Source organism: Paramisgurnus dabryanus, chromosome 1, assembly GCF_030506205.2.
Source record: "Paramisgurnus dabryanus chromosome 1, PD_genome_1.1, whole genome shotgun sequence".
Lineage (NCBI taxonomy): Eukaryota > Metazoa > Chordata > Actinopteri > Cypriniformes > Cobitidae > Paramisgurnus > Paramisgurnus dabryanus.
The window spans coordinates 24,691,497-24,757,558 of NC_133337.1; the positions used below are offsets into that span (position 1 = coordinate 24,691,497).

The 66,062-nt window shown below is 35.9% G+C and overlaps 3 protein-coding genes, 1 long non-coding RNA gene and 1 pseudogene across 5 annotated transcripts; 2 read left to right on the plus strand and 3 right to left on the minus strand.

The window, feature by feature from the left end:
• Positions 1-16,164: 16,164 nt before the first annotated feature.
• Positions 16,165-28,823, minus strand: LOC135752549 (uncharacterized). Its single transcript, XM_065271046.2, has 4 exons — positions 28,666-28,823; positions 27,883-28,197; positions 27,630-27,745; positions 16,165-17,291 (listed from the first exon to the last, which is right to left on the minus strand). The coding sequence occupies exons 1-4, from the start codon at positions 28,742-28,744 to the stop codon at positions 17,157-17,159; spliced, it is 645 nt and encodes a 214-aa protein (XP_065127118.2). The 5' UTR covers positions 28,745-28,823; the 3' UTR covers positions 16,165-17,156.
• On the plus strand, positions 18,166-23,960 carry LOC141282652 (uncharacterized). The gene is made up of 2 exons (XM_073815907.1): positions 18,166-18,845; positions 18,939-23,960. The coding sequence occupies exons 1-2, from the start codon at positions 18,166-18,168 to the stop codon at positions 23,902-23,904; spliced, it is 5,646 nt and encodes a 1,881-aa protein (XP_073672008.1). The 3' UTR covers positions 23,905-23,960.
• Positions 28,824-34,011: 5,188 nt separating the features above from the next.
• Positions 34,012-43,111, minus strand: LOC141281981 (uncharacterized; annotated as a pseudogene).
• Positions 43,112-45,166: 2,055 nt separating this feature from the next.
• LOC135752545 (uncharacterized) lies at positions 45,167-55,406 on the minus strand. 2 transcript variants are annotated; one of them, XM_065271042.2, is made up of 7 exons: positions 55,171-55,406; positions 52,577-52,679; positions 51,359-51,673; positions 50,187-50,245; positions 50,035-50,100; positions 45,695-45,847; positions 45,167-45,584 (listed from the first exon to the last, which is right to left on the minus strand). In XM_065271042.2, the coding sequence occupies exons 1-7, from the start codon at positions 55,174-55,176 to the stop codon at positions 45,570-45,572; spliced, it is 717 nt and encodes a 238-aa protein (XP_065127114.2). In that variant the 5' UTR covers positions 55,177-55,406; the 3' UTR covers positions 45,167-45,569. The 2 variants fall into 2 exon arrangements, with proteins under 2 accessions (XP_065127114.2, XP_065127115.2); XM_065271043.2 differs by having other exon boundaries at positions 52,577-52,665; positions 55,171-55,405.
• A 4,377-nt stretch (positions 55,407-59,783) lies between these two features.
• On the plus strand, positions 59,784-64,011 carry LOC135779293 (uncharacterized). Its single transcript, XR_012337779.1, has 5 exons — positions 59,784-60,278; positions 60,502-60,605; positions 62,642-62,713; positions 62,799-63,822; positions 63,857-64,011. It is a non-coding gene; the product is annotated as an uncharacterized lncRNA (long non-coding RNA).
• The last annotated feature ends 2,051 nt before the right edge of the window (positions 64,012-66,062 follow it).

Genomic DNA, 66,062 nt, shown 5'->3' on the forward strand with positions numbered 1-66,062 from the left:
ACTACTCATCTTACATAAAACATCACTATTACACGTTCCTCTAAGTGCTTTTGATGAGAAAGTGTCTTTAGTTTGTTTTTGACATTTGACCTTTGAGCCCATAAGTAAGGGATAATGTAGAGGCAGCCGGTAGTTATTGGGAAATAAGCCCCGACAGTGTGATCAGGACCCGACGCGAAGCGGAGGGTCTTGTATCACACTGAAGGGGCTTATTTCCCAATAACTACCGGCTGCCTCTACATTATCCCGCTTATTACACGGCTACTTGTCACATAAGAAAAAAAACTGGACATGAATATGAATTTGAAACATTTTATTGGCATATTTGTTTTAAATTAACATTTTTATCCTTCCGCGAAACTTTGCACAGATGCATAAAATGATCGTAATACCTTATTAAGATCCTCTGCTTCATTGTCTGTCTCCATTTTTTTCTCTTTAACCAGTCTTTGAGAAGTTTTAATGCCCATTCTGTATTTTTTTGTGTGTTGGCTTCGTAGCTGTCATGCTCTATTTTGTCAAGTTCAGTCTCAGTAAGCTCTCTGTGTCTTGTCGTGGTTGTCGAGTGTTTGTCACAAGATGGCGCCAAACAGACAGTAATCTTTATTGATCTTTATTGGCGCGGAGCGATTTTACTCGTGCAAGTAGTCCGGCTATGCGTTATTATTTTGGAGCGGTTATTATTTGAAAAGAACGAACCTGCAAATGTCTCAACTGACCAATCAGAATCAAGCATTCCAGAGAGCCGTGTAATAATGGACATTACTGCACACTCAAGTATTGAGGAGCTGAATTCTTTTAGGTTTTATAGGTTGTGGCTTTTACATAACATCAAATAGCACACACAACCACAAATACTAATCTATATTCCCAAAGGTGTAGGTAAGATGACACATAGCTCCCCCTCTGCTTTGTGATGCAGATGCATGCTGGGAAATGAATATACTGCAGTGGTGTGAGGTGACTTCTCTTACGAGTAGGCAGGGATGCAAAATATGTGTTTGCATTGTCGTGTGTGGCTCATCATGTCAAAACATGTGTTTTGTAATGTTTTCACAATCTTGTCTAAAGAGAAGTCACCGCACGCCACTGATATGTTGGCATTCCTCCAAAATAAAAGCAGCTTTGCATATTATTGGTCTAAGCTATTTTTCTTTTAAAGGATTAGTCCATTTAAAAAATAAAATCCACATAATTTACTCACCACCATGTCATCCAAAATGTTGATGTCTTTCTTTGTTCAGTCGAGAAGAAATTATGTTTTTTGAGGAAAACATTCCAGGATTTTTCTCATTTTAGTGGCCTTTAATGGACCCCAACACTTAACATTTAACTCAACACATAACAGTTTTTTTTCAATGTAGTTTCAAAAGAACTATAAACGACCCCAAACGAGGCATAAGGGTCTTATCTAGCGAAAGGTTTGTCATTTTTGACAGGAAAAATAAAAAATATGCACTTTTAAACCACAACTTCTCGTCTATCTCCGGTCCTGTGACGCGCCAGCGCGACCTCACATAATTGCGTAATGGCGTGGAAAGGTCACGTGTTACATATATGAAACACACATTTGCGGACTATTTTAAACAATAAACTTACTGACACAAAGACATTAATTATTATCATTCCACATACAACAACGTTGGAACGATCCTCTTCGCGTTCGTCCTCTGTGACCTCTTGATGTGATGATGTATTGCGTAAGGTCGCAATGGTGCGTCACTGGACCGGAGATAGACGAGAAGTTGTGGTTTAAAAGTGCATATATTTTTTTTCTTGCAAAAAATGACAATCGTTTCGCTATATAAGACCCTTACACTTCAAAAATTGATTTTAAAGAAAAAAATCTTAGTATTTTTGTCTTGTTTTCAGTAAAAATCTAAAAATTCTTACATTGAGATGCTTTTCTTTGATGTGCAAAACGACCCAAGAAAATAAGTTTAGTTTGTAGACCAAAAATATCAAAGGTAAGTGATTTTGTGCATAAAACAAGCAAACAAATCTGACAATGGGGTAAGCAAATTTTTCTTGAATTTTCTTGAATATAGTGTTTAAGAAAATTTTTCAAGATTTTTTGCTTACCCCATTGCCATATTTTTTTCTTGTTTTATGCACAAAATCACTTAAATTTGATATTTTTGGTCTTAAAACTAGACTTATTTTCTTGGGTTGTTTTGCTCATCAAGAAAAAGCATCTTAATTTAAGAATTTTTAGATATTTTTACTGAAAACATGACACAAATACTAAGATTTGTTTTTCTTGAAAATCATTTTTTTGCAGTGCCTCGTTTGGAATTTGGAGTGTTGAGTTAAGTGTTAAGTGTTGGTGTCCATTAAAGTCCATTAAAATTAGAAAAATCCTGGAATGTTTTCCTAAAAAAAAAAAAAAATTTCTTCTCAACTGAACAAAGAAAGACATCAACATTTTGGATGACATGGTGGTGAGTAAATTATCTGGATTTTTTTTTTTAAGGAAATTGACAAATCCTTAAAGGATCAGTTCTGAGAAGTTAAAACTTCATTATGTTTGTTGGTTGGTTGGAGAGGTCCTGAAATATTCACATCTGTGTAACTTTTACATTTTAAATGTTGTTAACAGTACCCATAAATAAGTTAAACTTTTCTAACTGATTCAAATCAACAAATTGTGAAAATGGAGGTAAAATCTGATCAGAATCTAAATGACCCTGCGGTGTTGGAGACTCTCTTACAGTGGGTAAGAAATGAACTTTTTGTGTGAAACTTAAATATGACTAAATATATAAAGGAGTAACCTGAAATGAAGGACTACATTTTGGCAGGGTTAATGTTAACTCTGATTGAACAATTTGTGTTGGCTCCATCATGATGAATTATTTCTGGTGACATACTGAGGTATTGTGAAGAAAAGTAAAAATTTAGTTTTATTTACAACATTATTATCATTAATTATTTTGCTTTTCCCTTCTCTATACTTTCTCCATCCATATTTGAAGGCTTTACAAAAACATAAACAAGAAGTGGTATTGTGGCTTGTGGAGCCACAGGTGAGGTCATGAAAAACCTAGATGAAAAAATCAGATGACTCAAATCATACAGCATGCTATTATCACATCTTATGCATCAATAACACAAAACAAAAGAGTGGTGGCTGCCAGATGGCACCAGGGGGCAGTTTTAGGACATTTTATGAAATGTATAAATAAAAAAAATCTTTAAAAATCTACAATCAACCTTTGGAGAAATTAAACTACAACCAGCAGCATTGTTTAATTGAATATATTTCAATTAAAACTTTAAATTTAAGATTATTTTGTGACATACAAAATAACATTAAAGGAATGCAGCCCACACAGCCCAATGAGGGCCTCTAGCTGAAAAAAAGTAGGACCCCTGCAATTTTTGCAGGTCTAGGAGTTGTTTGACATTTGATTTATTTATTTTTTATTAAAAACAGTGTACGCTTTTAAATATCCACATAATGGGCCTTATTTATAAAATGCTGCATAGAAAACATCCTAAACCTGATCTTACTGTATGACCATTTCTGTAAAGCGTGCACCAGTAATGGAAATTAGCACCCGCCACCAGCCAAATGTCGGTGATTTTGTGTCGTGAGGGGTTAAATTGCTTCACCTACGGGCCATCGTGGCGCGTAAATAAAAACAGTATAGCCTAACGTGACTGTTTCACCCAGACACTTTTAGAGGTGCCGTTACATCGTAGGCGTTAAGATGTCTGCAGAGAAAACATCTTAGGCAGAGCCAGTGGACAAAGATCAAAAATGTTTTTTTAAAGAACAATGGAATAAAGAAGACAGGGAGTCCCACGATTAGTTAGTTTATGATGGTCCTGTAGACACTGCATATTAATTTGGTTGTCACTTCAACTTTAAATGCTTAATCCTGTTATGTACAGTTCAGTAATTTATGGGACTGACAACCGCATTCTACAACTGAATTAACTCCCGCAAAATGCAGGTAGTGACATCTGCATTTACAGAAACTCTGCATAGTGTGTACATAACCGAACTGAACAACTATAGTTAATAAAGTGTTTAAACGTGCATCATGGACATGACAGCTCTCTCTTCTGAAAAAATAAATGCCTAAAAGGCAAAGCCGATCCTCTCTATACGCAGGATACACAAACTGCGTATGGCCCCGCACCACCAGGGGGCCCCTTGTTCTTAACTTCCTGCAGCGCTGCAAAGACCATCTGGCGAGTGATATCATTGTTCAGCGAAAGCCATTTGAAATTATGCAGCTCCGCATGCGGTTGACGCGCCTACATGCAACTTCATTCAGATATGGTTTAAAGCTATCTGCCCAGAAAGGCAAGTGCTGTGAAGGTGAAGTAAAAAGATTAAGAACACATAAATGTTTTAAATTCTTATTTAGTCTTGACTAACCATGCAATGAATTTATAACAAACACTGCAATCCAGATTCAGTTTTAGTCCAGTCTGTTTTGTTAGAAATGCTTGTACACAAAAATAATCAAAATATTTCATACGTGTTAAGAAATAAACACGTTTATTTACTCAAGATGTTGTGTGACTCCTGTTAGCATTTTAAAACAATTCACATTAGGTCTAATGTTTGCATATTTAGAGAATTATTTATGTATTTTGGTATGTTAATCTGCTGAGTCTGATCATGCCTTACTTTTTAAACAAAATCTGTTGAGTTGTTTGTTATAGTTTATCTGACAACTATTTTGGTTTTATTTTATTCATCATTTTAAATTTGTTTCCCTAATGTTCTACTCATAAACGGTTAAGCACCAAAACGGTATACAAGTACAAAAAAGATGAGAACCTGGCAACCCTGCAACTGTGAAGCAACCTCACTAATGCGTAATTAAAAATGCCAAGACGAAGGTTTATTGCAAAACATAATGCTGTTAAATTATTTTCGTCAAAGCTGTGAGTGATAAGCATGTGAGAGATGACAGAACTTTGTTATCTCTGTGTCAATCATCACATTTTCGGAAGGAAGTCTTTTTCCGCACAGACATGAAACAAACATTTAGGGGATTCACTCCCGCATTTAAATGCGGTTGTCACCAGTGGTGTAGTGGTGCTTGGAGAGGTGGGTATACTCTTAATTTTGCCCCCGATTTTTTTAAAGCGTCCCAGCAATAGATAAACGCCCTTTGTTATAAACAGCATGTAAATAGTCTCACAACATGGACTAGTAGTATTTTCACATTGTCACTTAATTTCTGATGCTTGACTTCTTAGATTAAGGATCATTATGAAATTAAAGCCACAAAGAGGTGCAAATTTTTCCGGAAAAAAAAAATAGGCCTACTGGCTCACAGACTATAGGAATAGACAACTAATTCTGAATTGTGACAACACTTTTTTTTGTCTGTTCACACACTAAAATTAGACAACTATTCTCCCACCTTGCACATAGTCAGGTCTAGTTTCTCTTGTAAAGTATCTTTTGGAACAGCTGATTTGCAACAGATTGTGTAGGTCAGAGTATGCCAACATTATTTAGGGGGACATTTTGCAAATATTACAAGTAGGCCTAATACATAATAAAGGATATATTAATACTATATTCTAAAACATAAAAGATGAGGGAAGCATGGTGTTTTAAAAGATTAGTTATAGTTTTAACAAACTTTAATATACTGTTGTAATGCACTGTAAGTCACTTTGGATAAAAGCCTCAATATTTTCATAAAAATATAAAAATAACAGTATTTAATCTGTATTTAAATACATGTTATGACACTTTTAACCCAATGCAGGGTTTCTAAATTGATGCTTATATATTTTATTCAAGGAACCTAATGTCAAGTACTGAAACACTTATCAAAATATGACTGATAACTGATTTAATGATTTTAAACAGATTCATTGTCAGTGCAGTTTTGACATACAGCGATGGCCCGGCAAATTGTATTTTCGAGCCCTGTGATAAGTTTTTAATTAACATAATTTACAAGTTCCTGTTAATTAAAAGTGCTCACTTTGTTTGACGTCTTCGTTGTAAACTGTAGCGGGACGGGCTGCATCTCTGTCGGCATCCTCTCTTACTTGGGGTGTGGGAGGCGGATGCATTGGGCATTGTCAGATTGACGGCAACCTAGCCCAATGGCGTTTAGGCGAATCATAGGTTCAAAGGAATCCGGTGCGGTCCTACTTATCACATAAGTTACTTATTTTACAGAGTGTTTAGGGTATATTTGCATTTATTCACATCATGTGATTGGATTTGCTACAAGAGAAGTGGAAATGCGCCGTATACTTGCGTATACCCTGGACTACAGCACTGCTTGTCACTCCCGAAAGTAGTAAAGAAACATCTTAAAGGTGTTTGTTTAACTTAATCTGCCCTACTCATTTAAGGAAATGTATATCAGTTCATGGTTTGTGTGTTATAAGAGAGAAAGAGAAAATTTCAATATTTTATTGAGAAACTGCTTAAGTATTGTAGATCTTGTAGTATTAATTGTCACATGCAGTTACACGTTGGCTGGCAAATTTTGAAATCTATCTAACAGTGGCCAGTGGACAAAAAAATAATTTCCATCCCTGGCGTGCACGTGTGAATCATAAAATTAATGTACACATAAACATGCGTATATGCCTCACTTTCAGATGGGAAATATTTAAATCGCAAATGATCTTGAAATCAGCAGCGTAATGAGCCAACACAGGGCCCCTAAGCAGGATTATCAAGGTGGGCCCTTTACTAAAGCACGTGATGACGCAATGTCCACATGCAGGCTACAATGAATAGGACAGGACAGGATCATAGAGACATGAGATGACTGACAAAATCAGAAATAGCCTACGCGCACCACAACAAAAACATAGCACTGGTGACAGCGCACCATAACATATGAAAAAACACTGCTGGTGACAGCACACTATAACATATTGTTACTCACTGCTATGACTACACACACATACACCTAGGTCTAAATACATATAAAAGATGCTCACTTACATTATAGGCTATAAGGTTACATTATAACCACATTATAATTTGTTGAGGTATTTTCCGGGCTTCAGTTCTGGATGGAATGATGCACACAGCAGCTCTAAACTTCAGACAAAACACAGCTCAATCATTACATACGCAGGATCGATCCATACCGTTTAAAGTCATGTGTTTACTTATTGCTGCACTTTGCTTCAGGTGTCTGGTGTAGTGTTTGGGTATTTAAAGCGTTATCGTTTCTTGTTTGTGCTAAAAAAAACAAAAGATACAAACCAGCTGATTTCAAATGGGCACAGAAACTCTGGGCTGTGATTGGTTGGGCTCTATCGCTAGCGGTGATTTCATTGGGCGATGGCTTGTTCGACTTCATGCTCCGCAAGAATTGACAGCCGGGTGACGTGAAACTACAGCGAGAGTGATTCGCAAAACCATACGGAGGAGTTTGCTTTTAAAAGGAACTTTGACGTTATCCGGCTGCCTATTGAAAACCCACGAGAAAGCCTGGGAACAGCGGATAGTTACGAATCTGTGATAGGGCCCGCCGACTGTCAATCAAAATCTTCCAGTCGGGGGGGCCCCTGATTGGTCCGGGCCCGTAAGCACCGCTTACCCTGCTTACCGATAGTTACGCCCCTGCTTGAAATTGTGCTTAGCTGAACAGTTGCATATTTCCACAGATTAAACGATGCCTAATTAATTTCATTGACATTAAAAATGATTTAAACATTGACATGTGCTTTTTATAAGCAAAAGTGCGTACGTCTGCTCAGACCCTAACATGACGCTAAGCACTTTTCCACATCAAAGGCAGTTTTTATAAATATGAATATGTTGTGGATTTTTGCACCCGCACACTTGCGATCAAATCTGTGCGTACGTACGTTTTATAAACGAGGCCCATGATTTTTCTGCTTTTAAAAAGATTTCAACTTAATGCAACTTGCAGCTTCATAACATTAACATTAGCTCTTGAGATCGTCATTCACACAATCGGCTACATAAACAATAGTCTTCTCTGAAATGATCACAGCACTTCTGCCTCAGCTCTATTTCTGTGAAGCCGAAATATGTAGTGGTTTACACCTGTTAAGATCAGCGCTAAAATAATTAGTGCGAATGCATTGTGTGAAACCAGACCAGCAGGCACGCATTAAGGATTCTGAGGCCCCTGGACACAATGACTCGTAGGCCCCCCACACACCAAATCAAATAATATATGGTTATTGTTGTTAGAAACACCTCTACAGGATTTACACTGACACATTACAGCCTATGATCACATGACAATATCAATACATGTAGAGATTTTTGTTGCAAGCAGAGACCATCACAGAAGGGTGGAGGCTCAAGTGAAAAAAGGGCACTTGTCTTAGGCCGCATTATTTTAATTTTAACAAAAGGTTAAATATATTGACACAACTTCCTCACTAGTTTATTTTAATTCCCTCACACATACACGCAAATGTTTCATACTCAACAAAGATTTCAACAAAGTAATCGGTTCTCACAAAGACTTTATCACAAGAACAGGAGACGGCAAGGAAACCATCTGCATGTTTTCCGTGTTTCAAGTACAGTCAGAATAAACAACAGTTTAAACAACGACTGCTATAGTATTCTGTAAAGATTTGTTAATGTTTATTGTTCATTTAACTTTGAACTAGAGGTCTTCTCGGGTCCAAAGAAATGTACCCGACCCGAAATGACCCGAATCACTCCATACCCGAACCCGACGTGCATAGATACATTTTTTTTTAAAGAAAGACCCGACCCGAGACAAACCCGAGAGAATTAGACCCGAGTCTGACCCGAACTAGTGATTTTTTTTTTAACCCGACTAGAACCGAATGTAAACCGCACTGACGTGTGTGCATTCTGCAGACCCATGCGCAGCAGTCAGACAGAAAGAAACTCCGGTGGCCTTGCAACCAATTTGGCGAGCTGCTCCATTCGTTTTACTTTGTTATCTGACGACGACACCAACGTAACCGCTAAAATGTACACTGACATGTTTGTCTCAACGAAAATGAACCTTCCGACAACCACACAATGTCGCAAGCGCTTTTGGCAAACAGATGAGAGGTTTGAAAAGGACATTGACGCACACAGACGAGAGAGTTCGGGTCTTCTCGGGTCCGTTCAAAAAAAAACACATTCATTTTTAAATTACCCGAGACCCGATGCCGCTATTATTGTACCCGACCCGTGTCCGAGGCACATGTGAAACTTTTAGACCCGAACCCGATCTCTGGTCGGACCTCGGGTTTTCGGATCTAAGTGGACCCGTGAAGACCTCTACTTTGAACAAACCGTTGCCAGTAAATAACAAACGTTAAATGCTACAGTAAGTTACTGGCAAACAGCTGGCAGTATATTCTCATTTTCTACAAATATTTTACAGTATAGAAAAGTCAAAAATTGACTTGTTCTGCTAAAAATCTGATTATGGGTTGTGGTTAAATCTCAAGACATTGGTTCAAAACAAACATCAAAATCAACAACAACAAAAAAATGGGTCACTGAGCACAAAATTAATCCCAGTTCCCTGAGCTGAACCATAAAAAAATGACTGAAGAGGAGAGAGCAGCAACATATGAAGGGTCTGGAGAAATTCTGTATGGGGGAATAATCTGAGATTATGAATTCTTCAAAATCATCAGACATTACATGACAAGACTCTGTCATCCTTGCAAATGGGGGTAACAAAGAAGATTTAATAAAAGCCAAGAACACATTTGGCCAATAATTGTGGTCAATGTGTATTAGAGAAAAAAAACTTTTATTTAATAAGGTAATTTCCCTTCTTCACTTCATATTGGTTTACTTAAAAAAAAACATCATGTTAGTGATGTTTTCATTAAGGCTTTAAAGAAGGTACATTGTAGATTCATTTTCACATCTTTCTTTGCTCAGATTTACCAAGGGTGCCAATATTTTTGCCACCTCTGTATGTGCTGCTGAATTCGCACATATTTACATATCTGTGGTTTAGGGTGGTGCAATTTAGTATAGACGTATTTAGTATAGTCAGAATCTGTTCTACCTTTATTGTGAAATTGCTACATCAAGTTATATTTAGACTTAAGTTAAATATGATTAATACAAACCTGTCATAAATATTTTTTTTCAGAAATCAGTTTGGTAATATCCAACTGACTGTGCCATGGGCCAGAGAGAGCTTACTCAGCAGATATAGGATCTCATTGTTTAAAAATATTAATCAACAGAGGGTTACAAAACATTTCCAAGAGATTGAATATACCATTGAACACTGTAAAGACAATAATCAATAAGTGCAGAAAATATGCCACAACATTGACACTAAGACCAGGACATCCACCTGAAATTGATGAAAAACATAGAGAAACATATCGGGTTATGTATGTAACCCTTGTTTTCTGAGAAGGGAACTTGTGCTGGGTCGCCATAGTGAAGCTTTGGGAAGTCTACAGCATGACGACATCTGAGTATGTATATCACATTTCACCACTGGTTGGGCGTGATGTCATAGGCAAAAGCCAGAGAGCATAAAAAGGTTGAAAGAAATGCCCATATTTTCAGGCAGATGCCGAAGCAGGCAGGCACGCAGGAAGTATAGCAAAGGAGACACAGCGTCTCATTCCCTTCTCAGGGAACAAGGGTTACATATGTAACCAGAGACATTCTCTTTCGAGGGAAGTTGTGCTGCGTCACCATAGTAAACACCCATTGAGATATGTTTGGAATGTCTTCCCATGCTGTCATAATTTTTACCAAGGGAACCTGATTCCAAGACGTTAAACTTTGAATGGGGTCAAAATAATAATAGTAGGGTTATACCACCAATAGATGAAAATAGAGGTGCATGAGGAGGAATAGTATGAGGAAGAGGTGGTGGATGAGGAGAAAGAGTATCAGGAAGAGGTGGCGAATGAGAATGAGGAAGAGCTGGCAGATGAGGAGGAAGAGTCTGAGGAATAGGTGGATGATGATGAGGAAGAGCTGGCAGATGAGGAGGAAGAGTCTGAGGCAGAGCTATTGGATGAGAAGAAAGAGTCGGAGAAAGAAGTGGAAGATGATGAGGAAGAGCTGGCAGATGAGTATAAAGAGTATGAGGAAGAGCTGGTGGGTGAGACATAAAGTAATTTAAGAGTCAAATGCACACAGCCTGAAGTAGCTGTGATCTGAAACGTTTTGTTTGTACTTCTGTAAAATTGTGATCTCAGGAATACACAGTCGTCACCTTCAGTCTCCATCCTGAGCACTGTCCACTGTCCCACTCCCTTTTTGCCAAACAAACCCCCAACGAATATCGCACCATGTGAGAAAATGTTCATGGCTGAATCGGTGGATGTCAGGAAACTAAATCATTGCACGGGCTTCTGAAATGTCTTTCCATGCTGTCAAAATGTTTACCAAGTGAACCCGATTCCTGATAGAACCTGATAAAATAATGAATAGCTCCAAATAGCTTAAGGCTTCTGCCAAAACACTTAAGATGAAGAGGAATTTTACCTTTCAACATGACAATGACCCGAACCACACCTGCAATTAAACAAAAGAATGGCTTCACCAAAACAAGATCGTGGTTTTGGAATGGCCCAGACAGAGTCGAAATCTAAATCCCATCAAAGATCTGTGAGTGATCAGAAGAGGGTTGTGCACAGGTGATATCCAACCAATTTGACAGAATTAAAATGCTATCTCAAGAAAATATTGCAAAGTCAAGATGTGCAAAACTGATTGACTCTTATTCATTAAGATTGTATGCTGCGATAAAACCTACAGGCGCATTTACTACATATTAGTTTAGGGGTGTGCACACTTATGCAACAACATTTACTTTGCAAAAATTATTTTTAAAATGACCCTAAAAATTATATTATAGTTATTCACGGATTGCAATTACGTAATAAAGGTGGAACAGTTGATTCATCAAAATGATTCATCTTGGTTTCATTATTTTACATAATTCAAACCTACAACTTTTTGAATCCACTGTATACTAAATGAAGCAAGGGTTGAATGCAAGCAAATGACCTATGGCTTTTTATAGTCATGTTACCATTGTGCAAATGCAGAACTTAGTCTGTCTAAAGTGTATTTCTTGCTGTGAGCTCTTTTAGTGGTATGTTTTAGCTGTGTGGTTTAGATGAGTTTTATTCTGTGAAGAACAATTATAGGTACAGAGCTGAGACCAGATGAGCAGGAAGATGCAGAGACCACAGAGCTCATGGTGTGAAAACATACATTAAACACTGTGTAAACAGAAAACACAACAGATTCAAACACGAAACCCTCTGAACTTCTCTGAACCGAGTCTCCAGTAGCCTTAACCCATTTGTCAAATCACTGACCTTTTTTAACAAAACTTTAAAACAATTTAGGAAAGATCTAAAATAAAAAAAACACAAGCACTAAAACACACTTCATATGGCAATAATGTTAAACACATGCAACAAAAGTTCAACACGACTACAACACAACAACTCAAAATTGTCTCTTTTGAAACAATTCTATCAAATCTTCTTGTTACTTTTGTGGGAAGTAACTAAATATTGTAATGCATTGCTTTTAAAAGTATCTTTTCCCAACACTGAACATAATGATATGTGCAGCCTGTCAGTGGGGAGCGGGACCGTAATAACATTTCATTTTTTGGAAGGTAATGTGTCTGCTTGTGGTTGAGAAACAACATCAACACTTGGAGTCTCATTATTCTCATCTGATGAGAATTCCTTTTAATCAGGGCCCTCTTCAACATTTTCATCTGTCTCAGACACATTCTCATCAATGTCAATTTTACTGTCTATACGGTTTAACAAAATCTCATTGACAGAAAACTTTAGATGCTTCAACACCATGTTTAAATGAGAATGAACAAAAAGTTTGCCCAAAAAGCACAAAGAGAAATGGCTTAGTAGGCTTCTGTGCAAGCTTTTATATGTTTGCTCTGCCCATGTAAACCATGATAATTATGTTTCCCCCTTTACCATGGCAAGGAAATATCAAAGTTCTCTTGAGAATTAGGACTTCCCTTTCCACATATCATGTGAACTATCAGTGGTTCTCGCAGTCGGGTTGTTAAGTTAGATCTATGAAACAGATGGAAGATTTTTGAATATTTATAATATTTATATATTGAATATATAAAAATGGTGAATATTATAAAATTATAGATCTCAATATGACCCAAAACAACCAAAGCAATTGTATGTAATTTTTTATATCTCATATGTTTTATACAGCTTAAAGAGCCTTGGGTCAATTTGACCCCAAAGACCACCGATGCTACAAAATGTCAAGAGGACGTTGAAAAATATCATTATGTAAATGTTGGAATTTCCTTCATTAAATTAGGAAAAGTAATTAAATATGAGGCAAAAAAGATGTCAATCATGTTTTTACACATGTTTAAACTTTGAATGGGGTCAAAATAAGAATAGTAGGGTTATACCAACAATAGATGAAAATAGAGGTGCATGAGGAGAAAAAATATGAGGAAGAGCTGCTGGATGAGGAGGAAGAGAATGAGGAATAGAAGGTGGATGATGAGGAAGAGTATGAGGAAGAGCTGGTGGGTGAGGATGAAGAGTATGAGGAAGAGCTGGTGGATGAGAAGGAAGATTATGAGGAATAGAAGGTGGATGATGAGGAAGAGTATGAGGAAGCACTGGTGGGTGAGGATGAAGAGTATGAGGAAGAGCTGCTGGATGAGAAGGAAGAGTATGAGGAATAGAAGGTGGATGATGAGGAAGAGTATGAGGAAGCACTGGTGGGTGAGGATGAAGAGTATAAGGAAGAGCTGGTGGATGAGAAGGAAGAGTGTGAGGAATAGAAGGTGGATGATGAGGAAGAGTATGAGGAAGAGCTGGTGGGTGAGGATGAAGAGTATGAGGAAGAGCTGGTGGGTGAGGATGAAGAGTATGAGGAAGAGCTGGTGGGTGAGGATGAAGAGTATGAGGAAGAGCTGGTGGATGAGAAGGAAGAGTATGAGGAATAGAAGGTGGATGATGAGGAAGAGTATGAGGAAGCACTGGTGGGTGAGGATGAAGAGTATGAGGAAGAGCTGCTGGATAAGAAGGAAAAGTATGAGGAAGAGCTGCTGGATGAGAAGGAAGAGTATGAGGAATAGAAGGTGGATGATGAGGAAGAGTATGAGGAAGCACTGGTGGGTGAGGATGAAGAGTATAAGGAAGAGCTGGTGGATGAGAAGGAAGAGTATGAGGAATAGAAGGTGGATGATGAGGAAGAGTATGAGGAAGCACTGGTGGGTGAGGATGAAGAGTATGAGGAAGAGCTGGTGGGTGAGGATGAAGTGTATGAGGAAGAGCTGCTGGATAAGAAGAAAAAGTATGAGGAAGAGCTGCTGGATGAGAAGGAAGAGTATGAGGAATAGAAGGTGGATGAGAAGGAAGAGTATGAGGAAGCACTGGTGGGTGAGGATGAAGAGTATGAGGAAGAGCTGCTGGATGAGAAAGAAGAGTATGAGGAATAGAAGGTGGATGATGAGGAAGAGTATGAGGAAGCACTGGTGGGTGAGGATGAAGAGTATGAGGAAGAGCTGCTGGATGAGAAAGAAGAGTATGAGGAAGTGCTGCTAGATGAGAAGGAAGAGTATGAGGAAGAGCTGCTAGATGAGAAGGAAGAGTATGAGGAAGAGCTGGTGAAAGAAGTTGATAGTGATTTACTACAAATCAATGAACTGGCTTTACTGAAGAGGTGCACGAGACAGTCGCGTGCAATTTATCATGTAGTCCTAACTTTCAGTGACATTATGGAGCCAGAGAAAACTCAAATTATAAATTGATATGCTGCTAACTGGATGCTTACGTGTTGTTGTGTAACGTTAAAGTCTTTGGTAGCCACTGGTTTTGATAGAATATCTGTTGGGAATCAGACGTTGTTTTTTTCTTAAGTTACAGACACCGGCCCTGTACAGTGTCTGTTTGTTTATTGAGTTAAACATGGTAAGGTTAAAGTCTCTCTGTCTCAGTTTACTTACCTAACATTTAGTGTATTTCCATGGTAACATTATTTAATCTGCGTATTTCACTCATAAAACAACAGGCCAATCAGAAGAGAGGCTCATGAATATTACTTATTACAGTCCCAAACCACCTGTTTTTAGCAGAGCTCCTCACAGAGGAGCTGTAAAAAATATATAGTGATTTTTTGTTACTTGAACTGCAAATATATATTCTTAAGAACATTATAACCTAAAATATAACTCCAGAAAGCTTAGAAATGTGACATTTAGGGTTTTAAGAAATTGGGCAACAGGCAAAAAAATTACTGTTTTAGCAATTGTGAAAAACTGTATCTTGACAAGTTTTCTTAAAAAAAGTGGAATAAAATGTTTGTGTGTGTAAGATTTCTTTAAACATAACAGTATGGTTGAACTTAAATCTTGTACAATATACTTAAAAATAAAGACATTTGACACTGGGCTTGGATTGGTATTCATGCAGAATTTTTAAAATAAGTTTTTTATATCTTTAATATAAATTGAGAGAGAGAGAGAGAGAAGCAAAATGAAATTTTTTTGATTATTTTAATGATTCAATTTGTTAAAATGTGACAATTATTCAAAGCACTGACACTGTTGGATTACAATGATTATTAAAACCATGATTATAACAAATAAAGACAGAACAGTGCAACAATAAACTTTATAAAATACAGTTTAAATCAGCATACGTTTTATAAAAGCAAAACACGATGAAATGAAATGGTCCTCAAAAAAAGGATGCACACAGTGCATAAACTACAAAACATGAAACACATTTGTTAGTCAGTATGAGTCAAGTTAAAAACATTTAAAGGGTGGAAGGAAATGTGACCACAGTTGCTTTGCAACGAAGAGCTTGGATGCTTACAGGAAGTTACCTGGTTCAGAGTGGAAACCAACATTGAGACATAAACACCACTGACAAACACTGCATATACTTGTGTCATATCTATAATGTGCGCTTCGTATGTTTACTGTGAAACAAACAAACCATTACCACAATGACCTTCTGCATAGATTAGGAAATAACTCATCAAAGATGAGTCCATCTGAATGCTTTCATTGTTCGATGTGATTATAAAAGATTTCAACACAAACATACATCTCTATTATTCTATTATTACATTCACATTCACATTTTTGTGTATTTACAGAGATCTTTCAGAAATGGAAACTTCAGAAATGTTTTTTTTTTTTCTGATGGAGATCTAGTGAAATAATGTGAAAATTTGTTACGTGAATCTTAGGTTCAGATTTGTTTTTGTTTTTTATGTAGAAAAAACACACATACAATACTTTGGCTGGTTTTTCACAAGTAGGGTCACATGTTTTGCTTTCTTTTATACATTTACAAATACATTTATTTATTTAGCATACATTTCTCCAAACAAAAAAGAGACATTTATTATTTTAGCTCACACATTTATACATTAAAAGCTTATGTATTTACTGTACATGTAAAATCTTATGAAATCTAATATAAAAAATGTAAATAAAAACATTTTAAAGCGATAGTTCACCCAAAAAATGTAAAATAGTTTTCTCAATCTCATTGATTTTTTGTAATGAACACAAAATATGATATTTTGATAAATGATGGTAAGCACACAACTGATTTTAACCATTGACTTAAACAAATAAGATAAAAATCAATGGGTATCGTCAACTGTGCACTGTAAAAAAATCCGTAGAAATTACAATGTTATTGCAGCTGGGTTTGCCGGTAATTTACCGTAGATTTAAATTAATGTTATTTACTGGCAAGAGTTTGTTCAAAGTTAAATAAATTTTAAACATTAATAAGTCTTTATCTTTACAGAATAGAACTATACAATAACAGCCTCATGCAAAGCATTCTGGGAACCAGAAATCATCATCAACCTTTTTCAGTTTTTTGCTTCAGACTTTGTTTCCCAGAATGTTTTGCTTGATGCTGTTTTTTTAGTTTTACTCTGTAAAGACAAAGACTTATAAATGTTTAATGTTCATTTAACTTTGAACAAAATGTTGCCAGTAACAAAACGGCGGTTAAATCTACGGTAAATTACCGGCAACCCAGCTGCAATTTCTACGGATTTTTTTTACACTGTGTGCTTACCATCATTTATCGAATATCTTCTTTTGTGTTAATTAAAATAAAGATAAAAACTGAAATAAAACTCATTTTATATAAAAATAATATTTAAAAGTTGAATTGAATGAAATGTTATCAAGCACAGATGTTTAGCGGACTTGCCTTGAAGATTGATATGCAGGGTTTATTAATGTGGACATTGAATCCAGTTTGGTTCTGTTCATCTCTTCATAGACCGAGGACTCAGATGATTTTGCAGGTTCATATATACGGCTGTTCTTCACCTGAGAATGACAGCAACAATAAAACGTGTAAGAAAAATACGGCAGTGTTACTGATCTTAACTCCCCCTTCCAGTATTTCTTTACCTTTTACACCGATTGTAAAAACATATAGCTGTGAAAGTCCGCAGTTGCTTAAAACAACAAATAACTTTTTAGTTTTTAATTAATTAATTAGTTCATTGATTTTAAACAGAGCATTACTGTGTTGCCCTTTAAGAAATTTAACCTTTAAATATCTGCTTTATTTTTGTTGATACATATTCTCAGGTAAAATTAGAAGTTCATAATTACTTTTTGGTTTATCTACCTCATTTGTAAAAATTAATATTATGTTACATGATGATGTCACTTCCTGTTTGGTCACTTCCTGTCAGTTGTTCCTGGTCCTACTTGAAAACATGAGACAGTCATCGTGTGCTCTCACTTTCAATCCATTGCATCCACTTTAATACTTCATAGAGGCAATGCCGTAAGTTCATCTATGTGACATTAGACATGTTAAGGATTATATATTTGTAAGGATTTTGTTGAAAAGATGATGTTTGGTATGTTATTAAAAACAAGCTAACGTTGGTGCTAATAGCCATTATAGCTGCTACTACAGTGAGAACAGCTGTGATTGTGATTGTTCACATTGTTGAGACATTTATAATTGTATGATTGATCAAGACATGTACATTGAATATTGTTGTATTGTTTTATTACAGTTTTCACCGCAACATGTTTATGAAAAGAGAGTGACAGTAAATGATCAACCTTACTACGACTCTGTCTTCATTGGCTGTGGTTTAACTTGGTGTTTAGTCAGAGTTTCAACACACTGCACGAGAACACTACAGTGAAAAGGCACCATTTGATGTTTAAAGTGGATAAGATGGCAGCAAACAGCAAGTCGTCTGTGTACAGCGCTAGAAGTGGCAAGTCATCCACGTCATCTACGAGCGCAGCTCACGCCCGGGCCAGAGCTGAAGCTGCTAAAGTAAGAGCATCATATGCCAGCCAAGAGGCTAAGTTAAAAATTGAAAAGGCTGCAAAAGAAGCTCAAAATCAACTGGAAACCATAAGAATAGACACTGAGTTGGAAGTGCTAACGCTACATAGAGAAGCTGATGCAGCCGCAGTGGAGGCACAAGTGCTGGAAGATGCTGAACTATCAATGCATGCTGCAGTTGAAAGGGGAAGATCTGAATCGGAGAAAGTTAAAATTGAACGTACAAGTGAATATGTCAATTCTCAAATCAACCTTCAGAGTCATTCTCCCTCTCCAGTCTTATCGGCCTTACCTGTCACTCCTCCATCCCACGCTGGCTCACATAACAGCTTCGTAACATGGAGTCCGCCTGTGAAAGACATTTCACATAAACAGTCTATCCATAAGCCAAAGTCTGAGAAAGCTGATAGTATGCACTTACCCTCAACAAACCTACCTGATCTGTCTGCAGGTGCGATGAAGTCTGAAGTCAGAAGCCCCATCATGAATATGCATGCAAAGTCATATGTCCCTCGATACATTCCTCAAGTTAACACGCCACCTCAAGCAGAGCCTTTGGCACAGTATATAGCACGACGGTACCTTGTTAATTCAGGACTGTATCAATTTGATGATAAGCCCTAAAATTATCGGTCATGGTATTCCTCATTCACCAGTGCAGCTCGTGAAGTTCACCTCACAGCAAGCCAAGAGTTAGACCTCATGACTAAATGGCTGGGGAAAGAATCTGGCGAACAGGTGAAACGCATCCGCTCAGTGTATGTCAACAATCCCAATCTCGCTTTACTCAAAGCATGGGAGAGACTATGTGAGTGCTATGCTGCACCAGAAATCATTGAACAGTCACTATTTCAGAGGTTGGACAGCTTTCCTAGGATTTCAGCAAAAGACCACACCAAATTACGAGAACTTGGAGATTTACTTATGGAAATCCAAGGTGCTAAAGAAGATGGTTATCTCACAGGTCTGTCATACCTTGACACTTCACGCGGAATTGGACCGATTGTAGACAAGCTTCCATATGGGCTTCAGGACAAGTGGGTGAATTCTGGTTCATTCTACAAGGAAGAAAACTACGGTCAGTTTCCTCCCTTTGAGTATTTCTGTAACTTTGTGTGTCATGAGGCAAAGAAACGAAATGACCCTAGCTTTATGCATCAAAGCAGTGCTACAGCACCCACAAAACCTGACAGATCCATTGTGAAGAGTTTCCATACCAACAAACCCATCTCAGTGCATAAAACAAACGTGTATGCGGCCAATGACGACCCTAATAAAAACTGTCCATTGCACAATAAACCACACCCCTTGAAAAAATGCAGAACATTCAGAAACAAACTCCTCGATGACAGAAAGGCCTTCCTCAAGGAGAAAGGAATATGTTTCAAATGCTGTTCTTCGGTTTCGCACCTCGCCAAAGAATGCAAGTCTTCTGTGAAGTGCACGGAATGTGGCAGCACTAATCATGATGCGGCCATGCACCCAGGCCCATCACCTCAAGCAGCTAAGGCTTCTTCACCACCACAAGAGGATGGCGGGGAGGGAGAAGATGGTTCTAACACGGCTGTTGTCAGCACAAGCTGCACAGAAGTTTGTGGTCAAGGTCAGTGGAGCCGCTCATGCTCAAAAATCTGCCTTGTGAAGATATACCCCAAGGGTTCCAAAGACTTGGCCATCAAAGCCTACGTAATTCTGGATGATCAAAGCAATCGTTCATTAGCTAGACCAGAGTTCTTTGAGCTGTTCAATGTGGAGAGCAAACCATTCTCATATAATCTCAGAACTTGCTCTGGCATTATAGAAACATCTGGTAGGAAGGCAGAAGGTTTCCAGATTGAATCACTGGATGGAAAAGTTCTCATCTCCCTTCCATCACTCCTTGAGTGTCATGAGATCTTGAATAATCGGTCTGAAATTCCAACGCCAAGTGCAGTTCTACACCAGCCCCATCTTCGAAACATTGCCAAGCACATTCCAGAACTGGAACCAGAAGCAGAAATACTTCTTTTACTTGGAAGAGATGTCATAAGGGCACACAAGGTCAGGCAGCAGATCAATGGACCAATCAACGCCCCCTTTGCCCAACGTCTGGACCTGGGCTGGGTAGTAATAGGAGAGGTGTGTCTGGGTAATGTACATAAGCCAACAGTCAATACATTCAAGACCAATGTGTTAGAAAGTGGTCGCCATTCAATCTTTCAACCCTGCACAAGCTTTATGCAAATCAAAGAGATGCAGCAAAGCTGTAACATGTCTGGCAAGGCAACTGAGAAGACACTTGGACAGGCAGTGTTTAATAGAACTGAGCATGACAACAGACCTGCTCCATCTGTGGAAGATACAGCTTTCCTAAAAATAATGGACTCGAATGTCTACAGAAATGAGGCAAACAGCTGGGTAGCTCCTCTACCATTTAGAGAACCACGCAAGCCCCTGCCAAACAACAAAGGGCAAGTAGTTAATCGATTCACATCCCTGCAACGTACCCTGAAGAGGAAACCTGAGATGCAGCAGCAGTATGTGGCATTTATGAAAAAGATCTTCGATAATGGTCATGCTGAGGTAGCACCGCCACTGAAAGAAGAGGATGAATGCTGGTATCTTCCAACATTCGGGGTCTACCATCCACAAAAACCCAACCAGATCAGGGTGGTCTTTGATTCCAGTGCTCGATACTCTGGTGTCTCTCTCAACGACGTGCTCCTCACAGGCCCCGACCTCAATAACTCCCTTGTGGGCGTCCTCCTACGCTTTCGGAAAGAGAAGGTTGCAATACTAACAGACATTCAACAGATGTTCCACTGTTTCTTGGTGCGTGAAGACCATCGCAACTTCCTGCGTTTTCTATGGCACAAGGACAATGATATTAAGAAAGAAATTGTTGAGTATCGGATGAAGGTCCACGTCTTTGGAAATGGGCCGTCTCCTGCAGTGGCCATCTATGGGCTGCGAAGAGCCATCAGAGAAGGTGCACAGAAGCATGGTGCTGATACTGTCAAGTTTGTGGAAAGACATTTCTATGTTGATGATGGTTTGATATCTGTACCATCTGAAGCTGAGGCAATTGATTTGCTACAACGAACACAGGCTTCACTTGCTGAGTCAAATCTCCGCCTACACAAGTTTGCTTCAAACTCTCAGACAGTCATGGAAGCTTTCCCACCTGACGATTGTGCTCCAGTAATCAAGGACTTAGACCTGAGTGGAGAGACTTCACCCACACAACGGAGTTTAGGTCTGCTGTGGGAGATCACTACTGACACATTCACCTACTCCACATCGACCATTAACAAACCATTCACCCGCCGTGGAGTCCTTTCCACTGTCAACAGTGTTTTCGATCCTCTGGGTCTACTGGCACCTGTCACAATCCAGGGAAGAGCCCTTCTCAGAGAACTTACCTCTGAACTGTCCGACTGGGACACGCCCCTCCCAGAGGACAAACTTAGCAAATGGGAAGCCTGGAGAGATTCTCTGCAAGACTTAAAACAGCTTCATGTTCGACGTACATACACAACCACCTCACTCACTGAAGCTGTGCACACAGAATTGTGTGTATTCTCAGATGCATCAACAAAGGCCATAGGTACTGTAGCTTATCTGAAAGTACTTCAGAAAGATGGGAAAGTTGAAGTAGGATTTGTTATGGGCAAGGCAAAGCTGGCACCCCTGTCCAAACCTACAATCCCAAGGCTTGAGCTGTGTGCTGCTGTCTTAGCAGTAGAGATGGCAGATCTCATCCAGGATGAGCTAGATCTAGGGTTGAATGATGTAAAGTTCTTTACAGACAGCAAGGTGGTCCTTGGCTACATTTATAATGAGTCAAAACGATTCTATGTTTATGTGCACAATAGAGTCCAACGTATCCGCCAGTCCTCAAGACCTGAGCAGTGGCACTATGTACGTACGGAAGAAAACCCTGCAGATCATGCATCGAGATCCTTACCTGCATCCTGTCTAGTGCAGACTTCTTGGTTCACCGGTCCCTCCTTCCTGCATCAGCCACCTGTAGAGAAAACACAAACAAATGAGACATTTGAGCTAATTGAACCTGAAAAGGACTCAGAAATCCAGCCACAAGTACAAACATGTGCTACTAACCTGGAAAAACCAGAGCTTACCTCTGACCGATTTCAAAGGTTCTCCACCTTTGCTTCCCTAGTAAGAGGAGTAGCATTTCTAGTTCACATGGCAAAATCCTGCAAACACACGAACCAAAACAGTAAATGCAAAGGTTGGCACCGATGTGACTTACCTCGTACTCCAGATGAAATGGACCAAGCAAGGAACGTTATCCTTAAAGCAACACAAAAAGCTGCTTTTGCAAAAGAACTGTCAGCTCTCCAATCTAACCAAGCTGTATCCAAAAGTAGCCGCTTGTGGAAACTCAGTCCAGTCATAGAGAATGATTTCATCTGTGTTGGAGGACGACTAAAGCACTCTCAGGTTGCAGCTGCAGAAAAGAACCCAATAATTCTGCCCAAAGATAGCCACATCTCCCTACTGCTCACTCGGCATCACCATGAGCAAGTGAAACATCAAGGCCGTCACTTGACCGAAGGAGCAATTAGGGCAGCGGGGCTGTGGATCTTGGGAGGCAAGGGACTGGTCAATTCAGTACTCCACAAATGCATAATTTGTCGCAAGCTGCGCGGAAAGCTGGAAGAACAGCGCATGGCGGACCTGCCATCTGAACGCCTCAAAACCTGCCCTCCTTTTACATATGTGGGGCTAGATGTATTTGGACCCTGGTCTGTCACAACCAGACGCACCAGAGGAGGACAGGCAGAAAGCAAGCGGTGGGCCATCATGTTCTGCTGTATGAGTTCGAGAGCTGTACATGTCGAGGTCATAGAGTCTATGGACACCTCAAGCTGCATAAATGCTCTCAGACGATTCTTTGCACTCAGAGGACCTGCAAAACAGCTCCGTTCCGATTGCGGTACAAATTTCATTGGAGCATGCAAGGAGCTTGGAATGGACACAATGGTGCAGCGGTACCTCAGTGAACAAGGATGCAGCTGGGAATTCAACCCACCACATAGTTCTCACATGGGAGGCTCGTGGGAGCGTATGATTGGCATTGCCAGAAGAATCTTAGATTCAATGTTTCTGCAGCTGAACACTCGCTTAACCCATGATGTTCTTTGTACACTGATGGCAGAAGTTACTGCTATCATTAATGCACGACCACTCTTACCCGTCTCTGCAGACCCGGAACAGCCTTTCATACTTTCACCATCAATGCTTCTTACCCAGAAGACAGGAGTTCCACCTCCTCCTGGAGACTTCTCAGACAGGGACCTGTACACAAAGCAATGGAGACAAGTTCAGGCTCTCGCAAACCAGTTCTGGACCCGTTGGAGCCGTGAATACTTACCTTGCTTGCAACAAAGACAGAAGTGGACAGTACCTCGCAAAAACCTTCAAGTTGGAGATGTAGTTCTGCTCAGGGACAAGCAGATAGCCCGCAACTACTGGCCTATGGCTAGAATCACTGCCATATTCCCTGGACTGGATGGTCATGTAAGAAAAGTTGAGGTAACTACAAGTGACCAAGGCAATATAAAAACCTTTCTAAGGCCAATTGCAGAAGTTGTTCTACTTCTACCCAAAGACTGATCTAGAGGTTAAGGTTCAACACTCTAACAAGTTCATAGTGACCTCACATAGGTCAGGCGGGGAGTGTGTTGCCCTTTAAGAAATTTAACCTTTAAATATCTGCTTTATTTTTGTTGATACATATTCTCAGGTAAAATTAGAAGTTCATAATTACTTTTTGGTTTATCTACCTCATTTGTAAAAATTAATATTATGTTACATGATGATGTCACTTCCTGTTTGGTCACTTCCTGTCAGTTGTTCCTGGTCCTACTTGAAAACATGAGACAGTCATCGTGTGCTCTCACTTTCAATCCATTGCATCCACTTTAATACTTCATAGAGGCAATGCCGTAAGTTCATCTATGTGACATTAGACATGTTAAGGATTATATATTTGTAAGGATTTTGTTGAAAAGATGATGTTTGGTATGTTATTAAAAACAAGCTAACGTTGGTGCTAATAGCCATTATAGCTGCTACTACAGTGAGAACAGCTGTGATTGTGATTGTTCACATTGTTGAGACATTTATAATTGTATGATTGATCAAGACATGTACATTGAATATTGTTGTATTGTTTTATTACAGTTTTCACCGCAACATGTTTATGAAAAGAGAGTGACAGTAAATGATCAACCTTACTACGACTCTGTCTTCATTGGCTGTGGTTTAACTTGGTGTTTAGTCAGAGTTTCAACACACTGCACGAGAACACTACAGAGCATTACCATAATGATTAATGTATATTCAATTAAAATACAATTACACCCCTATGTGTGTTCCCTCACTGTAAAAAAATAAAAAGTTGACTTAAAGGTGTAGCGGAGGATTTTCTCGAATTTTAGAAAAGAACCGCCTTCTCCAAATGCAACACTCCTGATTGACAACTAGAAGGACCAGTATTCTTGATGATCCACCCGGAAAAAGAAAATCCTCCGCAAAATCTTTAACTTAAATTTTCAAGGCAACTTGCTGCACAGCTTTTTTGAGTTTACTCAACTCTTGGATGATGTAGTTCACCTAACTCAATTTACTGAATAATGTCAACTTAAACTAACAAGTTGAATTCACTCTAAAAAATAATTCAGGGGATCTGTTGCTATTATTTAATTTAATGCATTGGTGCAAGTTAAAAATTCTAAATAATTGATATATTGAAAGATTTAAAGTTCCAAAGTTTTTTGTTGAGTTGTCAAGACATGATAATGTTGATAGTTACGTCAAGTTAATATTGTGTGTAACTTCAAATGAATTATCTGTGTTAGTTTGTTTAAACATTATTTAAGTTGTAGTAAATCAATACATTTAGCTTGATAACTTCAGGTTCCCAGCATGCTTTGCATGGGACTTGATAGTGAGAGTAAATGTAGAAATATGGTGTTATTTTATGCATTTCTTCATCAAGATGAAAACATGTGAAGACTTTTAATGATTATTGTTCTGTACTTTTGATATTTAAACGATTTTCTGTTATGTTGTTGATTTTTAAGAGGTTACCATTGTGTTGAAGAATAGAGCATTTGCTTAAGGTGAGAACAGACTCACCGAGCATTATCTTACTGTTTTAATCAGATGGCATTTTGATAAAAATGCTAAAACTGGTTGTCTTCTGCAACCTGACAAGTGTTGTTAAATAAAAAAGTTCAAATCATTTTAGTAGTTTTGTGTAAATCAGTGTCCACGATTGAATCAAATTTAAAATGCAAAATCAAAACAACTTAATTTAATGAGTATTCAATGCATTTTTTTTTAAGTACAACCAACTTATTATAGTTTGTTGGCCGTAATTAATTTCAGAAGTAGTTGTCTTAACTCAAAATAATTAATGGAAACTGTTGCATTCATTTTTTGTTTTTCGTCGAGTCCAAGCAATATTTTTAGAGTGGAGGAAATAAGCAAATTTCTATGTTTACTCAACGAGTGATTAAGTTGGGTAAAGATTAATTTAGTATACCCAAATTCAACTAATCTACATGTTTTGGACTGTAGAAGTGTACACAGAAAGGTCTCCTGAACAAAGTCTTTGTCTGACTTAAACCAGAAACCTTTTTTGCTGTGAGGCAACAATGATATTCGCTAACCCACTGTGCCGTCCTCTACACTGAACACACACTTCTCAATCATGGTAACAATGAACAAAGATCATTATTTCAAAATTACTCTAAATACCGCATATAACTAACATTAACAACATAAATAAATCCAGCAAACACTGAAACAGTCATCTTTTTTAGTAAATATTAACCAAATGAGTGAACATGTCGCAATGCATCCTGGGAACCATTCCGACCATTGTTTTTTATTGTTTGTTTAGATTACTCAGTTTGGCAAGTTGGGTGAACAAATTGGACAAAAACGTATATATCTACGTCCAGTCAACAAAATAATATTTGTTAGCAGGCTGATTATGTTTTTTTCATTCAGTGAACACAAAATAATGAATTGATGTCCTTCAACAAAAAATCTTTGTTCAAGTTACTTAATTTTATTTGTTGAAAGAATATTTTAAAGTTGGATTTTTTACAGTGCTGGGATTAAACCAACAACCTTTTGCAATGCTAATGCAATGCTTTACCACTGAGCTACAGGAACAATGTTTAGCAACTTATTGCATTTGGATTCAATATCGTAATACCAGCTACAGGTCACTGAAAATGGTATACAGTTTAACAAAACTTTTTGATTTTCTTCTGCATTTTTTTGTCATTTAATGCATGGTTGGTTATTATTGTGTGCATTTTCTTTTATTAGCAAATTGATGTTAAATTGGTTTATTTTATTTTCCATTTTGCATTTATGAAAACTAAACTCACAGGGGTGGTTTCCCGGACAGGGTTTAGATTAATTCAGGACTAGTAGTTTTTACAAACAAACCTTACAAAAAGCAATACATACGGTGTGCATCTTGAGACAAAACAATGTCACTCATATATGTTAAGATATGTCAGTGCAAGAGGTTTATAAATGAAGGCAGCTCAAACACGCATCTTAACCATTGATCATGCCTGTCCAGGAAACCGCCCCCAACGTGTCCGAGTGTGTAATCTTGATTTACCCGGAGGCTCAACCATTAAAAAATGCATTAAGAGATCAAAACTTTGAAAACAGAAGATACAGCTTAAGTTATTATTTTTTATAGTTTGTTCAAATACTGTATGAATAACAACTCTACTTTAAACAACTCTTCAGCTGGATCACTTTTCTTCTCTTTGTATCAGGTTTTTACGGTATTTAAAGGTGCCATACAGTAACTATTTTCACATGTAAAGCTTTGTACATGTACGTATGGCTGTGAATTTTCACACACAACATTTTGTGAGTCATTAACAGGCATTGAGATGAAGTCGCAGTTAAGATACAGAGTTAAAACATACAGTAAACTCATTGATAAAGAATACAACAGAACACAAACACTGATTATATGAAGTGCATCTTCACATGCTGTGTAAAAAGTGAAAAGTTGGATCAATTACAAAAAATAATAATAATTGGTAACACCTAAAAAAAATAATTGTTTAAACTTTTAAAATATTCATAAAGTAAAACTGAAGGAAAATTTTAAGTTGGAAAAAAAAAATTTGGTGTTACCAATAGAAGTATTTTTTAAAGTTGATCCAACTTTTTATAGTGTGTATGTCAGTTCTGTACTTAAATGTATGTATGTATGTATGTATGCATTATATACGTTTAATATAGTCGTTATGTTTGTTTGTATTTTAATGTATGTGCGTGTGTGTACTGACCTTCACAATCACACAGATGATGCACAGCAGAAATATGACGCTAAATACAGTGCAGCCAATCATCACATAGAGGAGAAAATTATCTTCTTCTTTCGGAACTTCAGGTGGACATGGATCTGAAAATATAGTGTCAACATTACATGAGTTTTGGTTTCCTATAAGGTAAAGATTTCAATTGATCTCTAATCTCCACAGACAACACATGAAATTCGTTCATATACATGTTTCATAATAAAAACTAGCATGCACTTACCCATCACTGATAAACCTGTGATCTTGCTAAACGTGATTTTTTCTTCATAATTAAATTCACACCAGTACAGGGCGCTGTCTGTCACAGTCAGGTTTAAGAAGGTGATGGTGAAGCTGGGAAATTCTCCACTTATTGTTATGTTGACATTTGCATCTTCATTACTAGTTAAAGTGCCATCATGGTAAAAGTAGAAGATTCTCTGTTGTTTAATCTCTCCTGGTTTATGCCTATACATGTAAACCCCATGCTGATTGTTGTCTTCAGTTGCACAAGGGATGGTGACGTTTTCCCCGAGATATCTCTTTACCATCGTACCTGTTCAATGAAGAAATTAAACTGATAAGACTTTGTTTTTATATTGTACTTCTTAAATGAATTCAGTTCAGACACACTATGCGCTCTGAGCAAGACTAGTTAATACAAAAATAAAGTATTTTTTTAACAAATTAGATGTGTACATGTAAGTCATGATTTATCACAGCTTTTGTTTAGTGTGGAAGGCGAGATAAGTATTAAATACAGCCTTACACGCATTTTATTGAATATTAAAGAGAAGTCTGATGATTAAATTAAAAAATGCAATGAAACTGAACTGAAAAGTAAACTTTATAAACATTTTAGTCTGCATCAAACCAAATAAAATCCACTTTTAGTTGCACTTTTCTACTTAAGAGCGTTTTTTATATTTATATTTGTGCTTAAGTGACTTTTCTAGAAACACTTTACTCTTACTGTTAGTAGGGTAAATAACATCTTTTAGAGTCAAATAAAACAAATACGTACCTTTCAAATGTGGATCTTGTAATGAGTATCTACTGAAATAGATCACCAACAGTAAACTATAACTCACAACGCTTGACATTTTCAGCTCTGAGCTCTGAAAGACAACAACTAGTTGTGGTTACATTTACAGAAATGTCACATCAGCTGAAACTGACACAGTTGTGTGGAAACTTTATATATGTTCTAGAAACTGAGGGCGTAACGCTGTGGGCGGACGTCTGCCACCTGTTAAGTGTTTTTACATTTTTTCTTATTGACATTTACATTTATGCATTAGGCAGATGCTGTATAAAGCAACTAATACCTGGTATAAAAATGTGATTGAATCACAAGTGGACAAGAAAGACACATTTATGTTTACACCTGGTAAAATTGTGCAATACATGCCCCAAATTCCAATTTTATTGGTTTCTCAATTTGTTTCTGTTTTTTTTTCAACCATTTTCGCTTGGGTTTAGGAATTGAGATTTGCTTAAGGAGGTTATTTAATTTATAGGTTTCTCCATGTTTTTGTCTATAAAAGCCATGGTCGCTTGGAGTTGGGGTTAGAATGGTTAAATGGTTAAACAATGGTTAAAAATAGCAAAAAAAAGAGAAACCAATAAATAAAACGGAAAAAAAGATGTGCCGTATAAGTGAATGGGGAGGACTGGCATATTTTTTGCCGTATGTATTGCACGATTTTCACACTTTGTGCTATTTATACGCAACTCTGTGAGAATGGGTTGATGAATTTGGTGAAAAGTCTCACTGTTATCTTTTTAATAATGAAACATAGACTGGTAGATCTACTAGTAGGATCTTGTTGCAAGTCTTGTCTGTGTCTGCCTTGCACCCTCTTGTTTTTGTGTTGCTCCATCCCCTTGTTTGTCGCCATGGACATTCAATGTGTCACCACTTCCTCCTTGTCTGTTGTCATAGTAATCATTGTTTTTGTGCGTCATTGGTTGATGTCATTTTTTAAAACCCTGCCTGTTCATTGATTGTGGGTCATTCGTTGTTTGATGTTTGGATGTCATGTGTTTTTGTCTTGGTTCTGGTGGTGGGCCGAGCAAGGCTTTGTGAAACACAGAAACAGTTGAATCAGTTGTGCCATATACTGACATAGTGCACTTCAAAAAATGACTTTGTTACTTAGTATTTTTGTCTTGTTTTCAGTAGAAATGTCAATTTTTTTTTAATCAAGATGTATTTTTTGATGAGCAAAATGACCTAAGAAAGTCTAGTTTGTAGACAAAAAATACAATTTAAGTAAATTTGTGCTTAAAACATGCAAAAATATTTGCCAATTAAATTGTATATTTTTGGTCTAAAAACTAGAAACATTTTCTTAGGTCATTTTGCTAATCAAGAAAACATCTTAATTTAAGATATATTTCTACTAAAAACAAGACCAAAATACTAAGTAAGAAAGTAATTTTTTGTGAGGTCCAAAAAATATATATTTTTTTCATGTTTTCAGTAAAAATATATAAAAAAAATTGTAAATTAAGATGCTTTTTCTTGATGAGCAAAACGACCCAAGAAAAAAAGTTTTCCCAAAAACTTAGACCAAAAATATCCAATTCAATGATTATGTGCATAAAGCAAGCAAAAAAATCTGCCATTGGAGTAAGCAAAAAATCTTGAACATTTTTCCTAAACAGTAAATTCAAGAAAAATTCAAGAAAAATTTGCTTAACCCATTGACAGATTTTTCTGCTTGTTTTATGCACAAAATCACTTAAATTTGATTTTTTTGGTCTAAAAACTAGACTTATTTTCTAGGGTCTTTTTGCGCATCAATAAAAAACATCTTTATTTAAGACTTTTAGATATTTTTACTGAAAACAAGACAAAAATACAAATAATTTTTTTTTCTTGAAAATATTTTTTTCCAGTGTTTAAACTGTTAGTAGGCTCAACTGTATTATTTGGCATTTACACCACCTCCCGTATTTTTAAGATTAAACATAATTAATTAATCATAATTTATTTAAATTGATATAAAATAAATTTGATAATTTAGGTGGAAGAAGAAACTGATCTCTCTGCATGGACTTATGTTTAATTAAGGGTGGTTTTAATGGTGCTATCAAACCAGACAAGGCTCATATGCCCCAAAATATGGTGAGAATATGTCTGATGTTTAGTCAGATGACTCAAAACATGTATTAGACCACACATGGGCTTATTTTATTACTGCCACAAAGGAAACATAACATTTATTTTTACATCTTACTAAACTATACTAGTCAACATTTGAAGTGGATCAAAAAAGTTTATTAAAGTTGTCCTAAGACAAGAACGGGAGTTAGGGATTGGTTTTATGTAAACTTTTATGAATGGTTTTGATCCACTTCGAATGTTGACTAGTGTATATTAAAATGTCTGAATATAAAAACCTCACAATTTAACACCTTCAGACAATTGGGCTTAAATTGTTGACTCCTTAAACAAAAACTCTTTAATTTATAAGACCTTTATGACGTAAAGTGTTTGCTAAATGAATCAATCTAACCCCCGGTGGCCTAAATGTTTATAACATGTAATGTGGAAGAAATATCAATCATTGGGACAGACTGCTGCCATCTGGTGACAAAACTTCATGTCATGGTTCTTCTGTGAAACTGATCCTATAGAAGTTTAGAATGGCACATTTTCAGTGGCGTAGCGTCTGGGCATGCAGAGTATGCACGTGCAAATGGGCCTGGGCCAATAGGGGGCCCGGCCCTGGGCCCCCCAGCTTTTAATTGAACATTTTTTTTATTACATTTTTATTTGTGGCAGCAATAAATATTTTTTTATTGCATATTGTGTGTATTTATTTCTTATTTCTCCGTTATTTCTTGTTTGCGTTTATTATTATTTTTTTTGCACTCTGCGGCTGCCGTAGACTACTACGCCATCATTTTTTTACATGACGCATCGCCGCGCCAAAAAAAAAAAGAAAACACAGTGTGAGAGGTTACTATAGCGGCTATCTACATGAACATTAAGGATGGACAAATATAAACATAAAAGTGGGGCCTCAAAGAGAAAAGAGAAGGCGGAGAAGTTAGTCACAAGTCAAAAACTACCCAAAACATTTTGTTTTTCTTTATTTAAATCTACCCGTTAAAGTAAAAAAGTAAAGTAAAAATATTTGACTACCTTATTAAAAGAATATGTTGTTAACAGACCTGCGCGCCACAGTTAACAGTGCCAACGGGCAAGGTTGGGGGGGAGGGCTTTGGCTTAAGGGGGCCCGTAATTTTTTTTTGCATATGGGCCCGGGACTCACTTGCTACGCCACTGCAAATTTTAGTATATTTTCTAGTACTGCAGTTTTTAATGTATTCATGTGATGTTAGTTGTATACTCATACATTTACGCGTTTATATTTTACATACCTATTGCAATGAAACTTGCGATTGTATCTATACCAGATGTGACAAGAGCCAGATGTTCGCCTATATTGTCTATTAAAATGGGTTTCTAAAAATATATATAAAGGAACACATTCTAATTCTACTTCGCTTCTGCACTCAAGATCGAGTACAAGACTTAACTGTTTTTCGGTGTCTCAGGACACTAAGTGTCTGACATATACAGCACAGGATGCTGAATTTATTTTATGTAACATTTTACATTAAACAATTAATTGATCCATTTTAAACTGCACAAATGAAGCTTTTAAGTGATGCTGACAAAAGGAACCACAATGCTTTTTTCTTTGTCTATTGTTTGATTAACATTAGAAACAGACAGCATAAGAGTAAAGTAAGCACGGATTCAAACTTGTGCTTAGATTCATATAAAACAGAGTGTTTTTAAGAGAAAAATCATTTTTAGTTTTCAGTACATATGTCAGTTCACACGCAGGGTCACATGAACTCAGTTAACATTTGCACCCTCATGCTTTCAGCATCACACAATCGACCACATTCTCAAGCTCTCACGCCACACATACATTTTCCCACGCAGGGCGGTGCCCACCATAATGTGTAATAACAGTCTTGCAATAATTGCCTAATATGCCAAATACTGTACAACACCATCTCGGCCTGCCTCAATCAGCTGTCTTAAAGCACTCGTCAAACTCAAAATGATGCGATGGCCAATCAGAGAAGAGTTATTGTTTACAGAAGCTGAGAGCAAGCAAGCTATAGAACGAGTGCTATACAACAATGTTTCAGGTTGTTAAAGTTGGTGAAAGAGCAAACCACGATGTAAGTAGTTAAACACGTGCTCGCATGACCGGCACTTTTAATTTTAGGCTTTCAAACACACCTTCATTTTTTCTTGTGTACCACCACTTCTGTTACTGGTACTTTGCCACAGAGTTGAAGCGTGTTTCACTTTATGCAGCGCTGCGCAAACTGATCAGCGAACGACATCAGAGTATCATGAGAGCAAGTCGAAATGTTACAAAATGGTTGACCTTCTCGCTGTATTCTGATGTGATGTCATAAGCCGATCAGTCTCCGCAGCACTATATGAAGTCAAACTTCTTGTGCTTAAATATTTAAATTGGCAATACCTGAAAACACAGCCTGGTCTCACTGTTAATACGTAGTTTTTACACGTAACTTTAAAAAACAAAAACATATTGTTTGTACGTTTATAGGTGACATAGAATGATTGAACGGAGTATTTATCCTTGTTCTGTGATGTGACATGTAGACAAAAAGTTTTTTTGTTTGGGTCTGTAATGCCTTATAAGCTTCCTAAAAACCTCTCTCAGATAGCTCTATTAGGGTGGGGGATTTTTAAACAATTTGGCTCCCCCTACTGGCTTAACTTGCAATCTCATTACTGATTGGCTGACATTGCTGCCACTCCAAAAATGTAGCCCATTATTGTAAAGTGGAGGGGCAGTTAGATGCCTGTGATGTCATAAGCATCAGTTTTTCAGATTGGGCCGTTTTCTGGCTGACATTTCTAAAAGAGGAATTTCTATGATACTGAGATTTTTAACATATCTAGAACTTTTTGTATGTTCGTGAATGTGGGTAGACTACCATTATTCAACAAAGACAAGGAAAAAATGGTTTTTCATTCTCTGTCCCCTTTAAATAGATGCTAAAATGTACAATGTAGACGTATTTGCAACATTTAAACGTAGCATTATTATGTTTTTACAGCTAAAAACAGTAACATTTAGGTATCTTTCATTCCATAAAAATTGCTGTATAATTTCCCAATATGTTACCACCTTAACCCTATACCCTAAACCCAGACCCTTTTAATACAAAATGTTTAAATACGTAATTTATTCTTTTTATATTATGCAACGTAATGGTCAGATATGTTTAGGAACATTTTAGTAACAATAGTAACAATATAGCATTCAAAAGATATTTTAAGCAACTACAGTCATACGCAAAACAGTTTATTAAAATTATTTACCCATACTGTTACAAAAAGCATAACAGAAAGACAAGTGTAATCTCACAAATATTAAAGGTAGGGTAACAGATTTGATCCTGAAACATTTTTAGTTATGCTGGTTAAAAGTCTCCTCACATCCTGATAGCAATCACTGTGTTAAGTTGTTTAAATGTATTTGTAGAAATTTATGTCATCTGTGAAAGGCTTAGGACAAAAAAATGTTCAACAAATCATAGATTTCGGTCCGAACGGACGTTTTCATTTTTTGTCCCTCATACGTAAGCGTAATTTGAATTCCCACCGCGCAGTGAGTCCACGCAGACACCATACGTCATCGGAGCATTAACATTAAGGTGACCAGACGTCCCTGTTTTCCGGGGACAGTCCCGTTTTTTGGGGTTCTGTCCCCGCCTGAAGATGTCCCCGGAAATGTCCCCGTTTTACAGCATGTCCAAAACAACCAGCAAATACACTGACAAAACCCGATCAACATAGCGTTTGTAGTACCAGACCGGAGCAATCATGTAATGATTATTTTCACCAGCAGAGGGGGCCGCGAGCTACATGTTACTTGCGCACGCCACTGATTTAGCGATGAAGAATTTACTACGAGACACACAAGAAAGCGTCATTATCATCAATCAAGTTATCATAAGATATGAACACAGTTAAAGTTATGGTGGCTTAAGGTACTGAATACTCATGTTAAATTAAAATAATAAACCAATGAAGTGAACTGATCACAGTATGTTACGGAGCATTTTTTTTTTTTTGTAGGCTAAATATGTTTAAATTTTGCACTATTCCTTCTGTTCGTCACGTTTACAATGTTATGAAATCAGCTGAAGTAGTACCTTACAAATAATTTTTGATGGGGTATGTCTCTTTTGTTTAAAAAAAAAACGGGAAAAAAATAGATTTTTAGGATACAGAAATTGTTCAATTAATTGAATTAGAAACACTGCAAAAAATGACATTCTTATTAGTATTTTTCTCTTGTTTTCAGTACAAATATAAAAAAATTCTTAAGTCAAGATGCATTTTCTTGATGGGCAAAATGACCTAAGAATATAAGTCTACTATTTAGACCAAAATATCAAATTTGTGCTTAAAACAAGCAAAACAAATCTACCACTACTTAATTCAAGAAAAATATTTTTTTGCATGTTTTAAGCACAAATTCACTTAAATTAATTTTTTTGTCTTAAAGCTAGATTTTTCTTGGGGGATTTTGCTTATCAAGAAAATGCATCTTGATTTAAGATTTTTTAGATAATTGTCCTGAAAATAAGACAAATACAATTAAGTAAGAAGTCATTTTTTGCAGTGAACCCACAACAATAAAAAAAGAAAACTTTCAAAAAACATTTTGTCCCCATTATTTATTCATAGATAACAACAAATGAGATTTTAATGATATTTTGACCATTTAACTACGAAATGTCCCCGGTTTTCATTTTAAAAATCTGGTCACCTTTGTTCACATGCGCTCACCGTCTGTAAACAGTGAGAACAGCAAACTTTTCTGCTGAATTGACAACCTACACAGGAGGCACACAATGAAAGACATCTTTTATAACAACAACAGCAAAAACTGCCTGGATCAGCAAGAGCAAAAACCCAAATGAACATCTGTAACTTTAGTGCTTTACCACGAGATGCAAACAGCTGCAGGAGGCAAAGGGTCTGAAAAGGTCGTTGCACTGTTTATTTTGGTAAGGTAGGTACGCAATATGTTTGTATTGAGATGGATTCAGATGTTCTACTTTGATGAAACATTGTGTTGCTTATGAAATTTGTGTTCGTTTACGGATTAGCGTTAACGATATAGTTACTACGTCTACACAACCGAACGTGTGCTTAAACTAATTCTGATGTATACCAGTTTGGTTATTTTGGAAATGTTATTCACTTTGTACTGCAAAGTTTTCTCACTGGTGAATGAGACATGAGATGTGACCGTCTGATCTGTGTGTGTTCATGTGTTTGGAAAGAGGCGTGACTTTGGATGGGGATTTGACTTGAGGGTGGGATCGGGATTTCATTGCTAGGCGGCTACTGTTAGCATTTTTCAAAATGTGTTACCCTACCTTTAAAATCAATACCAAAAGTAGTTAAAATAAAGATGTGCTGTAGCCAAGGTCCTCTCTGGAGTATATAGTATAGTATATAGTATTGAAGAAAATAAGTTTCTAAAGAAAACATAATGTATGTACATCTATACATTTCTGTATGTGAGTGGAAATAAATGTATGTGAAAAATACTGTAGATGCATGATAAATACAGAATGAATTATTGGGGCTTGTACCGACATGAACTTATATCTGCTAAGCTGAATTGAATTAAATGTTATCAAGCACAGATGTTTAGTGGACTTGCTTTGAAGATTGGTATGTATGGTTTATTAATGTGGACAGTTTGTTTCTCCTCATCTCTTCATAGACCAAGGGTTTTGCTGGTTCATATTTCTTCCCCTTACATCTCTTCACCTGAGAATGACAGCAAAAATTGAGCTATTTAAACAGTCAAACATTCTTAAATTTGAATCACAACATGGTCAGACATTCAGTTTACCTTTCCAGGTATCAAAATTTGAATTTTACACGTGTTACACTGTTCCTATACAACTATAAGTTGTTATGACTATTGGGCAACATATTTAAAGTGTCTAGTTTCAAACAAGACAAGAATGATTAATATTGACCATATAAGAGCTGCAGATGTTTTAATTTTATTTATTTTTTTCATTACCCAACATGACCATTAATGAAAACTAAACCAAAGTGTCAGACAGTGTAATCTTGATAGACTTTGAGGCTCAACCACTGAAATGTTTGACAGTTTAGGTTATGTTTTATACAGCGGTTTCTTTAAATGTTTGTTTGCAGTCAGTTTTCTTTGAGCTGTACGGCATTGAGATGAAATCATAGTTTATACAAATAGTGTTTGAATTAACAACTCCTCAGCACTACTGGATCAGTTTTCTTCTCTGTTGTATCAGTTTTTTATGGTCTTTAATGGGGCCATAAAAAATGTACAGCTATGTACATTTACAGTATGGCTGTGAATTTTCACACACAACATTTTGTGAGTCATTAAAAGGCATTGAGATGAAATTGCAGTTAAGATATAGAGTAAAAACAAAGTAAAATCATCCCAGAGTTGATTGTTTAAGAATACAACAGAACACAAACATTGATCATATTAAGTCTATCTTCACATGATTATCAGTTTTGTATGTATTATATATATATTATATTATATTATTATTAATATTATATATTATATATATGTATATATGTATATATGTATATGTATATATGTATATATGTATATATGTATATATGTATATGTATATATATATATATGTATATGTATATATATATATATATATATATATATATATATATATATATATATATGTATATATATATATGTGTGTATGATATATTCATTATGTAGACCAGTGGTTCTCAAACTGGGGGCCGCGAGATGGTGCCAGGGGGCCGCAGTTTTATGACATTTTATAAAAAAAAATAATTTATGATGAATTCTGTGCAATTAAACCTAAAAAATAAGACTACTAACCAACAGTACTACTTTGTATCATTTTATATGTTTTGTTTAATTAAAGTTGAGGTTAAGAACAGTTTCTTGTCATATATTTTCTTTGGGGGGGGCCGCGAAGGATTGCGCCACACACAAAGGGGGGCGCACGCTGAAAAAGTTTGAGAACCACTGATGTAGACTATTTGTTTTGCATTTTATATTTATGTGCATGTGTGTACTGACCTTTAAAATCACGCCAATGATGCACAGCAGAGTTATGATGCTAAATCCCGTGCAGGCAATCGTCACGTACAAGAGAAATGTATTTCCTGGACACTCTTCTACGTGATTGGCTAAGGACAAAAAAGAAGAAAATAACCCAACAAATAAAGTAACGTATAACAGTAGTATTAAATAAGGGTGTCAAATCGAAATCGATCGAAATTAAGTCACAACCTCGAACTTCGAATTAAAAAATGGGATCGTCGATGCTGCCACGCCCCCATGTCACGTCCGGTCGGCTTGCCAAGCGGGGGGAAAAAAGCCTCTCAGAGATTTATATTTTAAACACAAGGGATGTAATGCTACAACTTCTTGAAATGCATATCATAAACAGGATTACTACCCAGTGCTCTGACTTCGGACAGATCACAGCTCTCTGCACGTGCGCGAGAGAGGCGCCAAGATGAAGGGGGTAATATTATTAACAAAAGGGATAGTTTGCCTCAGCTCACAGGAAACGCATAAAACTGAACAAATACGTAAGGATTACTATTTTAGTTTGTTTAGGGTACGGACAGATGCGAAAGCGCGTGCACATGAGACAGAGAGAAGCGCAGCTGCTTATGACACGCTGGATTTATTTTTAGATGCTAGAGCTGCGTCCGAAACCGCCTACTTCCATACTATATAGTAGGCGAGGTAGTGCTTTTTGCATACTATATAGTATGAAATTAGGCGGTTTCGGACGCAGCGTAGGAGTCCAAGACGCACGCATTAAGTGCAGGTGTGTCCAAGAAGGACGTCTCTCTCTACAAGCTCTCTCGCGTAAAGTGAAGCCCACAAACCCCCATTTGAGGAAAAGCACGCAATGTGCATGTTAATGTGAAACTATAATAGTAATAAATAATAATGGCATAGCATTTTTGTCTTTCAAAAAAAGTAAAAACCAAGAATTGAATCAAATTGTGACCCAAGAATCGAAAATGTAATCGAATCGAGGATTTGGAGAATCGTGACACCCCTAGTATTAAGTATTGAAATATAATCAAATTAATAATAACACTGTCTTCATTTTATCAATTAAATATATTTGTGGTACTTAGATCTGTAGTTCGGTTCATTTGGTCCTGACCAAAGGCAAAAAAAGACACACTGTAGCCTTTTTAGCCATTTTGGTTCCTTTAACACCACACTGACTGCTTTGGTCAGGACCAGTTGAAACAACCCAAAATGCAGTTATGTTAAAACATAATTTTTTTTTTTTCTAAACTGCTTTTCGATTGGTCAGAATCAATGTGCTGGAAATTCCATCGCAAGTAAACAAAAGAAGAGAAAAATACAGCAGACATCACACCAAAGTATGGAGAGATGACTGCACGTTCTGATTGTTGGGTGGGTAAGTTTGATTAGGGTTGGACCTAAACTCTGTAGTGCTCCGGCCCTCCAGTGTAAGATTTGGGGAACCATGCCCTAAGGCAGTGGTTCTCAAACTTTTTTGGCTTAAGTACCCCTTTTTATGTTTTTTTTAAGCCGAGTACCCCTTAACCAGACAACAACATTTAGCTTTAAAATACAGTGAAATGAGAGCGATGCCCTATTATCAGATTTGCACACATGCAATTAAAAATACATTTGAACAAATATGGCAAAAATATATATTTAAATAGATTGACATTCATATTAAATTGAAAATAAACCTTTGAATTATCGATTTTGTGTGGATTACAGCTGCTTTCTCAAGGTTATTATGGGAGCTTTAATATGGAATAACTCAAACATATTTACAACACTGACAGATGTCACTTACTTGAATATATATATATATATACGGACAGCAACACCACAAAAGAACGTAAGAGAACTTTAAGTAAGAAATTATAACAGGAGCAGGCTCCGTGTATCTCCGTTGCTGAAGCTGCTGAACTGAAACCTTAGCGCATGCGCCAGACAAGATCAACAGGTTGAACTCGCACATGCATTTTGTACAATGTGCTTTAAATTTATGATTTTTCAATGCATCTTTATGTAGCCCTAATGTCATATAAAAATACTATCATCATGAATTACTGATTTTATTGATTTATTCCTAAATGTCAGTTTCCACTTTCTCTCACGTACCCCCTGCAGTACCACAAAGTACCCCTAGGGGTACGTGTACCCCCATTTGAGAACCACTGCCCTAAGGGGTAACTTCCGAGCTTTATAAGTTGGGAAAAAAGCGTCACCCGGTAAATAATAGTGGAATTACGCATTGCCGGAAAAACTTGTCATTGGCAGGGAAGCGTTTTCTCTTTATTGAGTAGTTTAAAAGAGTAAAAAAAAAAGAGTTTATAAAATGTCATTGTTAAATAATGTAAAATAAATATAGTAAAAAGGACATTCTGAAAATGTAAGTTGTGCAATGATGAGAAAATTGGCAAAATAATTAGGAAAATGAAAAAGGTTTGCTTGTTCGGTATTCGGCTGGTATTCGAGTTTTTCATTTAATTCGGCTTGAGCCAAGATTTTTCCTTTTGGTGCATCCCTTGTTTTGTGTCTTAAACTCGACTGATGACTTAACGTCACAAATGAAGTTGCTCTATGCATCCTCAACAAGCATGTGTATGATGAAGAACACAAAAAAGCCAGATGACATCAAAGGATGGAAGAGAGATTCTCGGTTCTTGCTGTGCCGGATTAAATCGTACAAACCTAACGTCAGGGATACATGTTGGATGATGGCAAAGTGCACATCAACAAACAACGCATGCATATATATATATTTATATATATATATATATATATATATATATATATATATATATATATATATATATATATATAATAAACATATGTTAACATGCACTTACCTGTCACCCATAACCATGTGATCATGCTAAACGTGATTCTTTCTTCATGATTGAATTCACACCAGTAGTGGGCGCTGTCTGTCACAGTCAGGTTGAAGAAGGTGATGGTAAAGCTGGGAAATTCTCCACTTCTAATTACGGTAACATTTGCATCTTCATTAAGAGTTTAAGTGCCATCATGGTAAAAGTAGAAGATTCTCTGTGGTTTTGTTTCTTCTGGTTTCATTCTATACATGTAAACCCCATGCTGATTGTTGTCTTCAGTAGAACACTGGATGCTGCCGTTTCCCCCAAGATGTGTCTTTACCATCGTACCTGTTCATGAAGAAATGAAACTGCTAAGACTTTGTTTTTAAACTTCTTAAATACATTCAGTTCAGGCTTAAACACTATGTGTTTAAGACTACATGTGACCAATTATGAAGGAAATACAAAAATTAAAGTAAATATATATTTTTTAACAAATTAGATTTGTGAATGTAAGTCATGATCGTCCATTAGCATGACTTTTGTTTAGTCGTGAGATTGGTAATAATTACATCCTAACAGCGGCTACCCAGTCTCACAGGGTTTCGTGATATAGTCACATAATTATTTTGATTCTTTTTTCGCGATATTGTCACGAATTTCCGAGTTTTTTCGTGATAGTATAATGAATTCCTGTTTTCGTGTAATTATCACGTATTGGTTACTCAACTGCTTTTTCCTATTTTTCAACCATTGTCGCTTCAGTTTAGGGTTAGATTTGGTGCTTGCATTAGAATGTCACTTTATACAATGGCTTATAAAAAATCTGATTTATTTTTTATATGTCGCCTGGCGTTAGGGTTAGAGTTGAGTTTGGGTAGGGATGTCATTTTATGTAAATCTTACCCTAAACCGAAGTGACAATGGTAAGAAAATAGGACAAAACAGTTAATACGTGATAATCACACAAAAACAGGAATTTGTTATACGATCACGAAAAAACGCGAAAATTCGTGATAATATCAAGAAAAAAAGAATCAAAAAATTACATGACAATACAATGACATTTCATGAGATTGGGCTGAACATAGAATACAGTCAAGGATCCCGATGCATTTTATTGAATATTAAAAAGAAGTTTAATAATTAAATATCAAAGTGCAGTGATCTGGATCAAATGAAGTCCACATTTAATTGCACTTTTCTACTTTAGAGGGTTTTTTTATGTTTGTTTAATCACAATTATTTTAGTGACTTCTTGACAATGTAGATTCATTGACGTGTCATTGACGTCTCACAAACCAAATTTTCCAACATAAAAATCCAAAAATCTCATTTGAACTGCATTTATATTTGTGCTTAAGTGACTTTTCTATAAAAGCTTAACTCTTTCTGTGAGTAGGGTAAATAACATATTTTAGAGTCAAATAAAACAAATACGTACCTTTCAAATGTGGATCTTGTAATGAGTAGCTACTGAAAAAGATCACCAACAGTAAACTCACAACACTTGACATTTTCTGGGCTTTGAAAGACAACAACTAGTTGAGGTTACATTTACTGAAATGTCACATCAGAGGATGCATTTATAGATGTACCACAGCTACCACTAAGTGGGGGCATAATGCTATGGGCGGACGTATTAACAATAATTGTAATCAATTTCCAGATATACAAAAAGGCCAAATATATATGTTAATATATGTACTAAATGTGTCTTTTGCAATATGTTTACAAAAATTTATTTTCACCATTATATGTTTTGGTCATTTTCTGCATATTTTGAAATATATTATGAAAATAAACATATATTGAATAATTTATATTCAAATGGCATTGGAAGAAAAACATAACAGGTTTGAAATATCTACAATAATGTTAGCATGTATGCATATGCGTGTCTCCTCACTGAAAGTTCTCTCTAGAGGTGAGTGACGTCACCACACGACAGCCACACACACCCACAAACACGAGGCATTATATTTCACACACTTTGTGGTATTCTTATACTGTAATTAACATGATTTCCGTGCAAACAAGACATCTAAAACCTTGTTTTTTTGCATCTATCTCCACACAGCAAGCTCATTACACCCACATTGACACATCTGGCCATACATTACTTTGTGTTTCTTTCATACAACACGCGGCGAGTACTGAAGTCTTTAAACAAACATAAAATATCGACAAGTTGCCCATGCTCATGCCTTAATAAATTTACCATGATTTACTATAGTAATTGTACCGAAACCACAGTAACCCCAAATTTAACATTGTCTCATTACAGGAACTAGTTTTTCTACATTTGGTAATAATAATAATAATAATAATAATACATTTTATTTCAAATGCGCTTTTCTTAAACCCAAAGTGCTACAAGTCAAGACAAAATGAATCCAAAAAGTTAAAAGATACAAAAAAACAAAGACACAATATAAAATCCATAAAAATAAGGAGTTAAAGTTAAAGCATAAACACTGTTAGAAAAATGTGACTTTTTAACCGTTTCTTAAAACTACCTAACGTGGAGGCATTCCTAACAGCAATTTTTTGCATTTAGCCAAAACATGGTTGCATTTGTTTTCTGTAGTGAAACTATGATTTCTATAAATATACATTTAAAAATATGAATATATATATATATATATATATATATATATATATATATATATATATATATATATATATATATATATATATAATCTGTATGTATATGCATAATCTGTGATTGACACCTGAGGAAACAAAGACTTTTTCTTTTGTAAAACCAAGGTTTCTAGAGTTAGATTTGTTGTTTTTGCAATGTTATGGTGATCATATATAATTGTTTCTCAGTCTCTTTAATAGAACACATATATATATATATATATATATATATATATATATATATATATATATATATATATATATATATATATATATATATATATATATATATATATATATATACATATATATATACATATACATATATATATACATATACATATATATATACATATACATATACATATATATATACATATACATATATATATACATATACATATATATATACATATACATATATATATACATATACATATACATATATATATACATATACATATATATATACATATACATATATATATACATATACATATATATATATACATATACATATATATATACATATACATATATATATACATATACATATATATATATACATATACATATATACATATACATATACATATATACAAATACATATATATATATATATATATATATATATATATATAAGGGGTGTAACGGTTCTCCGTAACGAATCCCTTGCTGAAAAAAAAAACAATAAAACCATTACAGAAAATTCTAATGGTTTCCATTAAAATAGCAATAGGAACCATTTGCTTTTCCCATTGAAACAACTACACTGTAGTGTGTTTTGGGCCATATTCCATTAGAACCAAAACAATTCCCAATAAAACCAATAGAATTTCTGTGATCGTGTCTATTGTTTTTTTTAGCAGGGTCGTCCGTTATCATCCCATGCTTCAGTCCATGTTTGATTTGACCACGTGTTTCTAATATAGTTTGGTGAAAAAACAATGCATATACTGCTAATGTATTGCTCTGAATAAGCTCGGCGTGTGTTTACTTGAGAGTACCTGTCCAATCAACTCGTAGAATGCGAATCTGTTGCCAACCTCACAGTTCCTCCTCACGTGTTGGTGTGTGTGTTGCGGACCGATTAGCTGGAAATCAAAGGAGAAAAGCAGCTAAAAGATGCACCACCAGTTTCATTCATTTATTCCTCTCTCAATGCTTCTTGGTGTTTGCCCTTCAACCTCACCGTTAAGCTACAGAGCAGACCCAGGTCGCTTTTGTAATCACACTTCTCACCGGGAGAGCGGGCGAGTGAGGCACGGCGGTCTGGGATGCCCTTGCCCCCTGTTGTCAGTCTTTGAGGAGTTTCGACAGAAGATGTTAAAGCTGTTCGATTGATCGGCACAGGGGGATTCTGCAGCAGCTCAACTCGTTCATCTCGTTCAGGGGGAGCGCTCTGTTAGGGACTATTCCATCAAGTTCAATACCATGGCAGCAGCATGCGGCTGAAACAAGTCGGCTCTCCAAGCACAGTTTTGTGGATGGACTTAGCGATGATATCCAAGACAAGATTGCTTCCCACAACCTGCCTCACTTCCTAGACACCATCATCGAGCTTGCGCTTAAGGCTCGGATGCTCTTTCACCATCACCGCCGCTTGCTGCGTCATTGCGTCCTCCTGAATCAGGTGGCCAATACCACCTCACCCACCCCGCCTTCCCTCTCTGCCGACGCTGAACCCATGCAGCTGAGCCGGAAGGAAGTCTGTGCATAGCATCAATGTGCAGGTAATAGCTATATTTTGGCTCCTTAATATTGGCATTACAAATGATAAACTACTTGGTCTTCCCAGGTAATATGTGACGCAACCCACCTCATCACTGATGTTGAGGCAAAATGGCCTGGGTCTGTACATGATGCCAGAATATTTAGAGAGTCATCTCTGTGCAACAAATTCCAACAGGGTACGTTTTGTTAGACACATGCTTGTAATCTTTATTACATTTATAAAACAACTCAAACATTACAGGACACTTCTATGGTTACTTGCTGGGGGACAGAGGATACCCTTGCCTTCCCCTGATCCTGAGCCCAGACACGCTTCAACCGGTCTCACAGCAGAACACGGGCCAAGGTGGAGATGACAATAGGCAATCTGAAGGCGAGGTTTCAGTGTCTTCAGGGCTCAGGGTCAGTCCAAATAGGGCATGTGACATCATAGTTGCTTGTGTGGTACTCCACAATAAGAGGATAAAGGCATCCCCCCTGTCCTGATGAAAATGACCTAGATATACACCCATTCAAACTAGCAGACCACAGAGATGGCAGAATGCTTAGAGACATGATTTGTCAAAATGACTTTATTTGATGCTCTATTTCTTCATATCCTGAAATAAAAAAAGAGACATGACAGATTTGTATTTATTTCTTTATACACACACACACCACACAAAATCCCCCCCAAAATAACAGATTCATGTTCACATAGGATTCTCACCTTAAGGCGATGCTCCAGTAATTCTATTTCAAGTTTGGCCTTTTTAATGGCCAGCCTTTTCTCCTCTAGCTGAAGCTGTATAAGGTCCATGTCCATATCAGTTTTTTTAATTTGCCTTAATAGATGGACCTTATACAGCTCCTTTGCAGACAACTAGGAAGGCAAAGTAAATAAGATGGTTAAAGAAGAAAATTTGGCACATAGTAACATTATGTAAATAAGGACAACCAGGGACAAGTTCTTACACTCTTAAGATTATGTGTAGAGGTAGATGGACCCTCATCTGTATGTACATCAGAGGTGGGTAGAGTACCCAAAATCTGTCCTCAAGTAAAAGTGCAAGTACTTATACAAAAATGTACTCCAGTTAAAGTTAAAGTATCAAATCTAATGATTTACTCGAGTAAGAGTAAAAAAGTATTAGATGAAAAAACTACTCAAGTAGTTAGTTACTCGTTACTTCGTCAATTTATGCAATTTCCCATATTCGATGATCATTTAAATTAACGATCAATCAATCGAATAATCGTTAACAGTAATAGTGCAATAAGCCTTCACTGCAGTGGAATATAGCCAATGACATAAAAGTGTGCATAAAAACGACAGCTTCCTCACACGAATTAAAAGATTTTATTTTGTCTAAATAACATGCTAGTGGGATTGTTAAATGAGTCAATGTAGTTGTTGTTTTGATAAAATCATCAATTTAAACTTATCTCGTAATGAAATATAATGACTAATAGACACAGTGTATAACTCCGCCTCACATGGGCACTCTGCAACAGACGCATGAAAGTCCATGTCAAAATAACAGTTTTATTATCATCAAGTGTTATTTATCAAGTTGTTTACCTCGCTTTCCGAGTCGTTGATACACTGTTTGTAATTATATCCAAGAAGCACACGAAGGGCGCTGTTCTCGTCGTCACCTCAGCTTAGACGTACTTTCAGCAAAGATCAGTGGTGGACGAATTACACAAATCGTGTACTTGAGTAAAAGTAAAGATACCCAGGGTAAAATATTACTCAAGTAAAAGTAGAAGTACTTGCTTAAAATTTTTACTTGACTAAAAGTACAAAAGTATCTGCCTCAAAATGTACTTAAGTACAAAAGTACTGTGATTTATTATGGCCGTATCATTTTTGTCACAAAACTCAAATTATGTGAAATAACTCTCTTGGCTAACCAATCAATTAATAAAAGGACATTAATAAATCAGACACTGATGTCTATTAAAATTATCATAAGCCTAAAACCTTAAAAACAAAAAATTTCCTTTAGCATCAAATGAAATAATAGGATTTGAGAGCAGAAAGTCTCATTTCAAGATTTATTTGCTAAATAATTTATCAGTTTAAGTGTAATAAAAACTTGACTTAAGCACAGGTTCACAATAGTTTTCAAAACATATACATAACGTTATCTAGAAATCAGTCTCCCTCTCTTTGACAAATAAAACAAGCCTTACAGAATATAATTTCAGAAACGTTTCATGTGGTTTAGCATGTCAAATGTATATTGTAATACATAATTAAATGTATTTATATATTTTGGAAGCAAAACTTTTGAAAATATTAATAACAATCTCAGTTATCATACACTCCATGGCTAGTCAAAATGTCATTTATATTTTACAACATTGTTGATAGTGATTAATTGTCATTTCAAAATAACAGAGCACTGAGCTTCGAATACAATGAACTTTAGTGAAACAGTTAACTAACTTATACGGCTAAAAATAGCTTCAGCCTGCATAGCTTAAAGTTCATTCATGATAACGTCGTATATATTTTAGCAACACAATTAACAGTTTTCTGCAAGCTACTGTTAAGATTGCTCATTTAAAAATATAACCAGAATAAAAATGGCTTACCTCTACGCGTTTCCTTAGATTTGAAAGAGTATTATTTTAAAACGAAATAGCACAGATTCAAGGCAGGCAGAGAAGACACGAATGACTCGTTCTTTTATTCAAGGACTTAAAAAAAACTCGCGTTAATAAGGCCATTGTTGTTGTGACGGGTCAGTTATCTCCTCCGTTGTTTTTCAATGCAGTTTCATTTTCCAAACGATGCATTAGCTGGCTGCTGCACTCGCGTGACTCGCGTAGCTTACGTAAAACAGCGCGGCAACCAATACAAGTTTAAAACGAAGCGCATGCTGTACCCTGATTGGTGGTTTGACGCATCACGTGTGCATCTTAGTTTTTTTTTTGTGCAGCTTTAGTTTGCCCAGTTACGTTTTTTATCCACTGATAAATAAAAAGGAACGACCGATTTTTTAAAATGTAGTGGAGTAAAAAGTAAGATATTTGACTTTAAAATGTAGTAAAGTAAAAGTAAAAGTCTCCCAAAATAAAAGTACTTGAGTAAAGTACAGATACACGAAAAAACTACTTAAGTACAGTAACGAATTACATTTACTTCGTTACTGTCCACCACTGGCAAAGATGCTTATATTACGGCAACCTTCCATTAGAAAACACGCAGCGCCTCAGCCAGTCAATAATGATGATCAGTGATATATGTTGCGGGCATTCAGGGTGTAACGACAGTCAGTTACAGTTTACATTTGACAGTTTCTTGCCATAATTTAAGATTACATTTTAATCTGTTCATTAAAAACGGCTTCTGGTCTCCTTCTCTGTATATAGCAGCGTTGCTATGCTAATCTTGCAGGCTTCCCTGAAGAGGGTCTTTGCTTTCAGTATCCTAAACGTATTTGCATTTTCTGCGTTGGACCCTCTCAGATCCACTGCGGATGTAATTTCGTTGCGTTGGCAGCCAGCCAGCCTCGTCTCACATGACGTTAAAAAGCACATGCGTGTGCTTGGCATCGAGCATCGTTGTGATCATAGCTAGTAGTTTAACTTTGCGCGCTCGCGTAATTTTTTTTTCTCCGACTGTATGTGTTTTGCGCAGGCGCCGCACACACGTGCATGATCTTGTTTTTCAACAATCGTTAAGTTTTATCGAGTAAATTCTTATCGACAATTAATCGAAGATCGATTAATTGTTAACATCCCTACTTCTGATCTGATAGAGAAGTAGCGCAAAAGCACTGAATTTCAGACTACTTGGAGGGTTTACACAAACCTCTCCTTAAAAGTCTCATTGTTCTGTTTATATAAGTAAAGCAGCCTATCTCAGTCCTGCAATGGGTACATTAAAATCACATAAGTGTTGTTTGAAAAAAAAATATCAAACACACAAAGATGTTTTTCTGACGTTTAACTCTGTATTTATTTTCATGTTCACAACACAAACTTGTCAGCGTCTGCCTTTAAACAAGCAAACAGTAACGTGTGTGTCTGTTTGTTATCATGTTTTTATATGAATAGGTTATTTTCATTGCCATTAAAGTGCAATTACTGAACATAAACAGGAGTTTAATAAAAATGATCATTTTAGAATTTCATATGGAACTTATCTGTTTGTGCAAATCAACTCTACATTTATATACAATACATGTTTCTTTAGAATCAAACTTTATTCTTTTATTTTTATTCATTCATTCTTTAGGAAGGATTTAAATAAAATACAATCCCGTTTTTATTTGAATGTATTTTCTACACACTAGTGAGGTATCCGGATTTGTGTATAAATGCAAGACGTCCTTACATTTTGCTGTTCAGTTTGTTTATTTGTGGTGAAATGATATGGAAATGTGCAGATGTGAACGTACTGTTTGTATGGTTTAACTTACACTAGGATTTGTCATCGCTTGCACAAGAGTGCATATGGCAAAAAAAAAAACTCAGACAGTGTGTGAAATGACTATTAATAGTGTTCAAATAGACAATACTGACACTTACCACTTCAGGTTGAATCTTGAATTCCTGTACGCTGAGATGTCAGCTCGTTTAACAAAGCATCCATCGCATTATCAAACAATTCTTTTTGACCTCTTGGAGTGAAAACATAGACCGAACTTGAAGCCACGTATGATCTGCCTCCGATATCTCGCACAACGCACACGCGCCCTCATCTGCTTCTCATATCATCTACGCGCGCTAAAGGGTGACACAGCCTGTCTTGCGAAACTTTCAAACACGCCCTATAAAGTTTAATATATATATATATATATTCATTAATTATTACCATTTGACAGTAGCCCAGTAACGCCGCCAAATGTAGCGAAGTAAAAAGTACCCATCCTTAAATTTACTCTAAAAGTACTAGTTACCCAAAAAACGTACTCAAGTAAATGTTAAGAAGTAAATGTAATTTGTTAATACCCACCTCTGATGTACATCCCCAGCTAGATTCTGTCACAGGACACATTACACATTTTTCACTCCATTTAAAAAGCAATGCATTGTCCAGTATATGCCTCATACCTCTGTGGGTCGCCCAGCACTTTCGAAATCAGTCACAGCAGATGTGGTCTCTTCATCATCATTATCCTAGAGTGGAAATATGCAAGGTTACTTTGTCTGGCAGACAAAGTGAAAGATCTAAAAGCAACTGGTTCTAAAAATGCATCACTAACAATTGTGACAGACTGTGTGGTTTCAGGAGGATCCAATAATACAATGCATCCATCAGCAACTGCAAGAAAAAAGATGTGCAAATTACTAAAGTATGACAGAAACCGAATAAAGGCATTAGGAACATGCAAGAATAAAAAAACAAGATTACCGTATACAGCATATGCTGTTAAATAGAATATATGCATAATGCAAACTAACAAAAGAAAGGCAAGCATTTTAAAAATGCATTTACTCTGTCAGTTATTTTTTGCCAAGCCAATTGTCTTTCCCTCGCATATGCAGCTGTATTGCTTTTTTCATTATAATGGGCAGAACTCTTCATAAGCCAACATTTAAACTTCTAACTCTGCTTCGGAGAAATACGCAGCACTTAACTTTTCTCCCTTAGTTTCCATGGTGACTCCTGAAATCGGTGTTCCATTGAAAATGCCTTTATATGTTCACCGTGCGCACACAATAACTCGAGGTTTTTAGCATTAAGTTGATTAAACTAACTCGACACAGGTGTTATGGAACCGACATACACTGAGTAAGCAAGTTTGGGGTTGATCAACCCAAAGTTCAGAGTTAATCTGATGGTAAGTTAACCCTGCTTTCTGGAATACACTCCTGCCCTCAACTGATGTTTATGTTGTCATGTTGTGTATTGGCCACCAGTTGTGTGATTGCAATACCAGTTTTGGCCACAATCCTACATACTGTTCCAATGATGCACAGCAGAGTTATGATGCTAAATACAGCGCAGGCAACCGTCACATAGAAGAGACAATTTTTTATCTGGACACTCTTCCACCATAACTGTTCGTAAAAAAATGAAATTGCTAAGACTTTGTTTTTAAACGTCTTAAATACAGAGGAAACACAACAATAAAAGTAATTTTGTTTTTAACAAATTTGATATATTTCACGTATTAATGTAAGTATTTAAATGTAAGTCATGATTTATCACGGCTTTTGTTTAGTGTGCAAGGTGAGATTGGTAATAATTAAAGCCTAACACAGAAAACAGTGAGATATCCCAGTGCATTTTATTGAATATTAAAGATGAGTCGGATTATTAAATATAAAAGTACAATGAACTGAAAAGTATACTTTATAAAAACTTTAGTCTGCATCAAACCAAATAGAGCAATATATATTTTATAATAAACTTATGCTAACATGCACTTACCCTTAACTGATAAAAATGTGATCATGCTAAACGTGATTTTTGCTTCATAATTGAATTCACACCAGTACAGGGCGGTGTCTGTCACAGTCAGGTTTAAGAAGGTGATGGTGAAGCTGGGGAATGTACCCCTTATTGTTATTTCAACATTTGAATCTTCATTAAGAGTTAAAGTGCCATCATAGTAAAAGAAGAAGATTCTCTGTGGTTTTGGTTCTCCTGGTTTATGCCTATACATGTAAACCCCATGCTGATTGTTGTCTTCAGTTTCACAATGGATGCTGGCGTTTCCCCCAAGATGCCCCTCTACCATCGTACCTGTTCATGGAGAAATGAAACTGCTAAGACTTTGTTTTTAAACTCCTTTAATACATTCAGTCAATATACACTATGCAGGAAATACAAAAATAAAAAAGTAAATGTTTTAACAGATTAGATATATTGTAAGTATTTAAATGTAAGTCATGATTTATCACAGCTTTTGTTTAGTGTGCAAGGTGAGATTGGTAATAATTAAAGCCTAACTCAAAAGACAGTCTGGGATATCAATGCATTTTATTGAGTATTTAAGATGAGTCTGATTATTAAATATAAAAGTACAATGAAACTGAACTGAAAGTAAACTCTATAAACATTTTAGTCTGCATCAAACCAAATAAAATCCACTTTTAGTTGCACTTTTCTACTTAAGAGGGTTTTTTTCTGTTACACTCTAAAAAAAATGTTGGGTTGTTTTAAACCCCAGGCTGGGTAATTGGACAGAACACATTTCTGGGTTAAAATAAAACAGCTGGGTTGTTTCAACATGGTTGATTAACAATAACCCAGCCTGGGTTTAAAACAACACAACATTTTTTAGTGTGTAACAGAAAAAACCCTCTTAAGTAGAAAAGTGCAACTAAAAGTGGATTTTATTTGGTTTGATACAGATTAAAATGTTTATAAAGCTTACTTTTCAGTTCAGTTTCATTGCACTTTTATATTTAATCATCAGACTCATCTTAAATATTCAAAAAAAGAATAGAGTGTAGGAGTGTACATTTTTTAGAGTGGAGGTTGTTAAATAATCACAATTATTTTAGTGACTTCTTCACAATGTAAGATTCAGTGACGCATCATAAACAATCTAACTATAAATTTAACTATTTTCTATAAAAGCTTAACTCTTACAATTGGTGGTGTAAATAACATATTTTAGAGTCAAATAAAACAAATACGTACCTTTCAAATGTGGATCTTGTAATGAGTAGCTACTGAAACAGATCACCAACAGTAAACTATAACTCACAACGCTTGACATTTTCTGAGCTCTGAAAAACAAAACCTAGTTATGGTTACATTAACTGAAATGTCATATCAGATGATTCAGACACAGCTGTGAGGAAACTTTATAGATGTACTAGAAACTGAGGGCGTAACGCTGTGAGCTGACGTTCCTACAGGTATACAGCAAAAAATATATATTTCCAAATATACAAACAATGGCCAAAAATTATTTACTGAAATATATTTTAAATCATTTATAATCACATTGCATTGAAAGAAAAACTTTGTATGTTACAAACTGTTGTATGTTAAATATATATTTAACTGCAAAAATAAACTTATAATTTTATATTTTATACATACTTATACTACATTTAATACAAAATGTTATATTTTGGCCAGGAAAACGTATTTTGCCATATGGGTTGTACAATTAGAAATGCATTTGTTCCCCTGAAATACATTTAATTATGCTAAACATGGTTGTATGTGTTGTCAGTCCTCTAATAAACACAAAAATAGGCGCTTTTTGATTCCCCCCCCCCAAAAGTCTGTATTTGGAAGTGTATAACTCTGTCTGAAGGTTTCTGGAGCACTCTGGGCCAATTTTGTTTGATGCAGCTAATCTCAGCTTGTAGAAGAAAAAGAAAAGCAAGATCTCTCTATCATAATCTATGCAAAAGTTCTTCTATTACAACTGAAGGGAGGAAAAATACCCTTTTTGTATAAAATTTCTGCCTAAAAACATTTGAAGTGTCCCCATACCCACATACAGTGGAATAAATGCAATTTCTTTATATCATTTTACAGAAAACCCTTTGTAGTTACATTAAAAAATGCTGCTGTTTGTGACAAATATTAATATGCATGTTGCTTTTCATATAACTGTAAAACCCGACAAGTTCAGAGTACTCAAAAATCATTTTCTCAGCATAGACCCGCGGCGCACTTTCTGGTCTCCTTTCCTGTGTATAGCAGCGTTGCTATGACAATCGTTGGATTATGGCTAGTTGAACTTCTGCGCGCTCGCTTCATTTTTTCCCCAAAGAATGATTAATTGCTAACATCCCTACATCATACCTTAATAAAGGAATACAATTGATTAAAGTCATTATTAAAGTGTATTCGTTATATCTTAAAAAACCTACAGGGAATGTTTTGGGAACGTTCTCTCTAGGTTATAAAATGAAACCTAAAAATAACCTACAGATAACATATTGGGAACGTTCTCTCTAGGTTATAAATGAAACCTAAAAATAACCCACAGGGAACATACTGGGGATGTTCTCTTTAGGTTATAATATACATGGAACGTTCCCAGTATGTTTTTATTTGGTTACCAAAAATAATCAAATGGGAACATTAGGGGAACGTTCTGTGTTTGCTGGGTATGATGTTAGAAGCTTTTGATTGTTGTAAAAACTGAGAGCTAGGCGGCTAACGATAAACCAATATGTTAACCTAAAGTGAATTAAATGTTTATTTATTTGTCAATAGGTTTTACCTCAGTCTAACATTATTCTATAGATTTCTATTTTCTTTCTTCACGTAGTAACTTAGGCTATATGTGAGAACTAAAATATATTTTAGTGATTCCCATCCAGATGATGCTATTGATTGTTGCAACTTTGGAGAGGCGACTAACTGCTGTAGTAGGATCTTTTTAACCTTAAGTAATTAAATGCATTAATTTGCAATAAATATATTTTATAATTATTCTTAATTGTGATGAAATCACTAGTTATTTATATATTTGATCAAATGCAATGTTATCTAAATACAGTGATGTGTTGAGGTATTTTTATTTAAAATAACCTGTGTTATAATACATTTATATAAAATTTCAATAGACCATTTTCCATTAATAAAATAATGTAATTATTATATATTTTGTATTAAATATATTGTTTTATTACTCCTTATATGGAAATGTGTTTTACTTATTTAAGATAGATATGATAGATAAAAGACAACGTGGAATGTACTAAAAGACATGCCATACTTTAGTAAGCATACTTCACCAAGGCTGGAGTCTCGAGCTCTTTCAGTGCGTGCAAGGAGCGGCGGTAACGTGCCCTGTCATTCAACCGTGCATACTCCCAGCAAACACTTTTTTTGTGTTCCCAAAACATTTTTTTATGTTCTCAAAATGTCCTCCTAATGTTATTTTCCAATGTTTGATTTTTGTTTTCTTCTTTTGTTTGAGTTTTGGTTTCTTTACAGAAATAGAACGTTATTCTAACGTTAGGTGAAGTTAAACGAACCTAAAATAACGTTCTATTTCTGTAAAGAAAACTTTCCTGCTAACCAAAAACAAACATTGGAAAATAACGTTACGGGAACAAAAACTAACGTTAGGGGAAAGTTTTGAAAACCAAAAGCTAACGTTAGGGGAAAGTTTGGGGAAACAAAATTTGTTAGCTGGGTTAGCGCTATCATAACAACGGATCTGCAGAAAACATCGCGTCAGATAACAGACGATAACAATCGATAGAGAGGAACACCGTGATCAACATGATAACAAAGCCTAAAATAATACTCGGACTTACTTGCATTAACTTTATATTTCACCAGAATATACAAACACGGACAGAAAGTCTTCAACAGCTGATCCCACTCCGGCTCTTTCCTTTTAATCGTTTTATCGTTTAACGCCTCGTGACTCAAGAACGAGAGCCAAATAGTGATGGGCGAATTCCAAGCACTGCTTCTTGAGGCTTTGAAACATTAATGAATCTTTTGTTTCGAATCATTTGTTCGGAGCTTGTTTCAAACTGGCCAAAGTCACGTGATTTTAGCAAACGAATTCGACGATTCACCACTAGGGGGAGTTGATCACAAATGACCAGTGTAGGGGTGAACTCGGGTCAGTTATATTATAAAAGTTCATAAAACATTCATCCTTCTAACTAATAACACTACCATTTGTCTACTTTTTGTTTTTTTTTAGACAAATTTAATGACAAAAATGTATATTATTAAAAAGGGAGTTTGTTTTAATGATTTGTTTGCCATAAATACAACTAAAAATCACAGAATAGGCTACACTTTTAATTATGTCCTAATTAAATTAAATGCTTCATTTTTCTTAACAACAAATTTTAGAACAATCTTGCTATTATTTTGTAAAAAGTGTTAAATGTTTGGAAAGATCTTGCTGCTTTTACACTATTTTGACCAGCAGGTGTCGCCATCGTGTATGGTGTTTCGAACGCTTCGGAAAAACTGAATCAATTTACGAAGCAATTGGTTCAATAGATTCGAAGCTTCGAAAAGCTTCGTTTCTCCCAAATGCTTGTTTGAGATGCGCCTTGCCTCGCCTGAAATATAGGCGAGAGTAGGCGGCTGCAGCAGGGGCGTCGCTAGACCCCTTTTACTGAGGCACGTGCCGCACTTGTAGTGATGAGCGAGTCACCCGAAACTCGGATCATTTAACCCGATCCCTAAAATGACTCGAGAACCATGAGTCCTTAGTGACCATTAACCCGAGTCAGTTGAGTCCTCTCAGATTTTGCATTAAAAATGAGAAATTGTATTAAACAAAGCTCTTCAAATGTTTACAACAGAATTACAACAAATAACTCGACATAAGCTGCCATAGGTTCTATAACTTGCAACAACGAGCTAATTTACATCACCAAATGTCGACTGGGGGTACCGAGTGAACCAAAAGCTGCTATTCCGGATCATTATTTCTTGCAGCTCCGAGTCCGAGTACAAAGGGATGCGTGCGCGCGGCAATGAGTTGGTCGGCGGCTCGGGGATTCACACAGAGAGTGACTCAACTCATGGAGCTTGAATCCTGGGCTAGGAGAAACAAGCTTTGCTCGTGTTGTTAACTCACTGACTCATGTAGGCTAATCTGTTGAAATATTTGACTGGCACAATGTTTTGGGTAGAAGCTGCAAATGTTTAACATTTTTAAATACGAGGACTGCTGCAGCAGTGCTGCTGGAAAGATCCGCCACCGACGGACGTACACGGCTCCTCTTGTTGACTGAGTCACTCAGAGTGACGTGAGTGGTTCACTCACAGGACCCGTGCAGGAGCGGGCGAGCGGCTCTGTCTGGGACTCACTCACAAGATTAACCGAAGCCTATCGTGGATCTTTTAAGTCAATCTGAAACAGGACACGTTCCTCTCACGTCCAAGTCAACCAAGCCTGACATCTTCTAAATGTGGTGTTGATATATGTGTCGTTATGAAATGAAACTAAACACACCAAACTTTTACAATTATGTTATTGATAATGTTACCACGGGCATGCATGTTTTTTACGACTTCCTCAGGTCACATAAGCCCTTTTTTGTGAGCAGAGGAGTCATAAACTCGTAGCTGCACGCGTGATCCGAGTTGCTTGGTTGGCATTAGTATGACTTAGCGATTGGAATTGGGAGATTTTGACCAAGTGACTCGAGTGACTCGCACAACCCGGATCATATTAGTGAGTGACTCAGAATAACCCGAATCCTTAAAAAGATCCGGGTTGACCATCACTATGCCCCAGTGTAAATCTTTTGTGCCCCTGTGTAAATCTCAAGTTTACATTTTAGCAGTTAACTAGTTTATTCAAAGACAATCGCGGCAAAACGGATCTATATGCAATGTATATAGCAATATAGAACCTTAAATCTGCATTGTCTGGTATTTTTAACCTAACAATATTGTAAATAGGTCTAACAGAAAAGTTTCACTAAAATATATCAATTTAATGTACAAAAGTAATTACTACTCAATGGAAATATAAAATTGCCATTTACATTTATGGACAGTTATAGCATATTCTGTTTTTGTTTAGAAATATTATTTTTGTGGTCAAAACCTAATTTAGTGCTTTATAGGCCCAGGTCAATGCAAACATAAATACTTGATCTATTAAGCTACAACTTCAATGAAATGCTGCACTATGCACAGCTAAAACATCTGACAATGAATAACTGAAGAAAGACAAGTTGTTCAACAATTTTTTTTTTTTATTATTTAATAATTTCTCCCATTACACGTCTCCTCGTTGCCCGATCTGTTGCCAGGTTGAACACAGCACCTGTAATCAAACAGACAGATGTTTATGTTTATGGTATGTAGCATCCAAAGTCAAGTATGCTTATCATAATAACACCACCGAATGAAATAAAAGTACAGTTTTTTCACTAGAAATGTACTTGAGTAAATGTAGCCTTAAAAATCACTTTAAAAGTACAGTTACCCAAAACTGTCAATGGAATTCGTTACACACCTCTGGTTAAATCACCCTGTTAACAGACGCTCAAAATAACAGACGAGAATTCAATTCAATTCAATTCAATTTTATTTATATAGCGCTTTTCACAAAAGTCAATTGTTTCAAAGCAGCTTTACATAAATAGAAGCAGTGAAAAGCACAGAAAACGACAGATAGCACAACAAAATACATGATAGCATGAGCAGTTAAATTTGCTGCGGCTATGACTCAATATTATAATTGCACGTATTACTAAAGCAACGTCTAGAAGAGGAAGCTAAGTAAAGCCCAAAAAGGCTGCCTCCCCGGGGTGAAAAACCCCCTAGGAGAAAAAAAACCCAGGCTTTTATCCGAGGAAAAAATAAGTCCCCAGGTGAAAAAAAAGTTGTATTTAATGTATTAAAAATATACTTAAAATTTAAGTAATATGTTTTTAGTACATTTGTATTCCCAACGTGCTTATTTAAAGTGTATTAAAAATATGTTAAATAGCTTTTAAATGTATTTCAAAAAAGTGTACTACAAGTACGTTGGTAATAAATATATGCTTAATTACACTTTTTAAAAGTATGCTAAACTCAAGCATACTTTTAATGTATTTCTAAAAAGTGCACTAGATGTAAGCTGGTAATAATTATATCTTTAATTACACTTTTTATAAGTATGCTAAACTCAAGCATACTTTTAATGTATTTCTAAAAAGTGCACTAGAGGTACGCTGGTAATAATTATATCTTTAATTACACTTTTAAAAAGTATGCTAAACTCAAGCATACTTTTAATGTATTTCTAAAAAGTGCACTAGAGTTACACTGGTAATAAATATATCTTTAATTACACTTTTTATAAGTATGCTAAACTCAAGCATACTTTTAATGTATTTCTAAAAAGTATACTAGAGGTACGCTGGTAATAATTATATCTTTAATTACACTTTAAAAAAGTATGCTAAACTCAAGCATACTTTTAATGTATTTCTAAAAAGTGCACTAGAGGTACACTGGTAATAAATATATGTTTAATTACACTTTTTATACGTATGCTAAACTCAAGCATACTTTTAATGTATTTCTAAAAAGTGCACTAGAGGTACGCTGGTAATAATTATATCTTTAATTACACTTTTAAAAAGTATGCTAAACTCAAGCATACTTTTAATGTATTTCTAAAAAGTGCACTAGAGGTACACTGGTAATAAATATATCTTTAATTACACTTTTTATAAGTATGCTAAACTCAAGCATACTTTTAATGTATTTCTAAAAAGTATACTAGAGGTACGCTGGTAATAATTATATCTTTAATTACACTTTAAAAAAGTATGCTAAACTCAAGCATACTTTTAATGTATTTCTAAAAAGTGCACTAGAGGTACACTGGTAATAAATATATCTTTAATTACACTTTTTATAAGTATGCTAAACTCAAGCATACTTTTAATGTATTTCTAAAAAGTATACTAGAGGTACGCTGGTAATAATTATATCTTTAATTACACTTTAAAAAAGTATGCTAAACTCAAGCATACTTTTAATGTATTTCTAAAAAGTGCACTAGAGGTACACTGGTAATAAATATATTTTTAATTACACTTTTTACAAGTATGCTAAACTCAAGCATACTTTTAATGTATTTCTAAAAAGTACACTAGAGGTACGCTGGTAATAATTATATCTTTAATTACACTTTAAAAAAGTATGCTAAACTCAAGCATACTTTTAATGTATTTCTAAAAAGTGCACTAGAGGTACACTGGTAATAAATATATTTTTATTTACACTTTTTATAAGTCTGCTAAACTCAAGCATACATTTAACGTATTTCTAAAAAGAGCACTAGAGGTACGCTGGGAAAAAATATATGTTTAATTACACATTTAAAAAAAAAGTATGTTAAACACAAGCATACTTTTACAGAGGTTTTAGTGTATTTAAAAAAAAACATATATTTTTTTAAACATGTACATTAATTTTAATAGGCTAACATTGCAATTTCAACATCATATCATTGAACTTGCATTATATATTGATTTTACAAAGTTAATCCACATAAATTTGTCCGTGTTTATATTCAAACAACACACGTGACGGACCTGACTAAACCTCATTGGTTCTTGGGATTCAGTACGTCACATTGGCTTCCTGATTCAGTTGTTCGATACACAACGTGCGTGATCGTTGGTAAATGTGGATTAAAAGTTGAAACTAAAACTGTTAAATTATATATAGTGATCATCAGAGGACTTGGCTGAAACAACGCGATTCACATGGATTACTTCGGCGACGTTTTTTATTGCTGTTGCGATTAACTTTTTGAAATGTGAGCAGTTTTTAAGTAGGTTATCAAGTGGATCTGACATCGAGGGGAAATATACGTTTCTTGGATTTCATTAAAGTACATCGGTTTTTGTTTGAAGATGAATGAGAGAACATGAGGGTAAGTTAAGTGATGACAGATTTTTGCTTTTTATTTTTAGTGAACTATTAAATAAGTAGAACTTTTAGTATTACAGTATGTCTTAATTTTAACCCAGCTTCTTAAAGCGTGTATGTTGTATGGCTTTTAGAACATAAAGTTACATTTTTTTTTTGTGAGTAAAGTTAGGCATTTCATTTCTCTTGTTGTATTTCAGAAATCATAACAGCCTGTATTTTTTTAGCACAGCGGCATTCAAATTGACCAATCAGAGCCGAGAATATCTAATAAGTCGAAGTAGAGATGAACAGATGAAGATACAGCCCGTAAAAATACTTATTCTTGGTGGTAAGTTTTTAGTTCTACAGTATTTGTATAACATTTAGATAACTTTTACGTTTTTCTAATGCTAATGTTTAAAGAGTAACTAAACCCTAAACCAACTTTTTTAGTTAATGATCTGTAAGAATGATGCTTTATTACTGTAAGTTTTTTGACATTTGGATATAAGTGTTTCAATACTACAATATATGTTGTAAAAACGTCTGAGTGCTGCCCTCTTCAGGTTGAACGGTGGCTACTGGCGGGGCTCGAAATTGCGAATATTTTGGTCGCATATGCGACCGAAATTTAATCTGTGCGATCTTAAAATATATTTGGGAGCATTTCTGCGACTGCCCATTTTGTTGTGGTGCGACTTGATTTAGATTGTGATGCTGGGTGCTGCTGTCCCAGGTTCAGTGTTCTCTCCAACGTTACATAACCAATCAAATTTCACCATTAAGTTCTTACGTTTAATGAAGACCGCAGATTGGCTAATATGAGCGTCAGTCATTCCTTGTTGCCGTGCTACGTTGGTACGTGAAGCGCGAAAATGAGATGCACCGCGAGCATGACGAGAACAAGCCGACTACAGCCAATGTTACTACTGTAATTAATCAGACGATCCGGATTCAAATGCGACTCCACCACCGGAAAATAAGACTTGACGTTAAACCTTTCAGAGAGAGTGGCTTAAAGATTTCGAGTGTCTCCGCTATGAAAATGGCTCGATGTAACTTAATGTGTTTACTGTAAATCCTGTAAAACGGCGTTGGTGGCGGAATCAAAACATTTTAAGCGCCAGACCTTGCTTAAACATGGCGAAAGTGCCAAAAACACAAATAGTGTCATGACAAATGTGTTCATTATTGATGGAGACACCGACTTGTCTATCAAAGAGTGTTTGATAGTGTATGTGCGCATGCGCTGGTGAATGGACATCCGACAAACATCCTTGTGGTCCATGTTGATGTGGAACACGACAATGTTGATGGTATGTTTTTATAAAAAAATATATTTTTTAAAACATATTTATTTAGTAGTAATAGCATCCTGGTAATGCAGTTATCAATACCAATATTAGCCTTCTATATTAAGGTCACTTTTGTAAATGTCCCAATTAATCAGTGTTTTACGTGTTTGCTAGATTTTCTATTGTAATCTTAATCATTTTACCTGTAATCTGTAATTGGTAAATTATTATTGCTATACTATTTCAAAAGCAGTTGGGTATTAATTTAGGAATCTATGCAGTAAAAAAAATAAAATAAAAAGACCAAATTTTAAAAGCTGGCCATAGGATATGTAAAGCCTGGTGGTTGCATTTTATTTTAATAAAATAAATCTATTAACATATACATTGTAGTTGTGGTGCTTTTTAATTTTTGGATGGATGCGCCTACATTTTTGCTGGTGCTCCTAACTCTTTAAAGTTGTGAGCACCAGTGCTACCAAAAAAAAGTTAATTTTGAGCCCTGTACTGCAGTTGAATTTTCCTATTGGATGTTGGACCGGACACTTTTAGACAACATTACAAAGACAATAATATATTACTAATGTGATTAGCCTGCTGGACGGATTGTAAAAAACAGCACAATGTAAGCACTGCTAGTACAGGCTAGCTGAATATATCTTAATGATTACAGAGATAAAACAACACATAAAACTTGAAACCTTTCTCAGTTTGCACATCTGGACAATTCTTCACACATCATAGGTTGTAAAATTGGGTAAATCCAGCAAACAAGTAATTTTAGCGATTCTGCTGTCACTCTGCTTTAAATCTCCTGCATCGGAAACTTAAGAGCAGCCTTGAGTCAAATGTGGAAGTTAAGCGTGCATAGAGTCCATTGGCATGACTTCTGATTTCCTTAAATCTCCTTAAACAGAGGTGAACTTTTCTTATAAGCAAGACCACAATAGACATGTCAATGGAAAATGCCCTTGGTTAAAATAAAACACAATTATCAAAGTAAAGAATATCCTGTAATACACACAGGTTGCATTATATCAGTGTCAGTGAGTTAAACCTCCTATAACCCTTTGTTCAATGTAACTTGTAGAGTGCCATGTAGCGACGGATCAAACGGACACTCATGTCAAGCTTGATGAGGACACAGTCAAAGCTTTGAAAGGTAAACTGAGAAGTTAACAAAATTCTAATGCATATGTTCATTAATTATTGGTTAATTTTGTATATATTCTGTTTCCTTTTCACAGACCTTGTGATTAAGTCTTCAGTGTCTGAATGGCAAGAAGAAGTGACCCTCCACTTAAACGTGACATTTAAACTGCTCTGTGTTTTGGTTCAGCCATTTGTAGGTTTATCTCGAGTAAGTTCAAATGCACTTCTGCATTTGTCCAGTAACTTTTTGTTTAGAGAATTACATCATTATGATTATATAATTATTCAATGGTTGCATATTCATAGTGTACTTTTCATATTGATGTATTAATGTTCCACAATTTGATAAAAGTAGCTCATTGCATTTCATTGATCTTTGTTTTATATTGTAAAATCATTTCAATAGCAGTGAGTACATACTTAGTTGTTTCTTTGACATTTTATTAGTTGTTAATGATGGAAGAAACCGGTTCGTATGTATGAATACAGAATAGGTATCATTTTAGAATGAGTTAAAACATGTTTTGGTGGCAAACATGCAGGTAAAATAGTACATGTATAACATTCTAATAGTAAACTTGACTGTAATTCAAATGTCACATACAGTACATTAGAAATGATTTATTTTATGTATACAAATGTGTGGGCAATATATTATTATTTCATTTTGTATGCTATATTATTTATGTAATATTATTATATCTGAAATTATTAAATTACATTTATAAATGTTTAAAAGGTGGGTTCAAATGTGCTTCAAGTTGTAACTGAATACAATTTTAGAAAATAGCACAGTTGAGTACACTTAGATTGTCTTAAGTTTGTCTTAACAAGTACTAAATACTACTTTTTAGTATATTAAGCACAATTTACTGCACGAAAATAAAGAGCTTTTGGTACCTTAAGGTTGTGAACTTAAAGTGTATTTTAGTGAACTTTTTCACCTGGGAATACATTTGGTATATTATTTTAACATACTACTAGTATATTTTAAAGTAGATTCGTAAATGTTTAAAGGTGGGTTCAAGTTGTAATTAAAGATATTTTTTAAATACAGACCTAGTATGTTAAAATTACATTTTAGTTCAACTTCATGGTGTCTCAAAAAAGCACAGTTGAGTACACTAAGATGGTTTTAAGTTCATCTTAAAAGGTACTTAATACTACTTTTTAGTATACTAAGTTCAAAATTAGTGTGTGAAAATAGAGCACTTTTAGTATAATGTGGAAAGTGTACTTAAATAGTGTATTTTAGTGAACTTGTTTCACCTGGGAATACATTTGGAATATTATTTTAACATACCATTAGTATACTTTAAAGTATATTTAAAAAGGCTTAAAAGTGGGTTCAAGTGTACTTTAAGTTATAATGAAATATATTTTTTTAAATACAGACATAGTATGTTAAAAATACATTTTAGTTCAACTTCATGGTGTCTCAAAATAGCACAGTTGAGTACACTAAGATGGTATTAAGTTCATCTTAAGAAGTATTAAATACTACTTTTTAGTATACTAAGTTCAAAATTAGTGTGCGAAAATAGAGCACTTTTAGTATATTGTGGAAAGTGTACTTAAATAGTGTATTTTAGTGAACTTTTTTCACCTGGGAATACATTTGGAATATTATTTTAACTTACCATTAGTATACTTTAAAGTATATTTAAAAATGCTTAAAGGTGGGTTCAAGTGTACTTCAAGTTATGATTAAATATATTTTTTTTAAATACAGACCTAGTATGTTAAAAATACATTTTAGTTCAACTTCATGGTGTCTCAAAATAGCACAGTTGAGTACACTAAGATGGTATTAAGTTCATCTTAAGAAGTACTAAATACTACTTTTTAGTATACTAAGTTCAAAATTAGTGTGCGAAAATAGAGCACTTTTAGTATATTGTGGAAAAGTGTACTAAGTGTACTTAAATAAAGTGTATTTTAGTGCACTTTTTTTTCACCTGGGTCCTAGGAGGGAAAAACCCTTGGGAGAACGGAAATGGAGATTTAGCGGAGATTAAGCGGTTCTGCCGGTGATCGTTGGTCAGGTATCAGCTGGGCATAACGTTGAAGGACAGCCAGTAGATCAGAGGTCACATCTACCGGGACTGGGTCTGTTTGTCAGGGAGAGAAAAACAAAATCGTATTAGCGTAGCGGCCGTTCATATGTATTGAAGTGTCACACAGTGATGTGGTTTAACTCAGCTTAGTTCCAGACAGACTAAATATTGCGGCATAATTATGTTATCCACAGTTGAGGATTTAGCAAATTGGGGGCCCAATGCGAGGGTATATATGGTAAATAAGGGTCACCTTCCGATCTTTAAGAGAAAATGAAACCTGACGACCCGTTTGACTAAGGCCTAAAGCCCCACTGTCGTCGTTAATGCAGGTTCAGTGGCAAACGGGTCTATATTGTATACCATTTACAGGACCAGGAGAAAACGCCAAAAAACATCGCAACCCGACCATACGTGTTAACCCGTTTGACTAAGGCCGGAAGCCCCACTGTCGTCGTTAATGCAGGTTCAGTGGCAAACGGGTCTGTATGGCATACTATTCATAAGACTTACGATAGCGCCAAAATCGCAACCCGACCATACGTGCCAACCCGTTTGACTAAGGCTGGAGGCCCCACTGTCGTCGTTAATGCAGGTTCAGTGGCAAACGGGTCTGTATGGCATACTATTCACAAGAAACACGAAAGCGCGAAAAACGCAACCGGACCATACATACCAACCCGTTTGACTAAGGCTGGAGGCCCCACTGTCGTCGTTAATGCAGGTTCAGTGGCAAACGGGTCTGTATGGCATACTATTCATAAGACTTACGATAGCGCCAAAATCGCAACCCGACCATACGTGCCAACCCGTTTGACTAAGGCTGGAGGCCCCACTGTCGTCGTTAATGCAGGTTCAGTGGCAAACGGGTATGTATGGCATACTATTCACAAGACACATGAAAGCGCGAAAAACGCAACCCGACCATACATACCAACCCGTTTGACTAAGGCTGGAGGCCCCACTGTCGTCGTTAATGCAGGTTCAGTGGCAAACGGGTCTGTATGGCATACTATTCACAAGACACACGAAAGCACCAAAATCGCAACCCGACCATACGTGCCAACCCGTTTGACTAAGGCTGGAGGCCCCACTGTCGTCGTTAATGCAGGTTCAGTGGCAAACGGGTCTGTATGGCATACTATTCACAAGACACACGAAAGCGCGAAAAACGCAACCCGACCATACATACCAACCCGTTTGACTAAGGCTGGAGGCCCCACTGTCGTCGTTAATGCAGGTTCAGTGGCAAACGGGTCTGTATGGCATACTATTCATAAGACTTACGATAGCGCCAAAATC

What these genes read in the sequence shown, in the direction of transcription:
- LOC135752545 (XM_065271042.2), bottom strand. An exon ending in CACATTTTTATCAGTTAAGG is followed by an intron (nt 50,246 to 51,358) that starts GTAAGTGCATGT and finishes TTTTTCTTGCAG; the next exon opens with TTGCTGATGGATGCATTGTA. An exon ending in CCACACAGTCTGTCACAATT is followed by an intron (nt 50,101 to 50,186) that starts GTTAGTGATGCA and finishes TTTCCACTCTAG; the next exon opens with GATAATGATGATGAAGAGAC.
- LOC135752549 (XM_065271046.2), bottom strand. Translation starts at nt 28,744, where the DNA reads ATGTCAAGCGTTGTGAGTTATAGTTTACTGTTGGTGATCTATTTCAGT. An exon ending in ACAAGATCCACATTTGAAAG is followed by an intron (nt 28,198 to 28,665) that starts GTACGTATTTGT and finishes TTCATTGAACAG; the next exon opens with GTACGATGGTAAAGAGATAT. An exon ending in CACAGGTTTATCAGTGATGG is followed by an intron (nt 27,746 to 27,882) that starts GTAAGTGCATGC and finishes CTATATTTTCAG; the next exon opens with ATCCATGTCCACCTGAAGTT.
- LOC141282652 (XM_073815907.1), top strand. Translation starts at nt 18,166, where the DNA reads ATGGCAGCAAACAGCAAGTCGTCTGTGTACAGCGCTAGAAGTGGCAAG. An exon ending in CAAGCAGAGCCTTTGGCACA is followed by an intron (nt 18,846 to 18,938) that starts GTATATAGCACG and finishes CTCATTCACCAG; the next exon opens with TGCAGCTCGTGAAGTTCACC.